The 69,765-nt window shown below is 48.8% G+C and overlaps 3 protein-coding genes and 2 long non-coding RNA genes across 12 annotated transcripts; 3 read left to right on the forward strand and 2 right to left on the reverse strand.

The window, feature by feature from the left end:
* Nucleotides 1-2,246: 2,246 nt before the first annotated feature.
* LEMD1 (LEM domain containing 1) lies at nt 2,247-28,430 on the reverse strand. Of its 2 annotated transcripts, XM_025421108.2 has the most exons (7): nt 28,291-28,430; nt 26,793-26,912; nt 26,054-26,176; nt 23,384-23,454; nt 15,927-16,007; nt 3,816-3,892; nt 2,247-2,858 (listed from the first exon to the last, which is right to left on the reverse strand). In XM_025421108.2, exons 2-7 carry the CDS (start codon nt 26,872-26,874, stop codon nt 2,660-2,662), a joined length of 633 nt encoding a protein of 210 aa, XP_025276893.1. In that variant the 5' UTR covers nt 26,875-26,912; nt 28,291-28,430; the 3' UTR covers nt 2,247-2,659. The 2 variants fall into 2 exon arrangements, with proteins under 2 accessions (XP_025276893.1, XP_025276894.1); XM_025421109.3 differs by lacking the exon at nt 15,927-16,007.
* A 33-nt stretch (nt 28,431-28,463) lies between these two features.
* On the forward strand, nt 28,464-48,067 carry LOC112643223 (uncharacterized). 3 transcript variants are annotated; one of them, XR_003125718.3, is made up of 7 exons: nt 28,464-28,983; nt 33,154-33,298; nt 34,152-34,327; nt 36,185-36,301; nt 44,383-46,975; nt 47,077-47,199; nt 47,944-48,067. It is a non-coding gene; the product is annotated as an uncharacterized LOC112643223 (long non-coding RNA). The 3 variants fall into 3 exon arrangements; XR_004812685.2 differs by having other exon boundaries at nt 28,464-28,690; XR_007409042.1 differs by lacking the exons at nt 44,383-46,975; nt 47,077-47,199; nt 47,944-48,067 and adding an exon at nt 37,313-38,134 and having other exon boundaries at nt 28,468-28,983.
* LOC112643220 (adenylate kinase 2, mitochondrial-like) lies at nt 40,908-42,605 on the forward strand. The gene is given in 2 exon segments (XM_035711054.2): nt 40,908-41,537; nt 41,539-42,605. Coding segments are annotated over 2 exon segments (705 nt in total). The 5' UTR covers nt 40,908-40,982; the 3' UTR covers nt 41,689-42,605.
* BLACAT1 (BLACAT1 overlapping LEMD1 locus) lies at nt 42,653-59,633 on the reverse strand. 5 transcript variants are annotated; one of them, XM_049106851.1, is made up of 3 exons: nt 59,361-59,633; nt 44,789-49,261; nt 42,653-42,819 (listed from the first exon to the last, which is right to left on the reverse strand). In XM_049106851.1, the coding sequence occupies exon 2, from the start codon at nt 49,220-49,222 to the stop codon at nt 49,121-49,123; it is 102 nt and encodes a 33-aa protein (XP_048962808.1). In that variant the 5' UTR covers nt 49,223-49,261; nt 59,361-59,633; the 3' UTR covers nt 42,653-42,819; nt 44,789-49,120. The 5 variants fall into 5 exon arrangements, with proteins under 5 accessions (XP_048962808.1, XP_048962806.1, XP_048962804.1 ...); XM_049106849.1 differs by lacking the exon at nt 59,361-59,633 and adding an exon at nt 58,060-58,394; XM_049106847.1 differs by lacking the exon at nt 59,361-59,633 and adding an exon at nt 53,207-56,628.
* Nucleotides 49,270-51,987, forward strand: LOC125754529 (uncharacterized). Its single transcript, XR_007409043.1, has 3 exons — nt 49,270-49,625; nt 51,092-51,194; nt 51,865-51,987. It is a non-coding gene; the product is annotated as an uncharacterized LOC125754529 (long non-coding RNA).
* Nucleotides 59,634-69,765: the final 10,132 nt, after the last annotated feature.

Here is a 69,765-nt window from a genome sequence, read left to right on the forward strand (position 1 = left end):
TGCAGAGGGAGAGGGAGAAGCAGACTCCCCACTGAGCAGGGAGCCCAATGAGGGACTGAATCCCAAGACCCTGGGACCATTCCTGAGCCGAAGGCAGATGCTTAACCAACTGAGCCAGGTGCCCCAGTTTCAGATTTTTTTATCATAATTTTTTCTACAGCTGGTTTATTTGAATCAGAATCATGTTATGTTTGGTTATTTTTAACAATGTTATAGGTCTTAAGCTCCAAATTTCTTTTTATGAGATAAAAATAAATTCTTATTTGTTCAAGCCCCCTTACCAGAGTTTTATGTTCCTTGCAGTATTACCATTTGTAAATATTAAAATTTATTCTCTCTCATTAGCAAATTAACACCCCCTGCTTATAGAAAAATATGGAGGGGTATCCCTGGGTGGCTTAGTGGTTTAACGCCTGCCTTTGGCCCAGGGCGTGATCCTGGAGACCAGGGATCGAGTCCCACGTCGGGCTCCCTGCATGGAGCCTGCTTCTCCCTCTGCCTGTGTCTCTGCCTCTTTGTCTCTCATGAATAAATAAATTTTAAAAAAATGTGGAAAAGTAGGAATGGGGAAAATAAAATGGGAGAATCTTATCACTGAAGTACTGTTAACATTTTTGTGTATTTTCTTCTGGTGTGTTTTGTATAGCTGGGATAAACCCGTGTCTTTTGTGTACCATTAGAAAAAAAGTTAAAAAAACTTTTTTAAAGTAAATTAGGGGTGGGGCACTTGGCTGGCTCAGTCAGTAGAGTGTGCAACTCTGGATCTTGGGGTCATGAGTTCAAGCCCCATATGTATGTAGAGTTTTCTTTTAAAAAAAAGTATATTGGGTGTGACGAAATGTTCTAAAATTGATTGTGGTGATGGTTGTACAACTCTATGAATATGCTAAAAATCATTGAATTGTATGTACACTTTAGGTGAATTGTATGACTTGTAAATTATATCTCAATAAAGCTGTTATTACATGTTTATAAATAGGCATTTTCTGTTATGATAAATTCAGTTAGTATTTTAATTGTATAATCTATTAAGAGGCTATATTTCAATTTATTAAACTATTCCCTACCTTATTGTTGGATATTTGGGTTGGTTTTACATTTTGGTTACCATAAAAATCGCTACAGTCAACTTCTTGGTAGTTAAGAGTTCTCTTGGGGCACATGGCTGGCTCAGTCAGAGGAGCATGAAACTTGATCTTGGGGCCGTAAGTTCATCAAGCCCCACGTTGCATGTAGAGTTTACTTAAAAAAAACAAAACAAAACAAAAAACAAAAAAACTTCTCACTCTTTACTATAGAGAATGAACTGGGGCGGCCCCTGTGGCGCAGTGGTTTAGCGCGTCCTGCAGCCTGGGGTGTGATCCTGGAGGCCCGGAATCAGGACCCACGTCGGGCTCCCTGCGTGGAGCCTGCTTCTCCCTCTGCCTGTGTCTCTGCCTCTCTCTCTGTGTCTCTCATGAATAAATAAATTAAAAAAAAAAAAAAGAGAGAATGAACTGATGGTTACTAGAGGGGAGTGGGGTGATGGGTTAAAAAGGTGATGGAGATTAAGGAGTGCACTAGTGATGAGCACCAGGTGTTGTATGAAGTGCTGAATCACTGTATTATTGTACATCTGACACTAATATTACACTGTATGTTAACCACCTGGAACTTAAATAAAAACTTTAAAAAGCAGGGGTGGGGAGAGACTTCTCTGTATCTAGCATTAGCTCCTTCAAGAAGTAGAAATATTGTGCTGAAGCATAACATTGCTTGAGTACTTTTTGAAGGCTTACTACCAATCAGGTGTGGACCGCAGTAAGTACTTTGTATGGATTATTTCTTCAAATTCTTCACCCCCTAAGAGATCTATTCCACCCCTATTTTCAGAAGTTGAAACTGAAGCACAGAGAATGACAACTAACTCACCCAGGGTCACAGAGCTAAGAAACAGAGGAGCTGGATGCCTCCCCAGCTCTGCATGATCCCAGAGGCCAAGTTCCTATAACATTCCCTCACTGGGCATTAATTTTTTCAAACTTTGCTACATTTCAATGGCGAAAATGCTGTCTTGTTCTAAATTGTTTTCCTTTCATGACCTGTGATGCCGGATAAGGCTTTGTGTTTGCCAAACCATATGCATTCCTTTTTTTGTCAACACCTATTGGGGGCCTTTCCCATAGTTCACTCTATCATTGGAAGCGTGAGGCGAGGCAGGACCTATGGCTCACCACCATAGTTCAAAAGAAAAACACCAGGCATGGTTTTCTTTTCGAAGTATGCTTCAGATGTGGCAGCGCTTTTAATGATGGCCAGCATGCCGTCATGTGGGGAATTCCTTATCCTCAAGCTCTTTGATGAGAGTGTCTGCTTCTTTACCTTGTTTCTTTGCACCTTGGATTCTGGATTCAGTTCATTGTGACTTTTGGCATTTCCTTCAACCTCCCTGGCCTGTTCCCTTATCTCGAAACATAAGTGGTGAACTAGACAGTATGTAAGGCCCCATTGGCTTTGAAATCATGAGCCTGGGTAGGGTTTTGTGAGAGCAGCAGAGAGGAAAGCTACCTGGCTATGGGGCTGGGCATCCCTTTTTCAAGCAGCCTTTCTGTCCTTCCCTGCAGCAGGACGGCTTAGAGGCATGCTCAGGTGCTCACTCATTGCTCTGTTCCTAAAGCACTTAGCCAAAGAACGGCTCCTTTTCCACTGTTATGTAGACAAATATCACAATGATGAAGATGCCAAACACAGCAAGCTTCAGGCCCACTGGAAGAATTTCTAGGTTCCCGAACTCAACACTCCTGTTCACCGGGCAGTAGTCTGTTTCTCTGATGCAACTCCATCCTTCGAATCTGGTGTTTGATGCTCTGTTAGGAAACCTGTGAAAACATTAGTGGCTCTTAGGGTTGTGTACAGCGATGACTCAAGCACCTCCTTAAAGAATGTGACCCTTCACCCCCGGGGAGCAACCATGGTGGGGCTTTTAGGGAACAGCCCTCTACTTGTTTAAAATTTATGCTGATTTCGACAAGTGAGATTAATGAGGTATCACAGGGATATGAGATCCCTAAAACCCAAAAAAAGCATTTATTTAGTATTACCACCCACTTGCATAGCATCTTTCAATGCTGGCCCAAGGTCTGATTCAGGGAGCTGCAGAAACTTTGATCCCCATTGGGAATGGGTGCAGGTGGATAGGGGATACCAGTACACACAGCCTCTCCTTCCTCTCTTCACCAATGTGACTAAGGAGTGCCCTTCAGGGGTGAGATGAGAAGTGCTTTTAAAATCTGCTAATGTTGGTTTAAAAGGTGGTACTTTCTGAACTCTCTTAGGGAGACTTTTATGTACCCACTTGTCTAATCCTGGAAATCTGCCTAACTTTATTCAGAAGTTACCGAACTTTCCAGGAGACTTAACTTTCTGAACAACAAATAAAATGGCCTGTCTTGAGCTCTTTTATCAACTACCTTTTCCCTTTTTTCCCCCCTCTTTCCTTATTTCCCAGGACACACATAGGAATAAATGTCTCCATGGGACACCTGGGCGGCTCAGGGGTTGGGTGTCTGTCTTGGCTCAGGGCCTGATCCTGGAGTCCTGCGATAGTCCCACATTGGGCTCCCTGCATGGAGCCTGCTTCTCCTTCTGCCTGTGTTTCTGCTTCTCTCTCTCTCTGTCTCTCATGAATAAATAAATACAATCTTTAAAAAAAAAAAACTTCTTTCTCAACAGATTCTTTTCAGCCGTAAGCCTTTCACAGAAATCTGAATAACAAAAATTTCCCCAGGAATTATATAAGACAACATCCTCCTCTCATATGCTAGGAAAAGCATTACCTTATTCCCTCAGGATGCTTATAAGCCAGGTAGTAGATATCTAGGGCTTCTGGGTTAGTGATGGAAGCCTCGAGTCTCTAATGAACAGAAAGAAAATATCAAGAAGAATTTATTTTTCCAATGTCTTGTACAAAAGACTTTATTATTTTTTTTATTCTAGAAAAAATCATATAATCTGAGGGTTGATATGGAAGTTTTTGGTACATTAGGTATTTAGCCACCTCATAACACAAACTTTAAGCTTCCTTTACTCAATAATTAGCAAAAATGTTCAAGTGCCATGGAGTAATATTTTACTTCAGTGACTCATACATTAACAATAGGCACATTGGTAGCTAGGGTCACATGATGTGAGTAGCATTCTGGTCTTAAATATCAACTCTCTGTTTTGCTCTTATTTGAGGGTTTTTTTTTAAATTTTTTTTTTTATGACCAGGCATCATTTACAAAGAATAAAGATATTTTAAAAAACAAGTTGGCGGGACGTCTAGGTGGCTCAGCGGTTGAGCATCTGCCTTCGGCCCAGGGCCTGATCCTGGAGACCCGGGATCGAGTCCCACATCCGGCTTCCTGCATGGAGCCTGCTTCTCCCTCTGCCTGTGTCTCTGCCTCTCTCTCTTTCTCTGTGTCTCTCAGGAATAAATCAATAAAATCTTAAAAAAAAAAAAAGTTGCACCTGGTGGCTCTGTCAGTTGAACGACTGACTCTTGGTTTCAGCTCAGGCCATGACCTCAGGGTTGTAAGATTGAGCCCCATAGGGGGCTCTGTGCTGAGCAAGGAATCTGCTTAAGATTCTCTCTATCCAAAAAAAAAAAAAAAAGATTCTCTCTATCCCTCTCCCTCTCCTCCCACCCCTGCAAGCTCGCTCTCTCTCAAATAAATAAATAAATAAATAAATAAATCTTTTTTTTTTTTTAAGATTTATTTATTCATTCAGAGAGAGCGAAGAGAGAGGCAGACACAGGTGGAGGGAGAAGCAGGCTCCGTGCAGGAAGCCCGATGTGGGTCTCGATCCTGGGTCTCCAGGATCACACCCCAGGCTGCAGGCGGCGCCAAACCGCTGCGCCACCGGGGCTGCCCAATAAATAAATCTTTTAAAAAATAAAATTAAAATAAAAAGCAAGTTGGCTATGGACAAAAACAAGAAAGTAATTTCTGAAAATGAAAATGTCATCTCATAAGAGGGATAGAAATCTGGACCAATCACGTTTTATTTTCTTTTCCCAAAACTTTCTTTTGTGTGGTTATATTTCCAATATAGTAAAAAAAAGGATAGCTCTCTATGCCTTGGTTTCTCCCCATGAAATAGAGTTGTAAAGATTAAGTGACTTAACACATGAAAAACGATTAAAACATCTCCTGGCACATAGTCAGCATTCAGTGAATGCTAGCAATAAAGATTATGACCATAGTCATTATTATGAATTGTGTGTTGCTGTTTTTCCTCCCGCATCTGGTTTTCCTTGATTGTCCATTTGTGTTTATGATTCAGGCCTCAGCATCCTCAAATGTCTGCAGTGTCCAGGCTGGGTGTATTGTGTCGGCAGGTCTGATGATGTCAGCCCACGGTGGGTGAGGAGGGCATGGCCTGGTGTACCGTCATTTAAGGCTGGTCACCCGCTTCCCAATATAGGCCTATGGGCGTCAAAGCAGCTACGGCCTTGCCTTCTTAAAGAAGATGTTCTTAACAGTGTTTTAGTGATACCCGAGCAGGGCCTCTGCTGATGGTGGGAAGCTGTGCACAGCACAAGGTGCCATCCAAGGAAGCACTGTGCCCAGAGCAGAGGTCACAGATTACATACCTCTACGATTTCCTGGAAGAGGGGGACTCTTGAAAATTCCCACCAAGATGGCATGTGGGCTACTGGTGGTTTGCTTACTGAGAGATGCTCCAAACTATTTTCTTTTTTTTTTTTTTTTAAGATTTATTTATTTATGTATTCATGATAGACATAGAGAGAGAGAGGCAGAGACACAGGCAGAGGGAGAAGCAGGCTCCATGCCGGAAGCCCGACACAGGACTTGATCCCAGGACTCCAGGATCGTGCCCTGGGCTGAAGGCAGGCGCCAAACCGCTGAGCCACCCAGGGATCCCCTTCAAACTATTTTCAAGGGCGTAGTTAAAATCTTTTATAAGCACATTCTTTTTTTCAACCTTTTTAATTACAGAAAGTTTCAAGCATATACAAAAGTAGACAACAGTATAATGAGCCTCCACGTACCCGTCACATGCAAATTCTTTTTAATTCTCTTAAATGTAAAAATAGGTCTGTTAAATAAAACATTTGGGGTAGAAGTCTTTTGCAAAATCAAATTATAGGATTTCACAGCTCTTAGGCAATCAAATGCTCCCTCCCTTCTCTTCTCTCTTGCCATAAGGTTTAGGTCTCTGATTGCCTTTTCTTTCAGAATTTCTTTCCTTTACTATCATCCACATGTAAAGTTCTCCTACAGCATGTAAAATGTGGACATTTAGATTTTCAAAAAAAGAGTAATCATGGCCTATCAACTTGACTGTGCAGCCATCAATAATAATTATAATTATAAGGTTGGGGAAAGGGTTATCGATCACAGTAAACAGCATGAAATTGCATGTACACAGTGGTGGCAACTGGCTAAACTCATACCACACACACACAAACAGGATCTAGGGAGAAATATAAACAATGAAATCAGTTTTTGTTGTCAGGTGGCATGTTTGTAGTTGATTCATTTTTCATTAAAAAAATTCCCTTAAAGTTGTTAAATATGGTTTTCATTATAAACACCATTTACAATGGAACTAAAAAATATTGGTGTTCATTAAAGCAATGGCTTAGTGGGGGTGAATTGCACCCATGGGGGCAGCCCTGGTGGCGCAGCGGTTTAGGGCCGCCTGCAGCCCAGGGTGTGATCCTGGAGACCCTGGATCGAGTCCCACATCAGGCTCTCTGTATGATGCCTGCTTCTCCCTCTGCCTGTGTCTCTGCTTCTCTCTCTCTCTCTGTCTCTATGAATAAATAAATAAAAAATCTTAAAAAAAAAAAAAAGAATTGCACCCATGGGGGAGCATAATGCTCCTTTCTCCCTATTCCTAGCTAGAGCTAGAATCTGCAAAGCTGGCTGTTTCAAAGCATTCACGGCTGGGGGTGGGAGGGATATGTGGCCGCCTCTGCTTCCCCACCCTCCTCACTACACCGCTGGCATTCAAGTCAGATAATGACACCCATCCACATATTTTGATCACAGCTGTAGTCATAATAATTCTGAGATATGCTAATGCAGTAAACAATGAGTGTGTTAATACTATCCTAGCTGACACTTATATAGTATTTCCAGGCACCACTCTAGGCATTTTACATCAACTCATTTAATTCTTGATACCACCCTATGAGTAAGGTGCTTTTTTTACGCCTAATTCACAGATGACAAAAACTGAGGCTTGGAGAGTTTAAGTCACGTGCCCTTGGTCACACAGCAGGTGAGATGGTGGAGCCAGAATCCAAACCAGGTAGTGTAGTCTCAGAGTCCCTGCTCTTGATCACCCTGCTGTCCTGCAGAGGGTGGATAATGCAGCTTTAACTAGAAGAGAATTAGAAATACCGAGTTCTGAGTGTCTGTTGTCTTGGGCATTCAACATGCCCCAGATCCATGTAATCTTTCTAACAGCTCTGTAGTAACCATTTTCTAGATGAGAAAATAGAGGTTTATTTTATTTTTTTTAACTTTTATTTTATTATTTTTTAAAAGATTTCTATTTATTTATTCATGACACACACACACACACACACACACACAGAGGCAGAGACACAGGCAGAGGGAGAAGCAGGCTCCATGCAGGGAGCCTGATGTGGGACTTGATCCTGGGACTCCAGGATCAGGCCCTGGGCCAAAGGCAGACACTAAACCTGCTGAGCCACCAGGGAGTCCCAAAAATAGAGGTTTAATGGGAGTAAAACTATCTGTGCAGGTTATGCTATCAGAAAAGGCACAATTACGACTTAAAACCCCCATTTTCTGGCTCCAGTGACCTGTATTTTTGTCTTGTAATATTTCTATTGGGGAAACTCATCATGAAAAATATAGTGAAAACATATTTCTAGGGCACCTGGGTGGCTCAGTAAGTTAAGCATCTGGCTTTGGCTCAGGTCATGATCCCGGGGTCCTGGGATCAAGCCCCACATCAGGCTCCCTGCTCAGTGGGGAGTTTGCTTCTCCCTCTTCCTCTGCCCCTCCCCCTGCTTGTACGCATGCTCTCTCTCTCTCATTCTCTCTCTCTCCCTCTTTCTCAAATAAACAAAATCTTTAAGAAAAATCTTAAAAACGGTTTTCAGTCATTAATAAATGATCAAATCATTAATTAATTTCCTGTGGGAGTAACACTTGTAGCCATCTGATCTCTTCTTAAATATTTGAGATGAGTCTTTTTTTTTTCCCAAGATTTCTCTAGGTAGACTAATTTTGTGCTAATTCTGGCCTACTTATTATATCCATTGAATCCAAAAATGGAGCGTGTGTGAGATATTATGTCCTATTGTATTACAGTGAACTACAAAACCTTGGGCTATATCCAGAACCAGACGAGTAAGAATCATTTTGTTTTCTCATTCAATCATTACTCATCAAAAAAATGTATTTGGTTTTTGAAAATGATCCACCTTGACTAAAGCCATTCATTTTTGTGCACGAGGAAATACGTTTGTTTGCATTTCCACAAGGTGTATGTTTTACAAGGTCAACCCAAACCTAGCCAGAGATGTCACAGCCTGACACCTGCAGTTGCAGGCAATCAGAGCAGCGGTGCCAGGCTGTGCGGTGGGCTGTGTGCCCTGCTGTCTGACTTCTGCCCCACTCCTTTCTCTTACTCTCCCAGGATTTCTTACTGTTGGCCTCTGGGGAGGCAGGAGGCAATGCTGTTCCTGGGGGAGAGGACAAAATCCTCTCCTAACTGCAATGTGTTACACTTTCCTAATCACTCTATTTGGTGGATGCAGTTTTTCAAATAGCAGCTTATATTACAGAACCAGATATTCTTTTACCAATGGCTGGACAAACTGGTAGTTGTGAACCTGCTCCCAGGCAGGAAAAACCTTTTGATTTAGATCTCTTTAAAATTGAATTAACTTCAAATCCCTTTATTGACTAAAAAGGATTCAGTTAATAAAAGATTCTACAGTAATTTCAGACTCTTACTTCATTGTTTTTACCTCATCCTTGATTTAATAAAGCTCTCATTTTCAACATTGTGCTCTGTTAACCTAAGTTATGATTTTGAATTAATTAAAAGCCTTCTAAAATAATCTCTACCACATTAACAAAGGAAAGGTTGAAGATCATCACCATTTCTGTGTGTGTGTGTGTGTGTGTGTGTGTGTGTGTTAAAGGGAATCTTTGGGGCGCCTGGGTAGCTCAGTGGTTGAGCATCTGCCTTTGGCACATGTCATGATCCCGGGGTCCTGGGATCGAGTCCCATATCCGGCTCCTTGCATGGAGCCTGCTTCTCCCTCTGGCTGTGTCTCTGCCTCTCTGTGTGTCTCATGAATAAATAAATAAAAATCTTAAAAAATATATAAAATAAAGGGAATCCTCTAGCAAACCAGGAATAGAATGGGAACGTCTTTAACTTGACAAAAAGTGTCTTCCAACACCTATACCAAAAATCATACTTAAAGGTAAAATGCTAAATGAATTCCTTTTAAAATCAGAACCAAGGGAAGAAGTCTTATTATCACTCTTACTTAATACTGTAATATAGGGGTCTTAGTCCAGTAAAACAAAACAAAACAAAACAAAACAAAACAGAAAAAATGAAAAGTATACAAACTGGACTAAAAAATTTACAGAAAAATTATTATTATTATTATTATTATTATTATTATTATTTTTAAAGATTTTATTCATCCAAAAAAAAGATTTTATTCATCCATTACAAGAAACAGAGAGGCAGAGACACAGGCAGAGGGAGAAGCAGGCTCCCTGTGGGGACCCTGATGCACGACTTGATCCCAGGACCCTGGGATCATGTCCTGAGCCGAAGGCAGGCGCTCAACCACTGAGCCACCCAGGTGTCTAGAGTGTCTGCTTTCGGCTCAGGTCATGATCCCGGGGTCCTGGGATCGAGTCCTGCATCGGCCTCCCCACAGGGAGCCTGCTTCTCCCTCTGCCTGTGTCTCTGCCTCTGTGTGTCTCTCATGAATAAATAAATAAAATCTTAAAAAAAAAAAAAAAGAAGGTGGAAGCTCAACTGCTGAGCCACCCAGGCGTCGCAAGAGTCACTGTTATAAGGTCCATATGAAAAAGTCAATTGTGTTTCTCTATACTAGCAACAAACCATTTAAACAGATTTTTTAAAAGATACTGTTCCCGATAAGAACAAAAATTAAAAACCTAACACAGCCACCTACTAAAGCTAACAAAAAATGAACATGACCTACACTGAAAATATTATAAAATCTTACTGAAGGACAAGAAAATTTAAATTAATGTAAAGAACATGAACAGGAAGACTCAACAGAATAAAGATTTAGCTCTTTCCAAATTAATTCTTAAAGTCAGTAAAATTTCAATCAAAATTCCTATCTGAATTTTTCATGGAACTCGATAAGCTTATTCAAAAATTTATGTGGAAGGACAAAAGGACAAGTAAAATTGAGACATTACTTTAAAACAACAAGGAGGATGGGGACTTGCTCTGGTAATTACAACATTCTGCTCTGGGCATAGGCTGGACAAACTGATCAGAGTAGAGACCCCGTCATATCAATCATGGCTCTTGTTTTCTGGTTTATGATGCTTTGACATCTTGGAGCCTTGCTAGTCCTAGAGAGAATGCACATGAGCAAGCCTTTCAGAGGCAAGTCAACTAACCCCAAATCCATATCCCCAACTACCTCCTTTGTCTCTACCATACCGAGTCAATATTTCCCCTGCTGTAATTCAGCCTAGGGCCAGATTGGCCAACTAGCAACCACCCCTGTAGCCTGGAGCTCATTGGAATTGTTCAAATGAGCCAATCCTAAAATGCTTACCTTGCCTGACCAATTTCTTCCTGCAAAACCCACAATAAAGTGGGATGCCCATACTTTCTCCTCACTCTCGCCCCCTGCCTGACTCTGTAGTTCCCCCACATGGTGCTGGATGCCATGAATTCTTTCAATAGTAGTCTCCACGTCTGTCAACTTACTATACCTGAATAAAACAAATCCTGGGGACATTTCAAAACATTCGTGTATTATGGAAATCTGACATATGGCAAGGGCTAACGCTGCAGATCCAAAGGACAGACTTCAAAAATGGGACTGGGAACAAGACGGGATAGATATGCTTCTCGCAATCCTGCTGAGTATTGCTCCAAAACCTGGACAGTATATATATCAAGCAGACAGAAGACGACGCTGCAAGGTGGTAAGAAGCAGAGGGATGAGGGACCTGGGCACCCGAGGAATGACACATGGTGAGTGCCTTGGGTCTTCTTTTGACCTCGCACATCCCAGATGGGAGTCCTGGACAAGCTAGCAACCTGAAAATGGGAACGGGTGCAAATGAAAAAAGCCCCCAGAAAAGTCAAAGATGGGAAAGGAGAAGGTGGCAGCCAAGTGAGACAGAAGGCTTTTTTGGGGCAGCCCGGGGGGCTCAGCGGTTTAGTGCTGCCTTAGACCCAGGGCCTGATCCTGGAGACCCGGGATCGAGTCCCATGTCGGGCTCCCTGCATGGAGCCTGCTCTCCCTCTGCCTCTTCCTCTGCCTCTCTCTCTATGTGTCTCTCATGAATAAATAAATAAAATCTTTAAAAAGAAAAAAAAAGAAGAAGACTTTTTGACAGTAGCTACTCTACTCTGGCCAGACAGCCTACCCTATGCCCACCGGCCCGGGTGCAGGGGAAGCCTGGACTACCACCCCCAGGTGTGGTCACCAGTGGAGGCTACTTGGGAGCCCACAGGGTGCACAGACCAGGGTGGTGATAGCGGACCAGTGGGGGACCTGGACTTCTAGCCCCACTTGACAGCAAAGAGAAAGCACTAGTGTGGAGTCTGAGGAGGCCTGCTTAAGCAAAAGCAAAATTAAATAAGATCCAGAGGAGCCCTTGGGTGGCTCAGTTGGTTAAGTGTCTGCCTTCAGCTCAGGTCATGATCTCTGGGTCCTGGGATCAAGCCCCCCCGCATCAGGCTCCTAGCTCAGTGAGGAGTCGGCTTCTCCCTTTCCACTACTCATGCTCTTTCTCTGTCTCTCAAATATAAATAAATAAATAAATAAATAAATAAATAAATAAATAGATAAGATCCAGAGTCTCATAAATGTCAATAAACTGAGATAACACAAATGTTGGAATTATCTGACGAGGATTTTAAAGCAGCCATCATCAAATGCTTCAAGGAACAATACAAAAAGGTATGTAACAAATGAAAAAATTATTAACTTTGCAGAGAAGTAGAATATATACAGAAGGGCCCTGTGTAAGTTGAGAAGTGAAAAAAACATATCCAACCATCAAAGTAAAAACTCACTAGATGGGCTTGACAGAAGAATAGGAAACACAGAGGAAAGAATCAATCTACTTGAAGATAGAACTGTATAAATCACCCACAACAAAGCACAGAGAGAAAATGGAGGTGGAGGAGAAGCATAAAATACAGATAAACAGAGTCTTGGGGAATTACAATAGAAGATCTAACATTTGTGTCATCAGAGTCCCTAAAGGAGACGAGAATGAGGTCAGGCTGAAAAAGATATTTGAAGAAACAATGGCTGAAAATTCCCCAAATTTGGCAAAAGACATAAATGAACAGATTGAAGAAACTGAGTGAATTCCAAACAGGACAAATGCAAGGAAATCCATGCCAAATATACATCATAATCAAACTTCTCAAGACCTTTGTGCATCAAGAGACATCACCAAGGAAGTGAAAAGGCAATCCACAGAATGAAAAAAAAAATTGCAAATCTTATATAACAGTGTAGCTTTCAGAATACATAAGACTCTTACAACTCAACAATAGAAAGACAAGCAACCCAGTTAAAAAATGGACAAAGGGCTGGGTTAGACATTTCCTCAAAGAAGATATACAAATGGCCAGTAAATCATGAAAAGATGCTCAGTATCATTAGTCATTAGGAAAATGCAAATTAAAACCACGCTGAGATACCATTTCACATCTTCCAAGATGGTTACTAAGAACAAGTTGGTGTAGAACGACAAGTGTTGTCAAGGTATGGTAATACCGGATCCCTTGGACACTAGTGTGAATGTACAATGCTGCAGTTATTGTGGAAAATGGGTTAGCCATTACTAAAAATGTCAAACACAGAAATACCATATCATCCAGCCATTCCACTCCCAAGTATATATCTGAAAGAACTGAAAACAGGTATTGGAATACTTGTCCTTGAATTTTTTACAGTATTACTTTTCCCAATATGCAAGAGGTGGAAACAATCTAAATGTTCAGCAGCAAATGAATGAATAAGCAAACTGTGGTCTATGCATACAATGGAATGTTATTCACTCAAGCACTAGTACAAATACATGCTGTGATGTGGGTGAAGCTTGCAAACAGTCAGCTGGGTGGAAGGAGCCAGTCACAAAGTATCACATCCTGAATGTTCCATTTATATGAAATATCCAGAAGAGGTAGATCCACTGAAACAGAAAGGAGATTAGTTGTTGTCAAGAAGGGTTTGAGGACTAACTGCTTAATGAATACTGAGTTTTATTTTGAGGTACTGAAAATGTTTTGAAACTAGATAGACGTGGTGGTTTTCTGGCACTCTGAATGTCCTAAATGCCAGTGAATCATGCATTTTAAAATAGTAAATTGTATGTGAATTTAATCTTAGCAGAATTTTTTAAAAAAGATTTTATTGATTTATTAGAGAGAGAGAGAGAGAGAGAATGAGCTGGGAGAGGCAGAGGCCAAGTGATAAGCAGACTCCTCATGGAGCAGGGAGCCCACTGCGGGGCTTGATATCGAGACCCTGGGATCATGACCCCAGCCAAAGGCAGATACCTAACCGAATGAACACCCAGGCACCCTCATTACTATTTTTTAAAGGCATCAAGGAAAGAGTGAAAAGATAGGCCCACTGCGGGATGGTAATGGGGGAGATTATGCATGTGTGGGGGCAGGGAATAGATAAGAAATCTCTGCACCTTCCTCTCAATTTTGCTGTGAACCCAAAACTGCTATTAAAAAAAAGCCCAGACTACTAGAAGATATGTACTGAACTTATGACCAACAAAGGATTAGTATCCAAAATATATAAAGAGATCCTGTAAGTTAACAAGAAAAAGATAACCTAATAGAAAAAATGGGCAAAAGACATGAACCAGCACTTCACAGATGAGAAAACACAAATGACCAACAAACATATAAGAAGATGCTCACCCTTATAAGCAAATTATTTTAATGAAATACAACCTTATACTTACTACTTGGACAAACATTAAGTATGGCAATACTAAATTTTGAAGAAGATTGTGATGGAGCTCTTTATACTGCTGGTAGGACTGTCAGATGGTTCAGTCATTTTGTAGGGCAGTTTAACATGATATCTAACGTGGAAGAGGTCTGTATCCTTGATTTTCTAGCAATTCCACTCCTAGGTGTATTCACTCAAACAGAAAAAAATTATTGCACATGTATGCAATGGGTCACATACCACGATGTTTGTAGCAGCATTGTTCATATTAGAAAAACTTGGAAAGAATACAAATGTCCAATAAATAAGGAATGGATCAATATATTTTTGCAATAATTATATAGCCATGCAAATGAATGAACCAGCACAAAAATATTGGGAGAAACGCATGGCATAATGCTGAATGATAAAGGGAAGTTATAGAAGATTACTTACATGATTTTATTTATTATTATTTATTTATTTATTTATTTATTTATTATTTATTTATTTAGCTGGAGGAGGGGCAGAGGGAGAGAGGGAGAGAGAGAATCCCAAGCAGACTCCATGCCCTGTATAGAACCTGATGCAGGGCTCAATCTCACGACCCAGAGATCACGACCCTAGCTGAAAATCAAGAGTGGGATGTGTAATCACCTGAACCACCCAGGCACCCCATGGTGATGTCATTTAAATAAAATCTAAAATCAGGAGAAACTAAAGCTTGTGGATACTATAAAGGAAAGGAAAAGAATGAAAAGAAAATTCAGGATAGTGTTTACCTTGGGGGAAAGGAAGGAATGGGAATATGATCAGGGAAGTCTACATTGGTCTCCAATGGAATTGATTTATTTTTTTTAATCTCTGGGGTGGGAATCTAACTGCTTATTGTGGAATTCTTTATACCTTTTTAGATGCATAAGATATATTATCATAAGTCGTCAAAAAATATTTTCAGGTTTGAATTTTTTTCCATCCCCTTGGGCAAATTCCAGGTACCCTCCTGCATTTATATCAGCCCATTTGAACCGCGCTGGGCTCTGTACCAGGGCTTTTACGTGTGAGTGGAAGGGTCACCAAAGAGTGACTCATGTGGGCTCCAACTACAAAGCAATCATCAAAAAGAAGCCTTGGCTTCCATGGGAGAACAGATGTCCAGGAGTCCTTCTGCGATACCAGGGAGAGACACTGGGAGGAGCTGTTTCACTGCTCAGGTGCCTGGTTGCTTTTCCTCCCCTTTTGGCAGCCTGATCTAATGGAAAGGGCAGTAGAATGGAAATTAGAAGACTGGGAAGTCCACTCCCTATTTTTCTGCAACCTATCTGTGTGGTCTTGGGCGAGTCATAATCCCTCTCGGTCGGTTTCCTCATCTGTAAAATAAGCCATACAGCCTCCTTCAAGATGCCTTTGAAATAGGGAATTCCGTGGTCAGTAATTACAATAAATCAAGCCTGGGCTCATGAAGACGAATATTGCCTGGTGCTTATGAAACCTGAGCAAATCCCAACATACTAACATAATCTGGGGCTCTCACATGGGAGGTACAATGGGAACCTCCTCTCCCTAAAATGGGTACATATAGCTATATACCCATAATGCAAATGATAAATTAGCTGAAGTCCAGTATGGTTATATTTGGAGGTGAAAAAGAGAAGCTGAATTTTCTAAATAAATTCATATTTTCCTATAGAAAGAGAACACCACTGCTCATAATTCAGTTCTATGAAAATAAGTTTACCTTTATTATCATGTTATCACTATAATCAGAGTTTGATTTCATTATCTCTTCCTGCTGCTCTTGTATTTCAAAAACTGGGTTCTATTACACAGAAAGAATCAGCAAGTAGTCAATAAGATAAAGATACATTGATTATTAAGCATATTTAAGCACATCTACCAGGAAGTCAGTATTTTTATAGGGAGAATGTTAAATTATATTCCTTGTAAAGACAGCATTTAGCTCCCATTAGCACATGTTACAGGTAAGAACAGAGGGCTTATTAAGTAGTTATAGAATATGTAATTTACTCTTCACTTTGACCCAAGTGGAATATACAACTCCTACTGGGAATAAGGATGTTTTTCAATTGATTAAGAAACTATTATAGCGATGTTTAACATCAGGTCTCCTAAGCACAACTCAACTCAAACTGCACACTTAAGTAGTCCTTTAATATATATTCCCTTGGCACCTTGGGCCTTCCGATGGCAGCACTTGGGGTAGGCAATGCAGATGCTAATATTAGGTGTACAGGGTATCTTATCAGCAATAATAGGAGAGTGAAACCCTATTAAGTTTTGGCAGATATGGGGATCCCTGGGTGGCACAGCGGTTTGGCGCCTGCCTTTGGCCCAGGGCGTGATCCTGGAGACCTGGGATCGAATCCCACGTCAGGCTCCTGGTGCATGGAGCCTGCTTCTCCCTCTGCCTGTGTCTCTGCCTCTCTCTCTCTCTCTCTCTCTGTGTGTGACTATCATAAAAATAAATAAATAAATAAATAAATAAATAAATAAATAAATAAATAAAAATTAAAAAAGTTTTGGCAGATATGGAAACCGATCTCAGAATTGGAAGGGAAAAAGAGACATGAAGCTTTCCTTCCCTTCCTTCCCTCCCCTGGGTTGTCAGTGTCTCCTGTACTGGAAATGGGGCAGAGTGTCAGCATGCCCAGAGGCCAAAGAGATGGAGTGCAGAAGGCTGCGTGTATGGAGGGGGTACTGGGGTGCCTGGTGGTTGAAGAATGGGAGCGGTAGGAGAGGAGCCAGCATGAAGGCATTAGCATGCCCTGTGTCCAAGGATGAGAGACAATGAGGGGACGGCCACATGGAGGGGTTGGCATGTCCAGTGGCCAAGGAGGAGGTGATGGGGCTTATGCAGAAGAGGTGGTGGCTATTACGATGGGAGATTGGTTACAGTGAGAAAAATTTAAAAATTGAGCAAAAATGTACATATACTGAAGATAATGGAAGCCAGGTTTCTCAGTGTCACAGGAAGGGGAAAGGTTAGGAGGAACACTGAAATATTGGGCTGGAGATGGAGATGAACATGGACTCATGGCTTTTAACTTCATATATAGAGAGAAAGAGATAAAAATAGTTACAGACATCTATGCGTATGTGTACATATACCGACGTTTATTTTTTAGCTCTATTCATTGAGAGGGCCTTGGAAGCAATGACTGCCCAGCAGCAATGAGCTCCCTAAAGGCCTTGACTTTGGTTTCCAAATCTCCAATAAAAGAAACCAATGCTCCTGCGGCAGGTAAAGCACAAGAAGGGGCTGAAACATCTTGGGTCAGAAGTTAAGAAAATCCCTAAGGAGTAATGAGGACATGTTAAAAGGACACACTATCCATTCTGAAGGAGCTCCCACTGGCCAAATCTGGAACAATTTGTGCATTAAAATAATATCAATGAATACAATCTCCTGAATCATAAAGAATCAGTAAGTCCACGCTAACAAATATGAACGAATGAATAAATGGGAAAGGGAGATCTTCCTTACAGTAGAATGTCAACTAATAAAGAAGAATAAAATAGAAAATGTTTTTATTTATTTTTTAAGTAATCTCTCTGCCCAGTGTGGGGCTTGAACTCACAACCCCGAGATCTAGAGTCACATGCCCTACCAACTGAGCCAGGTACCCTTAGATATAAAAAAATCTTAATGGGCCACCGTCATAATGGAAGTGGAATCCATCAGTCATCTGTGGGTGCTTGGGCTAATGTATGAGGCTTGATGAGGAACACTATGTTGGTATCATTTCAGAATAATTCCCTACGAAATATCATTCAGTTACAAAAGGAAAAGTGATGGTTTTATGGAGAAATCTGACAGACACCAACTTTTCCAGATGATTTAGGTTACCATCACCACCAGTGGAACAGGATGACATTGTTCCCTGGTGTGATGCTCTGAGAAGAGCATAGCACTGTGTCTGAGAAATTTCTGCCCAGAATTCAAGGCCTCTATGAATAGTCAAAAGGAAAAATCACCCTACAAAATGAAAGCCTGTACTTTTTTAAATAGTCAAGGACATGAATGACAGGGAAAGATGGAGGCACCACTGCTTCAGACCAAAGAAGGCTGCGGGAGAGGCCAAGTGCATTCCTGGATTGGTTGTGGACCAGAGAGCAGAAAGACATTTTGGGGACAATTGGTGAAATTTGAATGGGGTCTGAATATTAGGCAGTAGCACTGAATCAATGTGAATGTCCTTATTTGGATCATCACATGGTAGTTATGGAGGAAAGTGTCCTGTGGGGGTAGACAGAAGACATGCAGGGGAGCTGAGGGACTTCCTGTCTATAGTTGGCCCTCAACTGGTTCAAAGATACAATGATAGGGTGCGTGTGGGGGCACACACACACACACACACACACACACGCAGAGCAAATGTGGTAAAAGCTAACCGCTGGATAATCTGGGTGAAAAGTAATATGGGAGTTCTTTATTTTTTTTTAAAGATTTTATTTATTTATTCATGAGAGACACAGGGAGAGAGAGAACCAGAGGGAGAAGCAGGCTCCATGCAAGGAGCCCGATGTGGGATTCGGTTCTGGGTCTCCAGGATCACGCCCTGGGCTGAAGGCAGGTGCTTAACCGCTGAGCCACACAGGGATCCCTGGGAGTTCTTTATGCTAATCTTACCACTGTCCCTAAGTTTGAGGTTATTTCAAAATAAATTATTTTTTCAATGTTTCAAAAGGCAGGGGAAGGATTTAGCATAAGATTAAGAAGGAGTCCTATATAGTAGGCAGTCATATATGATGTTTTTTCTTTTTAAAGGCTGGTCTGCCTCCTTCAACACATAGCACTTACAGAGAAGAGTCTTTAATTATATCTGTTTATTTAATTATAGACATATACTTGTGGGCACGCTGATAAATCCTCTGCAGTACTTAGGAGTTCAATACTGAAGATTCAGTTGCCATCGTATTATTTTTCACTAAGTATTTTTGCTTTGTTTTGTAGATAACTAAGTATCATGCTTTTTTACGTGATAGTATTGATGATAGTAGTTCGTATTGTACTCGTACGGCCCTTATGACATGCCATCACTACTCCGTCTTGCATGTTTTTTAACTTAATCCTCCAAATGATCTGTGATGTCAGGCCCATTATTATCCTGATTTGTAGATAGGAAACTAAAACATGGAGAGGTCAAGTGTCTTGTCCAAGTCGTGGCAGAGCTGGGATTTGAACCTAGGCAGCCTGGCTCTAGAGTCCATATTTTTGATACATCTATTCTCTTTGTTTCCAGACTTCCTTTTTAAATTTCTTCAGGGCAGGAACTAGGACTCCTTTCGCATCTATTTTCTTAAAAAAAAAAGGTCTAGAACAATGCCCAGTAGAGATAAAACAGTTGTGAGCTCACAGGCTGAGACCCGAGGTAGAAGCTCTGTTGCAACCATTCCCTGGGTGGTCATCAATTCGCTGTGCCCTAAGCATTGTCTCTTGGGAGAATAGGGTAAGGTATGTCTAAGAGACAAAAGAGATGGTACAGAATAAGAAGTCGGGGGGGGGGGGGGGCGGTCATCTGCATGATATATGACAACGGCTCCCTTCAGTTCCACCAACAAAGACTGAATGACTGTAACTCCCTCCATACACCTGGCACTGAATTCAGTGCAGAGGATTCAAAGCTGCAGGTTTTCACCCTCTAAGGTTTATTTCTTTTTTTAGAGAGATTTTATTTATTTATTCATAAGAGACACAGAGAGAGAGAGAAAGAGAAAGAGAGCAAGAGAGAGAGACAGGCTCCATGCAGGGAGCCCGATGTGGGACTCGATCCCAGGTCTCCAGGATCAGGTCCTGGGCTGAAGGTGGCCCTAAACCGCTGAGCCACCCGGCTGCCCACCCTCAAAGGTTTACAACCTGAATCAGCAAAAGCTCTTAGGCAGAGGGTGGGAGTTGGGGCAGATTGAAGGAGCAGATTGCTAGGCTCAGACCCACAGAACACACTTTTAGGAGCTCCTAGCGGAATGTGTAGACTAGGTGGCGAGATGAGCGAGTTGCCCGGGCTTCTGGCAGAGAGGAGCATGTATGTTCTGGGAGGGAACAAGGAGACACCAAAAGGGCCGGGAGCACTCAGGAGCACTCAGGAGCACACAGCTCCCACGGCCGGAAGCCCTGTGCAGACAGGAGTGCACGTGCAAACACCTCCACCCCAGAACCACTCTACAGCCCAGGGTGCCCAGATGCCCTGGTTTGCCAGACAGTCCTGTTTGATTCCAGCATCCCTTCCAGGAGTGTCCCCTTTCATTCTCAAAAACATCCTGTTAGGGGTGTAAATGACATGATCGCCTTGCCTTACTCAGAGGTCACTCTATGCAACCTGACATTGCAGATCATTTTGCTTCCCCAACGCCCCAAGTCCCATTTCCCCCTCTTTGGTAGAAGGGACTTTGAGCCTGAGATACACACATTGGCTTTCCTGCCTACTTCATCACTGGAAGCACATGCTGTGCCTGGAGTCCATCTGATGAAAAATAAATCCCCAATTAAAAAAAAAATATTGGCTTGACTTTCTAAGTGGCCTTAATCTCCAAAGCAGTGGGCTGCATATGTGATCTGATAAAAGACACACATAGCAGGATGAGAAAGCGTCCAGAAATAGATGTAATCCAAATCTCAAAGTGGTCTGTATTTCACTGGAAACCCTACTAGGATAAGAGGGAAATGGGTGTTCCTTGGTGTTTCAAAGAAATGTAAATACTGCCTCTCCAGGTACTCAGAGGACAGTTAGGTACACACCACTGCTCTTAGGTAATTAAAGTCTATGGTGTTAGACAAGTGTCTCCTAAACACCCCTTTTAGCACCTTTTACATGGAAATTTAAATGCTTATTTACATTTACTTCAGAATTTAAAGTTGAACAGATGTCTTGAGGCCCTTCTGAGAATCAGAATGGCTTATATAAATCCTTCAGATCAAACCATTTCAGGCCATCACAAACTTTCTATTTAATTCTATTGCCAATTCAAAATATTGATGTGGTTTTATTTCAGGTTTATGTAAAGCAAAGACTGAAGGGCATTGGTCCCACCCCATACATTTTAAATACTCAGGTTGCTTCTTCTCCCCTTCTGTGTCTGCAGGAACTAGACAAAGAGGTGTTCTGCCAAAATGAGGCTTTCTGAATGGGAGAGGATTCCTTTGATTAGCCCTTTGGAAGATTTTTTAAATTCCTTTAGAAAATTTTATAAGATATCAGAATTACTTCATCAGATTTGAATTGTGTTCAAATGGGAAGCTAAAGCTACAGTCTACTACAGGACCGCGTACTTGGGGTTTCCTTTTCATTTCTTGAAACTCAGTGAGTAGTTGAAATACTAGACCATATTGGCAAACTAACCTGTTTGTTGCTAGAGCTGTTTGGTGGTTTGATGAGGTGAGCTCTGGGCTCCTGCTCTGTGCAAGAGCCTATGACAGCTACTGAAGGGGATGCACAGGCATGGCCCTGGAGTCAGTCCTTAAATAATCAGAGGATTTTAACCAGAAGAGAAATGGGCTGCGGGAGGGAGGGCGGGAGGAAAAGAACTCCAGGCATAAGGAACCACTGAGGCAAAGACACAGGGAAGGAAATGAGAGAAGTGGGAAACCAGGAAAGAAATTTCTAGGATGATGAGGGAGTCTCTTCGTGGTGTGTGCTAAGTTTGCACCTTGTTTCCAGGCAGAGGAATGATGCGACTCAAACTCTGCTTGTACATCTGAACTGGAATTGGGAAAGGTTAGAGGTGGAGGTTGGTCAGGAGGATATTACAATCATTCCAGTAAAAAAAATAAAGACTTATATGGGGGCTCCTGGGTGGCTCAGTCGGTTAAGGGTGAGACATGACCTCAGCTCAGGTCTTTGATCTCAGGGTCCTGAGTTCAAGCTCCATGTTATCCAGTGTGGAGCCTACTTTAAAAAAAAAAAAAGTGATATGGGTGCAAGATAGGATAGCAGAAAGGAGCAATGGATTTTTAAAAATCATAATTCAAATCCATTGGCAACTCTTTATTTGTGAGGCCATGAGCCGGGGCAGTGGGAAAATGGTGAAACCATCAAGGGAAACAGAAGCCACAAATGGCAGGTTTGGGGTAAGCAAAAATGAGCGTGGTCCTAGAGGTCCTCTGTGTGAGGAGCTGGGAGGTAGAGACTGCCATGGGGAGAAGGATAAACACCCTTAGGCAATCTAAGAAATGTTCACCATTATAAGTAACCCTGTGTGCTATGGCAGGAAGGAGGGGAGGAAGGGAAGACAAGGAAAAGGAAAGAGCTTTCCAGGAGGTGGCTGGATGTATAGGCCTCTGCCTCAGGGGAGGGGGCCCATGTGGAGGATTCAGTGTGGGAAGATGACATGAGGTAAAGGGAATGGGGCAGGCAATGGAAATGATGCAGAGCAGGAGTTGGGGCTGGAGACAGCTCTCACACAGGAGCCAAAAGACAGAGTCAGAGTGAAAACCGTGAGAGGTGCAGAACCAGGAACTGAGCGAGGACAGTATTGTTGCCATGGAAGGAGACCCAGGCATCTCTAAATACAGAGGGACAGTGGTCAGAAGGCTGAGAAAAAATCCCTGGGGTTGACGTGAACTAATGTGCCTCATTCTAGAGCTTTCCCTTGGTGGCCTTTCACCTGGCAGCCACCCTGTAAGGTAGGTACTGCTACTAAGTTGCAGTAGGAGTTTACGTCTGTTAAGTGACTTCCCCCAAAGCCCCAGCACTAAGCACGGGGAAGGACAGGGTCTCTCAGCCAGCGAGGCCTCACGGCAAAACCTGTGACCCTCACACACTTGGCCACTTGCTTCAACATGGCAGTGAGGGTGGAAGCCAGGACTCAGGGTCGGGGAAAACAAAGGAAACAGGAGCTGCTGTTCATTCTCCACTGCTCAGTGCTCCCTATGATGCAAACCCTGGGTCGGGGAAATGGGAAGGGAATGGCATCTGGGGGGTAGCTGCAATTTCAGGGCTGGCTGGGAGGACCCTGTTACTCTGGGTCACGACCAGAATGTGGAAATAGCTCCACAAAACAGAAACCTGCATTAAAATTAGCTGCTTTAAACTAGGATTTTACCCCTAGAACAGAATGTAGTGACTTGCTAGTTCCTTTCTTAATACACAGGAGGAAAAAAAATACACAGGAGGAGCACTATTTCCTATATTTAATATATTATGGGTAAAAGTATTCATGCATTAGAATTGTACATACTTTTTTGAGTGCCTTGTTTTTTTCTGATGAGAGAATGATATTTCCTTTCAAAATGATAGTGACATTAAGCTCTGGATCATGGAAAACAAAAGGAAAATAGGCCATGAGAACGTAAGAGCTAGAAAAGGAAGTCATCACCAATCTTGGGGGGCACTTCTCCCCATTGCGGGGCAGAAGAATTTTGTGAGGGCATCTCTGCAGTGGCCTTTGTGCAATGTACTGAGGCCTACCTCTGGGGACCTGTGAGGGCTCCCCGACAGGAGGACTGTTGTATTGGTATGGCTCTGAAAGAAATACATCGCTGAGCCCAAGCTGGCTGCTCCTCTGGGAGGCTGTTTTCAGCCTGGTCCTTGCCCCTTTGCACCAGCCGCAAGCCTCAAGCACCTCTGAATGTCAAGATAGGGCAGGAGGATTTTCTCCTTCTGTGTCTGAAGAAGCCCCCAGAGGAGGGAAGGCCAGAGTTGCGCTAAAAGGCTTTAAAATCAGGCAAATGCCAAGGACAAGAGAGGTGGTTGCTCATCAGCCCTTGGCTTCAGCCTGTGGAGAAGCATTTTGATAAACTTGGAGCAATCATGCGCTGTTGCACATTCAGCAGAGATGTTAGGAGGGGATTTTAAATGAGCTCTCTGATTCAAAAATACTTGGGAAGCTTGAAAAGAGGTTCAATCATTAAAGCTATGTCCAGTTGGTGCCAAAACAATGAGTGAAAATGAGAAAAATCAAACCTACCCATTGTCTGAATAACCTAAAGCTTAGCCTTGGGTCTGAACTGGCCCTGGCCACACGGTCCCCATCACGACCCCACTCCAGGACCAGGTGTTTCTGTGAAATGCTCAGCACTGGATCTCCCCAGGACCTTATCAGTTCTATGGCAATCCCTTCATTCTAATGGCACCAGGGTCTAGGAGGCTCCTCCACTGAGCAGATTCAAATGTCTGATGATTCAGACCTGACCCAGAGAAAGCTGTCCTTTCCTACTTGACCTAACCACCATCCACTGACACCGCAGAATTGCACTACAAGGCAGCGACTGAACCAGAGCTTCCACCTCTGACCTGAATGAGCTAACATCAGGGGGACACAGTCTGTAAAGCAATGGCAAAGCTTACAAACTGAAGGGCCCATTTTCTCCCAGCCTGGGTATAACTTCCCCTCTGGAGGGCTACGTGCTGGGAAGTGGGAGGACTCGACCTGTGACCACAACAGCTTGGCTGTACAGCTTTGACTCGCAGTCCTGGGCAGCTGTGAGCAGTACGTACATAAACCTTCGTCTCTCGAATCTTCCAACCTGGCACTTCATTTCATCAGAGGACTGGTCTAGTCCCTGATCACATGGGATCACATGCAGTCCAGGTCTGGGACAGGACTCTGAAGATAGATAGCCCCCAACCAGAAAGGGTCTGGTCTTAGGGGATGGTAGGGTCCATCCCCAGCCCTGCTGCTCTTTCAAATGAGGTCGGCCATGCGTGACTTAGGGAAAGCTCTCAGAACTTGTACTACCCTCCAATACCAGGCACCACGGGGGATTTTTCAGAGGGCCCTAGGCACTTATCTTATTTGTTGAACTATTCACTTGAACTGTATGAAATTGCCATTTTTGTCTTTTTTTTTTTTTTTTTTGCAGGTCAAACAGAGGCAGAAAGTTAATGTGTTCATCCTCACAGAAATTGTGAGAAAAGTTTAAGACATGTGATGGGAAGAGCACAATTATGAGAACTAGACCTGGGTTCAAATCTCAGTTTTGGCACCTTCTTTCAATAAACATATCCTGAATTCCCGCTCCATGCCTGGTACTGTGCAAGGAGTTGGCCATGTAGTGGTGACAGAGACAATGGACCTTGCTCTTCATAGCACATTCTGGACACATTCTGGGCCCGCTTCCTAGCTATTGGATGTTGGACCAGTCACTTGACCTCTCTGAACTTCAGCTAAAAGTGTTGTGAGGGTTAAATGAGATATTGCACATTAGGCAGGAAATGCATTGGTGACTATCAATGCATGGTAATTCCTGTTATTTTACTGTGACTCATAGAGGACTCCTAATAAAAATTTATTTAATGAAACAGCCTTGGGATGGATTGCAGGAATCTTCAAGCCCACTTTGTACAGGAGAATGGTGTATATAAAGGGGGCAGAGGCCATTGGACCAGAAGCTCCCGGATCCCAGAGACCCCAGCTCTGCAACTACCCTGGGGCCCAGAGGAGACCAGTTGTGGTCAGCTCCCATGGAGCCAGGAGGGCAGGAGGCATAGAGGAGTTCAGAGAGGTACAGTTTGGCTCATCTTTCTGAACGGATTTGAAAACATTTAATCTGAAGAAAATAATTGTCAAATTTATTGATAGAGGTAAAGCAGAGGTTGGTGCCTCAAAGGAGATGTGGAAATTCCCTGCAGGAACTTCTGGTTTTAGAAATCAAACACAGATTTGGACCTGGTTAATAAGAGGACATGCAAATTGACCCCCCACTCCCCACAGCCCAGGGGAGTCACTGACATGAATATGGACATGGAGTCACAGATTCCTTTTGCAGGCCAGGAGCCTATTCTCCAGGCTGTTTGTGGGCAAACAGGCCATTCAGACATTACACAGGTCACCCCGCATAGCATTTCAAGCTGCATAGATCATCCCAGACAAGGTATGAATAAGCGCGCAGTGACTATCTGACGGTACCTTCACTGTCGTCATCATCCTGAGCTCTGTCCAGCTCGCAGGGTCCATTCATCACAGTTGATGCACAGGGAGGCGAGACCAACAATTGCACTAACTTTTTTTCATACACTTTTCTGGTGGAAGCTGAAGAAGAATGTGGAAAACAGAGTAAGGTATTCCGTCTGTGAATGCCATCTCTCCGCCTCCGCCGTATTTCACCACCCAGATCCTTATTCTTGCACCTTACATTGTTGGTTAATTACGGCTTTGACAATCAGGTCCACCCCACAGCTACTCAACGTATTCCTTTCCTTCCACAAACACTTAAGGTGAGGCCTCCTTGGGTTAGCCAAGGAGGCGGGCTTTGGATACATCTGACAGTAAGACTGACAAAGTTGCACATCCTATCTATTGAGAGTATAAACAGTAAGGACATAAATAGTTAACAGTGCATATACTAGGAACGAAAAAAAAGCAACAGGGTGATATAATCAAAAGTAACTGGGTTTTCCTTGTTGGGAAAAAAAAAATCCTTTCTCTATGGCACCATACTTAGTAATTTGTGTGTAGCATCTAGGTATATTTATCACTTCTTTTCTCTTTATGGTTTTCTGTGTTTAAAGAATTTTTTTTCTATTTCCATTTTGATGGTTTTTCTTTTTTTATTGCATATGTTCCTTCCACTGTAAATAATTTTAAATCTTTGCAGGTAGTTTGTAAGTGAGAAATGACCCGTCTCTAATATTTGCTGCATACATACGTAATATTGGGCCAGGTGAAAATCCAAGCTTATTAAGTTCATTCTGTAATTCATAATCACTCAGACTCTTCACATCCACCATGGTGTGATAGGGGTTTGGTCTCTTTCAGACAGTGGAATCTTTGAAAGAGAAAAACATTAAATTCATTAAGGTAGCCTTGCAAATAAGAACTTTCCCAAAAGTCCACAAATGTGCTTACAACCCCACCTCTCCATTTTTGGAGGACTAATCCCCAAATCACCATTCCCTGCCATAAATCTTTCTTGGGTTTAGGTTGTCTTGATGCAAAGCTTTGGGTGGGTGTCACATTCCCCAGTGTCTCTGGGGTTAAATTATTTCTAACTTTTCTACACAGCTAATGTGAGAAAAGTCTTCCGCACCAAATGAACACATGAACAAATATTTCTATCACTGCTTAGGAACTCTAAGACTCAGACTCTGAGAAGATAAGAAGTTAATTAAATATGAAAGAGCTGAGAGAGATTTTCTAGTGAGTTAAATAAAAGTTATTTATCCCTGCCCTCCTTTTGATGAGAGTACAGAGAGTCCAGAGCATTCAGTTATTGCAAACACTAGTAGTTTTCACACTTGTAATTTAACTCAGAACATAACGAGATGGTAGTTTTTAATTAACCGCCAGCAGACTTCGTAATTGCTGAATTGGCATTTGAAAAAAAGCTATTCATTCTCTGGCACATAAATTGATTTATATAGGCTTACACAAGTCTTGATTGGCTTTCTAGCCCTATACCAGCCTCAAGTTCAATCAGGTTTATTCACTTGATCCCTTTATCCTCTCAAAAGGACTCCACTACCTACTTAACAAAAATCTTGAAAAAAGACGCGTTTGTCAAATCTTTCAACGGAGATTTGTAATTTAGGAGTTTATTTATTGTACCTCACTTCTCTCATGTTTCCAGGCTTTTTAATATTGCGGTGAAAACTACCACAAGACAATCACTCAGCATAAGAGGATCTGGACCATTTTTAAGTAATGACTTTGCCTTTATTGGTGATCAATCAATGTCCAATTAGAAAGAACATTGTATACAAGCTAGAAGAAGCTGTGAGTTGTCATGTATAACAGGGTTGTTGGAGAATGCGTCGCTTTACAGTTTTCCTCCATAAAGCTACACTTGGACCAGAATCACATTCTGGCACACGGTTGGGGTTTAGTAAATGGAAGTTTCCTTCTTTTCTATGTGGGGGAAGCTGAATTACCATTCTTGGCCCCTAGTAAACAACCTAATATAGAAAGGAAGAAGACAATGCGCCTCAGATTTTTTTTTAGTACTATTATCATTAGAGGCTGGCTAAGACAGATCCTGTGACATTTGTTCTCGAGAACAGCTGTCTGTTGTTTCACCACCTTCCCCAGAATAACCTCCAAAAGAACCCTCATCAATTTCAAGTGACACTAGACAATTGCCTAGAGGGAACACACATATGGAAGAAAAATATTCAAATGGAATCCAACTGGATGATTAATCCACTTACCCCTTTACATGGTTGTCTAAAGTCTACGCAGTTGAATTGGTTACTAAAGCTGGGGGAGTTTCACCTAAGGGTTTTAGTAGCAACTAGTCCCTTTTTGCCTGTTACATATTATGGTAATCACAATACGGACAGTGTGACATCAGTAAACCCCATAGCAACAGACTGAGGTGAAAGCCAGATGATTAATTTAACCTAAGTTCAGACAGGAGGAGGCACTGGTTGACTTTAGAGGCAGCCTGCCATGATAAAATGTCAAGAGATGCAGAGACGTTATCATTATGCACAAGAAGCGAGGGGAAAGAGATACTACCGAACCTAGCAGAGCCAGGAAAAGGGGAAGGTAAAGGAAAAAAATCAAACCCAAGCGTCTTGGCCATCCTCAAAAGATCTACAGTAGGAGGTGGGTAATTTGGCCATGAACTCTAGGCAGAGTGGGAGGCTATATTAACCTCCCTCAGAGAATTGCTCATCTAAGAATAAGAAGATCCTTCAGTCTATTAGCTTGAGTCTTTTTAAAAGGAGGCCAAGACCTGAGAAAAAATTACACAAGATGAGATGTAAATATGGAAGAACACGCTGTCTTAATTAAGGGATAGGAGGGAGTCACCCGGAGGGCTTCGGGGGATAGGGAGCCAGCCTGCCTGGAGTCACATCCCAGCTCTATCTCTTACCAGCTGGGGGACATCGGGTAAGGTAAGTTAGTAACCTCACTGGGTCTCCTTTTCCTCATCTGTACCTGGGATGACTATGGGACCTACCTCATAGGGCTGTTCCTCAGAGGCAATGAGTTTATGATATACATCAAACACTTGGCACCTAGTAAGCACTATATAAATATTTCCCATTATTCTCATTATGCATGAGCCATGTCCTCAAAGTCGGTGTATCTAGTCTCTTCCCTAACAGGCCCCATCCCACTTATACCTGCCCATAAGACTCTACCATTTCATCACCACCCAGATTCTGGGAAAAGATTAAGCATCTTTGTGCGCATCCTCAGGGAGGCTCATTGAATGATTCCAGGCTGTGGTTCCGAGGGCTATAGCTCTAGAGTTTCTGAATAGAGCATCAGTTTCCAAACAAACATGTAATGCAAACATTTGCCAACACCCAAACATTGGATTCACCAAACAAAGACTTGGAAAATTGACACATTTGTTTCAATCAAAGCAAATAAATGATAGGCTTGGGTTATTAGGATGCATAAGCATTTTGTTTACATTTCCCAGAATTGCTTTCAACAAAAAGCAGCCAGCAGGTGGAACTGCTTGCATTTAAACAGTTAGACTATTAGGATGAAACAGGCATTTCTAGAATATTTTCTTAGACCTCTGCAGTTTAAAGGAAGCTAGGTTGACAAAGGATTCAATCAGATGATCTGATTGGGTTGAGCCTCCTATTATGTGCGAACTATTCTATCTGAAATTATTCTCTTGAAGATCCCACCAGCATATCCATGATTCTGTTCTCAGCGTTATTCTGTTTAAGTATTCCTATACTCTGCAGGATCTGGAAATACTTGGTTTTGATGTTTGCAGCATCCCTTTCCCTCGGTTTTATCTGTGAAGTCCTGGGCATTCACTAGTCTTTTTGTTTATTATTCCCTCCATGGCTGCAAAGATATTTTATTCCATTTCTTGAGGGAAGTAAGTTTTAATTGCCAATCGAGGAGGTATTCAACATGATAAGGTATCTAAACCCTGAGAGCTTCCTCTTTTCATTAAAATGTAGATCCAATTTCTTTTCCCTTAATGCCACATGCTGTTATTAAACCGAAATAACGGAAATAGTAAAAGCCAGATGCCACTTCGGTCTCAGGTTTGACGTGGGCACAATTTCCTCTCCTCAAGTTTAATCTGCTGTTATTTACTAACCCGGTCCTCTGGAAGAATGCACAATTTAAATGTAAATGCAATTTACATAGGGGAGCAGATAGTAGATTTGCAGTTTCAATTGCCAATAACCGTTTGCAAAGGGGGGAATCAACTAAAGCAAAGATCAGCAGCTGTCAGGCTGAAGTCTGCATCACTTGCCATTATCCTCGACTTCCCTCCTGAAGGCACCTGTCTCTGAGCCTCAGCGACGCGGGCAAAAGGAAGCAGAGAACCGAGGCATTTTCCCCAGATATTTCAAACTGAATTTACTATTGACTAGGGGAGAAAAGAGGAAGTTTGGGTTTCACCTGGGCAAAGTCTGTTGCTATCATCGTTGGAGTCATTAACTGACCCATCCCTTTCAACAAATATTTTTTAAAGGTTTTATTTATTTATTCATGAGAGACACGAAGACAGAGGCAGAGACACAGGCAGAGGGAGAAGCAGGCTCCATGCAGGGAGCCCGACGTGGGACTCGATCCCCGGTCTCCAGGATCACACCCTGGGCCGAAGGCAGTGCTAAACTGCTGGGACACCCGGGCTGCCCTTCTTTTCTTTTTTTTTTTTTTAAAGATTTTATTTATTTATTCATTGAAAGAGAGAGAGAGCACGCACACAAGTGGGGGTAAGGGCACAGGGAGAGGGAGAAGCAGGCTCCACACAGGGAGCCCGATGCAGGACTTGATCCCAGGACCCCGGGATCACGCCCTGAGCCAAAGGTAGATGCTCAATCGCTGAGCCACTCAGGCATCCCCCTTTCAACAAATATTTATTGATCATCTCCTACGAGACAGACTCATGCTTGGCCTAAATTATAAAGTGGTAGAGAGGAGAATACAAAGATACAGTTCTCCTTGTAAGGCGCTCATTTTCTCCTTCAAGAAAAAGAGAATAATGGCAGGAAAATAAGGTAAGCTGTTAACACAGTGCTACAGGAACCCAGATTTGGAAACCCCCAACCCCAAGTGTTGATGTGTTTAGGCTGAGACTTCCAGAATGAGCAGTGTGCCCTATAACAAGGGGGGCTGGGGACCGTCATTCTAGGAGTGCGGTGATAGAAGACCAATGAGAGAAATGAGCTGGGGGATAGTCTGGGGCTAATTTGGGAAGGTGCCTGTGGGCCGCGTTAAAAGAATTCACTCTTCACCTCTGGGCACATTTGCAAGTTTGGAGATGGGACTTGGCAAGATTAAATTTCTGTTTGACACTGGCTGGGGGCTTCCTGTGTTTGTGCATTTGATACAACTTAAGTTTGGTTCTGTGTGGAGACTAAGCTGGTTGTGCAGAGTCTGGAGGCTATACTCAGGGGAGCTGTTCCAACAGTCCAGAGAAGAGTTGATTCAGACTTGGACCAGGCCAGTGTGGAGGGAGGACTGATTCTTGAAGGATTTAGGAGCTGGAATAGTCAGGACAGGATGTCTGATTGGATGTTTCCTCTTGACTTCACTGTCACAGGCATGAGCTCCATCTAAATCTTTTGTTTCCGTCATGAGCCCACTTCCAGAAGGAACCATATGGGGTTTGGTCTACACTGCACCGACACTGCAATGATTCTGTATTGTCTAGTCAGTCCTTGATTATCCAACACTACTTGAAGGCAGCAGTGATGCAGATAATCCATAATGCTCTTCTATTTGGCTTTGGAATTAATTACACCTTTTAGAGCAAATTTGCCTTCCTAATTAATCTTTCTTAGGCTAATATTAAAATTAACTAATATTCTCTGAGCCTGTAACAGCTGGGCAGGGGAGGGGGAGAGCAGTGAAGGGGAGGGCAGGGTAGCTGCTCAGACTTAGGCTGAGCAGCAGGAGAAAGACACTTCACATTAAAATTCGGGGTGAATCATCTGCTGGGGGTGAGGTGGGGTGGGGAGTGGGCATGAGCTGGGTCTAGCTCATGGAGAGGGACTCAGATCCCTTGGGAGTTTCGTCCCTGAGCACCCACTATGCGCTGAGCACCTGGCTCAGCCTGAAGGTAAGAACACAGCAGTGTCTCTGCTGTCAAGGAGCTGCCTGTTTCTTGGGGACAACGGAGGAGTAAACAGATCGTTTAATCAAATGCAGGCAGGCCTCTGGCAGAAGCATCTTCTCAAGAGAATAAGGTATGAACAAGGTTAATGGAGAAAAAAAACAAAAACAAATTTGTATTAAACAAAGGGAGAAAGTCGCTTAATTGCTGTTTTATAAACACACCAGCAAATATGCTTTTACTAAAATGAGTGCATATAGTTTCTTCTTTCAGTGGCTCAAATTTGTAAATTCCTCTTCTGTGAAGTAAGACATGATCCTCCCTAGTGATTTTTAAGCTATAATACTTCGGCCCCAAGATTTCCTCTTAGCTGCCATGGAGGGCTGAGGGCCCAGAGCAAGCCCAACCCTGACTGCTTTACATATGGAGCTCCTATGAAGACTGTCTTTCTTTCTTTCTTTCTTTCTTTCTTTCTTTCTTTCTTTCTTTCTTTCTTTCTTTCAGAGTACTAGGGGGTCGAGGGCAGGGGGCAGAAGGAACGGGGAGAGAGAATCTTTAAGCAGACTCCATACCAAAGTGAAGCCCGATGTGGGGCTCAAACTCCTGATACTGGGATTATGACTAAGCGCAAATCAAGAGTAGGATGTTTAACTGAAAGAGCCACCCAGGTGCCCCAGAAGACTGCTTTAAAGGAAAAAAAGTTTTAAAGATTTTATTTGAGAGAGAGAGAGAGAGAGAGCAGGGGGCAGAGGGAGAAGCAGACTCCCAGCTGAGCAGAGCCTCGATCCCAGGACCCTGAGATCATGACCTGAGCCAAAGGCAGATGCTTAACTGACTGAGCCACCCAGGTGCCCTTAAAGGAAAAATTTGAGTGCCACACAAAGTTAGGAAGCTACTCATCTAGACTGTTCCCTATACTGCTTCCTAAAACCAAAATGACCTCTAGTCCTGTTATGAGCACAAATCAAACCTTAGATACTGACAAGTTCTGATCCTGAGGTCTTCCTTCCTGGTGTCCTAGAAGTCCTGCATACGGAGATTCATTGTGCATAAGCCTGCAAGAAATTCTGTATAATCCATGGGTGACAGATAACGAGAAACGTGCGTTTTGTCCTCAAAGGGACGATGTTCTAAATGGAGAAACCAAACCACACACAAGGGAAAAGGTAAATCAAAGTTCATAATCGCCAACACAGCAGTACCCGTGAGTGCCACAGAGGTTCAGAAGTAGAGAAAAGCATCCCCGCTGGTTGGGAGTGGCAAGTGTTCAGGGAAAGCTTCCTGGAGGAGGAGGAATTCAGAGTGGGAGCTAAAGCACAGGCAAGGTCCGGGCAGGCAGGAAGCAGGAGGATGGGCATTCTAGGCGAGGACACGTCACGAACAAAGGAATGGAGTAGGCTGGCTTCAGCAAAGCACTTGCTTAGAGAAGTGGATGGATACGGTGGAACCAAAGAGCCCTAGGATTTCCTGGCTAGGTCTAGGCCCCCAGCACCGCTCTGCCTCCAGGATCCTCCCATTCTGGGGCCCTCTGATGAGAATGTTAGGTCGCCCCTTCATGCGGCTGATGGGGTGCTCAGTCTGACAGCAAGGCCAACAGGAAGACTGTCCTGACAGTGCAGGGCAAGATGCATTTCAGGGGAAGAGACACCAGCAGGGAGATGTCATGGGCTCCTGGCCCTAGTGTCCCCATGAAATGGTCATGAATGGTAGTGGAGGAACACAAAGAGGCTTTGGACTGCCAGAGTCCCAGCCAGGAGCTCGAAAGCCACCAGAGGACCTTGAGAGGCAAATGCAGAGGGGTTAGGACTATCTCCTGACTGTCTGCCTCTGCTTGTATCCTGGACCTGTGACATACTGGAAGCTCTCTTACCCTGGGCCCTGGCTTTCACAACTTCAGAATGGAAATATAATAACGGTACATGTTTCATGGAATTACTGAGGACTGAATTACTGCATCTCAGGTGTTTGAAACACTATTTTCTTTTCTTTTTTTTTTTAATTTTTATTTATTTATGATAGTTACAGAGAGAGAGAGGCAGAGACACAGGCAGAGGGAGAAGCAGGCTCCATGCACCGGGAGCCCGACGTGGGATTCGATCCCGGGTCTCCAGGATCGCGCCCTGGGCTGAAGGCAGGCGCCAAACCGCTGCACCACCCAGGGATCCCGAAACACTATTTTCAATAAGTGCCCACAAGTAAGTGCTCAAAAGTGTGAGTTGTGAGTAAAGCCTCATTACTATGCCATGGCATTAGGGACATATCCCAGGGCTCTCAATGGGGAGAGGACGGACATGGAGATGACAGGGACATCTTCCAACCTCATCCAGTATCATAGCCCACCTTTTGTCCTGAGGCCAGGGAAACTGTCCTTCTGTAAAGAACAGTCAGGGATCTGCTTTTCCTCCAAGGAACATTCCAGAGAGAGGGAACGGACTTCCAGTGCAGTAAAGGGAGGGTATTCATTCAGTGAGAGGAACACTCAGAACACTCACTAAGGAGCAGCCACATTTAATAAAAGACTAGACATGCGGTGCCTGGGTGGCTCAGTTGGTTAAATATCTGACTCTTGGTTTTGGCTCGGGTCATGATCTCAGGTTGTGGGATGGAGCACCAAGTCAGACTCCCAGTTCAGCTAAGAGTCTGTTTATCCCCCTCCTTCTACTCCTCCCCCCCTTTCTCATAAATAAAAATCAAGTCTTAAAAAAAAAAAAAAAAGGCTAGACAACCCAGATGGAGAGGGCATGGTGGGAGATCCAGACCTGCCCTTAAAACCCAGGAGAGGTCAATTCTCGCGATTTAAAAGAAACTATGCAAGAGTTTAGGACAATCACGGAAAGAGAATCAAGGTGGAAGCAAAATAAAAAAGAACAAGTAGAAGCAGCAAACGGAACCAAGAACAAGGCTAAAAGAGAAGGAAACCCTAATAGCCCATATATATGGTTACTGTGCATGCAGGAGGATTTCCAATTTGACCTAGCTTTCCACAGCCACACAAAAATCTAGCCCATTCCATACTCACAAAATAAAAACAAAACTGTTCCAGAGAATTCTACCTGTTCCTGGTACTAAGGAATGTTGATGTTTCCTGGGGATCTCCTGAGTGTGTAGAGCAATGAGGTGACAGCTAAGGTGCAAGGCTGACGACTGGCGGCAGTGGGGGTGAGGGAGGAATTAGGGAGCACAAGGAGCTCTCGGCTCTGTCCTGAGGACAGTGGGAGCCATTTTTTTTAAATTTCCACAACGTTTTTAGGATTAAAAAAAATTTTTTTTTTAAGGAATCTCTATACCTAACATGGGGCTCAAACTCACAACCCCAAGATCAGGGGTCTCATGCTCCACTGACTGAGCCAGCCATAACTTTTAAACTCAGTTAATTTTAAACAGTTTCAGGCAGAAGGAAATTATAAGCAAGTAAAGTGAAAGTTTAATGAAACACACACACACCCTTCACTCTGCTTCAACGGTTGTGAACATTTTGCCTGTCAGCACAGGGCTTTGAGCAGGGGAGTGACATGATGACGTTTGTGTCTAGAAGAGATGCCTTTAGATGCTGTAGAGAGGATGGTAGGAGTGGCGCAGGATTGCACACAGGGGTATCATTAGGTTGCAGCAAATCATTCATTCATTGAACAAATAATTCCTGAGGTCTACCTCAGGAACGTGCCTGACACTGTTCTGGATTTAAGAGTAAATCAAGTGGGCAGCCCCGGTGGCGCAGCGGTTTGGCGCCGCCTGCAGTCCAGGGCGTGATCCTGGAGATCTGGGATCGAGTCCCACGGGCTCCCTGCATGGAGCCTGCTTCTCCCTCTGCCTGTGTCTCTGCCTCTCTCTCACTTTCTTTGTGTTAAATAAATAAATCTTTAAAAAAAAAAAGAGTAAATAAAGTAATGGGGTTCCTGCCCTCCTAGAGCTCATGTCCTAGGAATTCCCTTCAATTCATGAAGTGAACAAGAACATTTCAGAGTGTGATAATGAGATAAGGACTTGGGGGGGGGGGCGCAGGGGGCTAATTCAGATTGGGTGGTCAGGGAGGGTCATGCTTGTATGCCCAGAACAAGAAAGCCAGGTGGCTGCAACAGCATCAGCAAGAGGGTGGGAGAGATGAGACCAGAGAGGCAAGGTGAGAAGAGGTGATGGCTCCGATGAAGGTGTTGGCGGCGGAGGTGCAGGTAAGCATGTTTGAGGGAGATTTAGGAGGGAGAGCCAACAGGATTTGGTGATGGGTCAAACGTAGGGTGGAGAGTGTGGGTGTCAAGAATGACTCTCCGGCTTGAAATGAAGGATGATTTCTGGCTCAAGTATCTGGGTGGACAAGGGTGACCTTTACTGAGACAGAGAAGAGACATGTGTAGAACTCAGGCTCCCAGGGGGCCCCTCACAGCTGTTCGAAGTGAAGCTACTTCTACCACCAGCTCCAGCCAAGAAACCAACTATCTATGTAGCTTGTGGACCAGACAGTTGCCTTGAGAAAATCCAAACCATCACCACCCTCACCCCTAACCCTCCAAAGGGACACTAACCCACCTCCACTTCCAATCACATAGAGCATATGGATGGATGCTTCTGGGTCCAGCTTAATTTGGTTGGGCAGTGGAGGAGATGAAGGAGATGCCACAGCCTCTGGGGGAGGGTGGGAACATTAATCTGAATCAGAGGAATATGGTCTCCATGGTGATGTTTTTATCATCATAGCAGGAGTCCTCTGAAACCATGTCTGTGCCTCATGCCATTTTGGGGCTTATCTCAATGTCCCCTGTCTCGGGTGGTTATGATAGCTGAGATTCAAAAGGAGCAGGATTTTGCTGGGAGGCCGTATGTAGGTCTGGCTAGAGGGAAGCCTGGCATTAGAATTTCAATCCTGTGACTTCTGCACGGTGCACCAATTAGAAAGGATATAAAAGGTGGTCTGTGAAGATAGCTGGGGTGGGGAGGAGGAAGATGCCCCAAATGCAATCTAGACAGGATACCACAGTGACCAGGCAGGTGTCTGTTTCTGGAAATGACAGCAACTCTCCTTCACCCGATTATCCATTTTGCCCTAGAAGGGCATTTTTTTCAGCTCTTTTTTGGGGGGGAGGGGAGAGGGCTGGGACGGGCATTCAGAGTCATTGTCTGGGAATGAATCCTGGACAGCAGGAGGCTACTGCGTTCACTCCTCGTCCCCATCATCTGTCACCCAGCGAGGGCCGCCGGCAGCCAGGCCGCGGACTGCCTAATGAAGACGGAGAGGTGGTTCCGGCTGTGCACAGGTGGCGCTTCCCCATTAACAGAGGTGACATTCCGAAACACTACTCATTACGGAGCAGACATTGGACAGGGCTGGGACACATATTGATGGCAGCAGGGCCAGCCAGCGTCTGTCTCAAACCCCACTGCCCCCGAGAGAGCGAGAGAGCCAGAAAGAAGCGTCAGGAGTGTCAAAGCCACAGGTCCCTCACTTTGCAGAGAACAATTAATGCCTGCCACTCCGGACATTCAGGGCGAAGTCATCGTCTCCACTTCGGGAACCCCCAAGGGTCCTGATCTTCAGGCACCGTCCCCCCCCCACCCATGCGCACCGACTCCCGAAGTTCCAGCCCTTCAACTCCTGTCCCCGCGGGAAGGGCTGATGGTGGGGATGCTGTGCAGGTGCGGGCTGGGCCGCAAAACGCGACCTGGATCTGGAATGGGCCACGAGGCAGCTAAGAGCTACGGAGGAGGCCCAGGGGGGCTGAGGGCTGAGGGCGGGGGACCCCAGCACCAAGCGGCCGCGGCTCCACCGCGCACAGGCCCCCGCGGCCCGCAGCCCCCGCGCCCGCCCCGCTCCCCGAGCCGCAGCAGACGGAACTCGACTTAAAAATAACTATTTTGACAGTTCAGATGTAAATATGTGAGCGACGCGTGGGGCTGCTGCTCCTCCACACTTCCCCTCTCCCTCGCTCCCTACCCCAGCCCCTACTCCGCCGAGGCCGAGGTGGTGGGAGAGCGCCGCCTGCAGCACGCGCCCCAGCCCGCAGCGGCGGGAAGAGACTGGTCCGAGAACGCTCGGCTTGGGGGGGTGGGGGGTGGGGGTGGAGGAGGAGAGCCTCGGCAGGTGGAAGATCCCCAGCTCGCTCCCACCGCGCCCCGCCCCTACACTGCATTTAGGGGCAAGCGCATCCATGTACCGTTTCTTGTCTATCGCTGGAGAAAGGAGAAGCCACCTAGGATACAGGTGAGCTCACCTTGTAGCTCCTGACCCCTCCGAGTGCGTCTCCAATTCAGTCTGACCTGTGTTTACTGACTCTGTTCCGCAGCCAACGCTGTGCTGGAGGCGATGGGAGATGTGCGATTTGCAAAATCTTTTGCCATCTGTAAATCTTCTTTCAGCTGACCCTTTTGGTTAACTCGTCCTTAACCCCTGAGCTAAGTGAGCCCTTCAGCACATGCCCTCTTATCTGATCCTCACAAAAACAAAAATCATCTGCATTTTACATATGCAAAACAGAGGTTTGGGGAGATTAAGGGAGTTCTCCAGACTGCCACAGCTAGTGGAGAGGACTGAGATCAGAACACGAGACTGGGGGGATGCCTGGGGTGGCTCAGTGGTTGAGCGTCTGCTTTTGGCTCAGGTCTGTGATCCTGGGGTCCTGGGATCTGGGTCCCACATCGGGCTCCCCGTGGGGAGCCTCCTTCTCCCTCTGTCTATGTCTCTGCCTTTCTCTCTCTGTCTCATGAATAAATAAATAAAATCTTTAAAACAAACAGAACACAGGTCTGGTGCTATTTCCCCTATAGACAGTTCAGAGGAGGGAAGGTCTCCATCCACCCATAGAAGTAGGGAAACCGAGGTCCAGACAGACAAAGACATGGGTTTGTCTGACCACCAACAAGTATCTGAGCTGGAGCAGAGCCAGGACAAAAACAGGAGCTTCGGGACTGCCAGCCCATGCCCCTGTCCTCAACCTTCTGGACCCAGCAGTGCGCTGGGACTTGATGGGACATCATATGATGTCTGTGAGGTTTTCTGACTGTAGCCTTGGAAGGAGGATAGAGGAAAAAGTAGTTGGAGAGAGAAAGAAGGGGAAGGGAAGAGGAGGGAGGAAGTCTGGAGAATAAAGGAGTAGAAGCAGGCACAGGCATGCTTAGCCTGGCTGGGCAGAGCTGTGAGATAGAGGTAGTTCCTTGTCAGACTGCCCAGCTACACTTTTCTTTGTCCCCTTTTTCCCACCAGGTCATCCCCAGCCAGTTGCCCATTGGTGCTATTATGCATTTTCCCCCAATCCTAATGAAACCTGCCTCAGAGACACCTGGATGGCTCAGGCGGTTGAGCATCTGCCTTTGGCTCAGGGCGTGAGTCCCAGGATTGAGTCCTGCATGGGGCTCTCCTTGGGGCGCTAGCATCTCCCTCTGCCTGCGTCTCTGCCTCTCTCTCTGTGTCTCTCATGAATAAATAAATAAAATCTTCATTACAAAAACAAACAAGAAACCTGTCTCAGGAGGGCATCTGCTGTAGTCACTGATGCTGTAGAGCAAATGCCTGACAACTGGTCAGAGTGTGCCTCCTTCCTGGATTACAAATCCAAGGAGATCAAAGCTTAACGCAAAAGAGAGGAAGCACTAATGAAATTTCAGGTATCAGACTCTTGGAGAGGAGAGCAATTTGGGAGCAATAGGGCCTAACTGCAACAGAAGAAGCCATGTACGGCATCTGCTTGCAAGGTCAAGGCTGGCTGTGTCTGTACATATGACCACAGGCAGATGTCTGTAGGTGTTGGCAAGGAGAGAGGGGCCCTCAGGATCCATGCTTTGAAGGTTCTTTCCTCTTCATCCTTCAAGGCTCAGCTGGAAATTCACCTCCTCTGTGAAGTCTTCCCTGATCCCTCTCCACCTTCCAAACAGTTCTGCGGTCTCAGACCCCTGCGGCCTTAAGGCACTTTGCTATATATTCGACCTAACGCATCCTGCGTCCTTCAAGCCTTGGCATGTTGCCTTTTATTAAATTGTGAATTCCTCAAGGGGCAGAGCAATGTCTTATTTCCTTGTTTCTCCTGCAGCTCCTCCCAGAGGACTTTGCACAGAGTCAGGACTCGATCTTGATTGGAAGGCTTGAGTTGACAGCAGTACAGTGCACTTTCCCCACACAAGGAAGTAAGGACGATGCCGATAGCAGGAGGGTTAGGGGCAGGTGTCCTGCTGATTCCTGAAGACTAGAGGGTATGGGGCACTTACCTGCCCCAGACCATTTCTTTCTTTCTTTTCTTTTTTTTTTTTTTAGATTTTTATTTATTTATTTGAGAGAAAGAGAGAGCATGAGCTGGGGGAGGGGCAGAGAGGGGAGGGAGAAGCAGACTCCTTGTGGAGTGGGTAGCCTGATGTGGGGCTTGATCACAGGATCCTTGGACCCCAGGACCCCTGGACCCCGGGATCATGACCTGAGCCAAAGGCAGACCTTAACTGACTGAGTCACCCAGGAGCCCTGCCTCAGACCATTTAAAAACACTTATTGAGTGCTTCTGTGCTAGGCAGCATGGTGGCGAACCAGGAGAAGGGGCAGCCACCCCTTTCAAGAGCAGTAAATCTACTGCTCTCAACTATAGATTAGCTTCATCCTGCCCAAAACCGTTCTCCATGCCTACGGGATGCTGGCTTTGGGTTTAGACATTATGGCTCTAGCTCCCTGAGCCAATCTCTGTCCCTCCGATCAAAGTAGAGTCATGGTACAAGAATTCTTTTTTTTTTTTTTTTTAAGATTTTATGTTCAAGGAATCCCTACACCCAACGTGAGGCTCCAACTCACAACCCTGAGATTAAGAGTCTCATGGTCTAAGCGCTGGACCTGCGAAGTGTGTGTGTGCGCTGGCGGGTTGAGCGGCGAGAGGCTTGGTGGCCATGGCTCCCAACGTCCCCGCGGCTGAACCGGCCCCAGAGAGTCCTAAAGGCATCCAGGCTGTGCTGCTGGGGCCTCCCGGGGCGGGCAAGGGTACCCAGGCACCCAAATTGGCTGAAAACTTCTGTGTCTGCCATTTGGCTACGGGGGACATGCTGAGGGCCATGGTGGCTTCTGGCTCAGAACTGGGGAAAAAGCTGAAGGCCACTATGGATGCTGGGAAATTGGTGAGTGATGAAATGGTAGTGGAGCTCATTGAGAAGAATTTGGAGACCCCTCAATGCAAGAATGGTTTTCTTCTAGATGGCTTCCCTCGGACTGTGAGGCAGGCAGAAATGCTTGATGACCTCATGGAGAAGAGGAAAGAGAAGCTTGACTCTGTGATTGAATTCAGCATCCCAGACTCTCTGCTGATCCAAAGAATCACAGGAAGGCTGATTCACCCTCTGAGTGGCCGTTCCTACCATGAGGAGTTCAATCCTCCAAAGGAACCCATGAAAGATGATATCACTGGGGAGCCCTTGGTCCGACGGTCAGATGATAATGAGAAGGCCTTAAAAAATCCGCCTGGAGGCCTACCACACTCAGACCACCCCACTGGTGGACTACTACAGGAAACGAGGGATCCACTCTGTCATTGACGCCACCCAGACCCCCGACGTCGTGTTTGCCAGCATCCTAGCAGCCTTCTCCAAAGCCACATCCTAGTAACAGAAGGCCAGGCGAGACCTCACCACTGCTCATCACCCCGCGGCGTGATCCCTGCTCTTAGGTGCTGGGCAGAGAGGAGGGGTGGTCACGGTGAGGATGGAGAGGGAGGAGTGGTGAGGATCCAAAAGGAGTAACAAAGAACAGCAATGTGGTAGTGAGGCCATCTCTTTTATACATAATAGAGGAGTCTGAAAAAGTACAGAGGAAGGGGGAAATTAATTTAAAAAAAAACTGATTAGAGGCTGTAAATAGAAATAAGGAGGTGTAGTATTGTTTCTAAAGGATCCACGTTTCATTTACTGTGGATTGGTGACAATATTTTTTAAAGCCAAATGCCCTAAGACCTCAGTTTTTATCTCAGAGCCTCATGGATTGCCAGCCTAAAAATGCAGGAAATCAAACTGTTGTCCTGACCTTCTTAAAGCTTGGAACAGGGAGAGTTCAACTCCTGGCCCTAGTTCCCTGCACCATGAGATCAAAAGATTGTCTCCACATTGGAAAGAAATTGGAGGGGGAGGGGCGTATTCATGGAGGCAGTGGCTCAGCTAATTAAATTTCCTCGAGTTGTGGGGAAAGTGGGGCTGGTTTCCCTCCTTAATGATGCACCATTATGTACTGGTCCACCTGTTCTCATGGGTCAGTTCTCAGCAGCCACTCAGCATCCCTGCGCTCTTGCCATCTTCCATCCACGATGTGGGAAGGGACCCTTGTTAGTAAGAGCAAGTGTCCTAAGCAACATCATCCAAAGATTGTCCTTTCCATCCTCAAATCCTGTGAGTGGGATCACTTGTCAGCACTGTGATGTATTATTTTCAATGAGGTGCCTTTCTTAACCGACCAAATGCTGCCTTGTTTGGCCCCTAAATCAATAAAGTATGTTAAAAATTTGTAAAAAAAAAAAAAAAAAAAAAAAAAAAGAGTCTCATGGTCTACCGACGAAGCCAGCAGGCACCCCAAAGAATTCTTTCAAAAAATACTTTTATTGATATGTAATTCACATACTATATAATATTTCTTATTCTTAATATTATGCTGTCTTGTAGCATCTTGCTCTCCTTGTAAGCCTGAAAATTCCCATTTGTTCTGTCAATAGTCCTGAGAAGCCCGACTTAAAGGTCTTTATTCTTTCTGTAAAAAATAAAAAGCACTTTTCAGTCTATGGGGTCATATTATAATCCTAAAGCACCTTCCCAGTTCCCCAGCCCACCTCCTCCAGCCAGCTTGATCCTACTATTTCTCTGGGATTGCAGAAGGCAAGAGGCCTGCCTTCCCTCAATGTATAGGTAGCACAAGAGAAGCTCATACTCTAGGAGCTCAGTGTGCCTCCCAGAGCCTCCTTCTAAGCCCTATCACCTCACCTCACTCCCGACTTCCTCCCGGTTTCCATTCCCCCTCGTCTCCCCAGCAGAGTTGGTAGAAATAAATGTTTAGCTTCTGCTGCTGGAGCATATCACAGTGCGAAATAAACACGGATGCCCCATCTACCCTGACAGCATAATTCATTTACTGCAAAGGGATATAATAAAGTCTGTTTATTACAGCAATTAACAGAGCAGAGTTTGCCGGCATGCTTTTCAGAGGCAACCAGAAAAGTGCTTACTCCAGGTGCATAGATTCGGGAAACTGTGCAACTTGAGCCAAAATGAAACCAATTAGAGGCTTAGTAAATGCATCCCAGCCACCCTAGAAAACTTAGCCATCCACAAGTCAGTTCAGCTGAGGTAGAACCTCACTGCAGGAATCTAACACGGTATGATTGCTGCTTGGCTGGGTTAAGACATGGACCCGTCTCTCCAGGGTCATGATCTTGAGGATGTGCATGAAATGCTCCCCCCAACCCAACCACCCCAGCTCCTAGGTGCAAATCTCATCATCAGAGCATGTAGGTGGGAAACGTTAGCACCATTGACTCTCAGGGTACCACTGCGGTGCAAGTGGGGATATCGGAAGAGGACCAGAGGCTGGGCTAGGGAAAAGGGACAGAGTATAATTGGCTCTAAGAAATCCTTTCCTTAAACCTTGACTTCAAGGGCATTGTCAAAAGTTAAGACCTCAAGCCCCTGGAGAGCAATGCGTCTGTATGGAGGTGGCGGGAGGTCGGGGGTGGGGGTGTGGGGGGGTGGACGGCTGGGTGGGAAGAAGAGGAACTCAGGGGTCTACTTTCCAGCCTGGAGGGTGTATGCTAACTTGCTTTGGGCATCAAGACTGGATGAAGACATGCAGCCCAATCACTCTGGTTCTTTGGTGGAGAATAGAGGAAAGGGAGGCATTGCTTTACGTTTTCCAGGGATGTTAGGTGTATCTGATTGCTCACTAATCAAACCTAGCCCTCCACCCTCTTTCAAGGGGCCAGGGGTTGACTTGTACCAATAGGACTTTCTTCAGAATGAGGTCTGATTTTCCCAAGAGGAGCTGCAGCTTCCCCATCCCCCCAACCACCACCAGTGTCATAGCTGTGTGGGGAAAAACTCATCTAGAGTGGCAGCTCTTCCTTTTTCTTCTCTGGAGTGGCCTCTCTGGGAGACCATGGGGAGTTTTGATCTCCTTGGAAATATGAAACGGAGCACCTAAGCCAGCTTGAAAAACCAAAGGCTCGAAAGTGCAGAGGCGAACCACCGCCAGGCAGTTCCTCTAGTTGAGGCAAGACCCGGTGGGTTCCCCCTTCCCTCCATAACTCTTTTTCCTTCTCAGGCCTCTGGGAGAAGGTGCTGCATTGAAGGATGAGGGCAGAAGCCCGCCTGGCCTCTCTGGAACTGAGAAAGTCAGAGCTTTGAGCATCATGAACAACGAGATAAAAATAGCAGTGTTGCCATAGCAACGAAGGCTGGGAGAGTCCTGAGGATCTGGCTGGGTCCTGCCATCTCCCCCTGCAGCCTTTCTGCTGCCTCTCTTCTCCCCTGGAACACAGAACGAGCTGAGTGAGGACGGAAGGACAGGGAGACAGACCAGTAGCCCACAAGGAAACCTTTGCACTTCAGAGCCTCTAGTTCTGGTCGGAGCCGGGGTGCCCAGTTTTGGGGGGTTTTGGGCTTTTGGATTTCCTTCCTCGGTATAACAAGTTTCTCCAGGGATGCCCTGGGGAGCTCCCCAAACTCACCCTCCTGCTGGATGGTCCTGACTTCCTGGGTCCCCTGTGGATAGCCACGGTTGCTGTTTCCTCTTTGTCATGTGTGGCTCTGATCCCATGGGAAGTTACAGGAGTCCAGGCTGGACTGGCCACAACAGCCCAGTGCAGTTGGCACTGACTTGGGGGTGTGGCGTGGGGGAAAGAGGATTCACGGGGACCGCCAGCCTCCCTGCACCTACATTGTTTAGCCACAGAGGCTTACGATGCTGTTTGCCTGTTTGCGTTAGGAACAGGGGGGACGATGGTGAGAGCTACCTCATGCTCTTGCTTTTGTGCCAGAGGGATGAAGTGTTCATTCTGTGGGAACAGATTCCGGTTCTTGGCTCTGCTGGTGTTGTCAGCCCCATCACCTGTTGGGCAGGGCGGCCACCTTCGGGGTGAACACCAGGCTTTCTGCACCAGCCTAGAGGAGCCCACCAAATGCAGCAGTGAGAGTTCCTTCTATGGTGAAAGCCCCTCTTCACAGTTGTAAACCAAGTATTTGTCTCGAAAAGTACAAGCCACGTCTCAGCACGTCTGATATGAAGTCCCCTTATAACATGTTCCTGTGAGGTAGGGAGGAAATGGGTCTTGTCACCACCTTCTATAGAGTCTGGGAGAGAGGAAGCAAGTTGCTGAGGTTGGGAGGCAGCCGTGCCAGAGCCTGGGGCCCTGCGGGCTGCAGTTCTCCATCCAGAGATGGCACATCCCAAACCACTGGGTGCAACGCATGTTCACGCAGGAGACAAGGGCAGCTGGCAGCTCGAGGCATGTCCCTGTGACCACCGGGAATGAGGTGGGCTTGGCAACTGCTGGCCCAAGGAACGCTCCTGGGTTACAGAACCGGGGCTGGGACCTGGTGCTCTGAGATCCCATCTGCACACCAGGGGGTGGTGTGTGTGTGTGTGTGTATGAGAGAGAGAGAGAGAGAGAGAGAGAGAGAGAGCGCACAGTGGCACCTGTGGCGGCCTCTCTGGTCCCTGGCTATAGGAAGCAGGAGAAGCAGAACTGCACAGAGCACTGAGGCAGGATTCCAGCAGAAGGTCTGGGAGCCTTGGCTTTCCATCTCATTGCCCCCACCCCTTCTTAGATCTACCATTATTGCTGCCATCTGCCCTCCCCTCTGCTTCTTCGGCCTTGAGCCCCACTGAGGCTCAACTTCCCAGGGGCGCAGAGCGCTGGCGTCTGGAGGGGGGTTCTTAGAGGACATTATCAGGGAAGAGACTGAGTCCCAGAAGTAAGATGTGATGATATTAACTTGAGGTCACACCGTCATCAGTGTCTGATCAGGGCTAGGACCCAGGAGATCTGGCTCCCAGCTCAGTGCGCTTTGCATCTTGCTGTGCTGCCTCACGATATTTCAGTTAAATTATTGCTCTTTTTATTTTTTTCAAAAATAACGATCTTCCTATATATTTCTATCAACTCACACGCAACATCCAGAAAGCCCTTCCCTGGGAATGGAGAAGGAAAGGACATTAAAAAAAAAAAAAAAAAGACTTGGCCCTGAGACAAGAAGCCGGCGGTGTCCTGAGGGCCAGGCCCTCAGACAGTATTTGAGGCACAAGAACCTCAAGCCCCCCTCACATTTCTTGATCCCCTCACTCAGTGACCTGCAGCATGCGCGGGGCCTCCCACAGCTTCGAGGCCTCTGGCCCAAGGACTGGCCTCTTCTGGCCTCTGGCACAAGGACTCAGTGCCACCCAGCGGCCCGCCCCCTCCCAGAGTCATCTACTTGTGCCTCCCCTGGGGGCTCCCAGCCCCTTCCTCAAGGGGGAGTTTGGGAGAAAATCCCAGAGTGGAGGGAACTAGAAACAGGCAGGGCAAAATGGTCCAAGCTGTCCTCTGCGAGGGCGCCTCAGGGCCGGGTAGGAAATGAAGTGGCCAGACCTCTCTCCCTCAAAAAAAGAACAGAAGGAAGAGAAGCCTGGACTACAAGTCAGCGGCCGGGGGGGCGTGGGCTGGACACTGGGGCTGCTTCTGCCTTTTTGAATGAAACCTCTCCTCTGGGCTCTCCTAGGGGCCGAAGGGGGGCACAGGTCTCCAGACTGGTTCTCGAGCTTCTGAGAGGAGCAAAGTCAGCATTTCCCTGAGGAGGAAGCGGAGGGACAGAGAACGTGGGCTGTGCCTGGCCTACGCCCACCCATCAGCACGGCCCCCCCCTTCACCCTGATGAAGGTGGGGCCACTGGCTTGGGGGCCACGGCCGCTGTCTACAGGCGTAGCTGGGCCTCCGCTCAGAGATGCCTTGACCTTGGGACCTCTCCCGTGTCCCCACAGCAGGGGCTCCAGAGATCCAGTATCCCTTTGGAGCCAAAGGAGTTCTCTCCTCCGGGCAAGAAGCTCTCTGAACAGGCTCAGTGCCAAACCCTTGCAGCTGAAATTCCTGCCAAGGCCTGAGAGGTGCGCAGGGGCAAAACTCTCCTTTACCACCCCTCCTGACCTTTCCTCTGGGTAAGCCTCTGTGGTCAGGACCTAACACCCAACACCTCTGAGGCTCCGGGGGATGCAATTTCATCCTCCACTGCAAGAGTAACTTTTCTGGGGCTGCAGCCTCGCAGGGAACCGCTAGGGACACACATGCCCTCCAGGCCGGCTCTCCTGCGCGGGATCAAGGTACCCTTGAAAGCGTTTCTGCGCATCTCTGAGCCTCATCCAAGGCTGCTACTGTCTAAGCGGTCATCCCTTGTGACCCCACCGGCCTTTATTGCTGTTTCCTCGAGGGAAAGACTTCTGTTTATAATTCTTTGGATATAAAAGGAGATAACAGATTGTGTACAAGGCTGGGGCTGGGTGGTAGGGGCAAAGGAGGGGGGTTGCAGGACGGGAGGAAAGAAATTATAAGCTGCACTCTGGCTTCACAAATAGGACCTGGATCCCACCAAACCTGCCGAAAGCTCAGGAAATGTCCCTGAGCACGGGGCATGAACTGGGCAGGCAAAGGTTGCCAGGATGGAATGTGCCTTTGCCTCTCCCTGGCTCTGGATGAACCAGCAGAGGCCATCTTCTGCCCTCCCGACTGCCCAGAGAGGCACATTCCAAGGAAAGAGGGCACACAGCCCCTCCTTCTGTCCAGGGACCCTCATCTCCTCTACCCAGGCCACCTGTTAACTGTCAGAAAGGTTATTCTGGCCCTGGGTGTTGCAGGGGATCTGACTTCGTTCCTGGGCTGACTTGCTCTGTAGTGATGTAGACGGCAGACTTGCTAAAGCTACAGAATCCGCCTGAAGTGTCTCTGCCACTGGCCTTGCTGTCTGTGGGACCCTCTAGCTCCTGAGAGGTTCAGGCACAGTGACAGAAGGTATGTTATAGCAAATGGGAGGAGGGAAGAAGGAAGGAAATGTGTTTTTGTTTGCTTCCTACCAGCTGGAAATAGGCTGAGAGAGGGGCTGAGACTGACCCTGGAAGACCGGGGCGGGGGGGGGCAAGAAGATTAGGGGAACAGTCAAGGCAAGTCCTAGAGGGCCCCTTCTGCCCAGTGTCCCCTAAAGGCACAACATGCAAGCCTTTCCCTCTCTATGGGTTCTGAGAAGAGAAAGAAAAGGCAGGTGGGTGAAGCAGGAAGACAGGAGAATAGAGGGAGGACACAGTCTAGTCGGTCTAGTCCAGGAGGGGGGTCGCACAGTCTGGCCCGGGAAGGCAGTTCCTGAGAAGGGGAGTCAGGGCCTGGGAAACAGGCCCCCATATCTGGCTGCCACAAGGAGGTATGGTGGGAGAGGGTCCACGGGGCCAGGGCTGGAGGGAAAGCTGCCTACTGGTGTGCAGGGAAAAGCGGAGGTGCCGAGGGGACTCATGGCTGGCCTCCTGCCACAAGGACATCGCCTGTCCCTCACTGTCCCCACTCTGCCATCTGACTCATGACCAGGCTGCCCACCTGGGGCCTGGCTGCACCTGGACCAGGAGAATGCGAGGAGGGGACAGGAAAGGACTCCCCTCTTGGGGATGCTGCTCTGTAGAGGCTCCTGCCTCAGGCCCTGGGGTCCCAGGAAAGACTCCATCCTGGGTTTGGAGGAGGCTCGTCTTACACTTCCACCCTGTCCGGGCTGCCCGAGATGTCCCCGGGGACCAGGGTGGCTGGCGGGTCCTCTGGCTGCGTAGCCAGTTTCCTGTCCCGGAGCAGTGCTCCCTGCTCAAGGCGGCACATCCCTTGGAGGCGGGGAGTTCCCCTGAGCAGGGTGCCCGGAGCCCTCAGGGCAGGAAAGAAGTTTCTCTCCTGAGGCCGCTGCAGGGCTTCTTGGTCTCTGGAGGGCCGGGCAGGTCCTGCCAGAAGTGGGTGCCCTCAGGCCTGGAACCTGCTGGCGGCCAAGAAAGGGCCTGGTCCTGCTCACACTGCCGTTTCCCGCTCTCTGTGAACTTCGTCCTTCTTCCTCTTCATCTTGCAGAAGCCGTGGAGGCCACAGAAGCAGGCGAAAGTGAACTGGGGCATGCCCTAGGCCAGGCTGGGGGGACGCTCACCAGAGAAGATCTGCAGGGAGAGGCGGGGGAGGCAGAGGGGCAGGGGGAAGGCAGGAGAGAGAAGCTGGGGTTAACATTCCCAGAGCCCTCGGGGGCTGCCCAGTCACCGTCACTCCCTGAGGTTGCCCAGGCCCTGCCAAACCTCTCACACAGGCTGGGGGGGGGGGGGGGGTCCTCACACAACAGCCTCTGTGAGAGCTCACTGTTTCCTGATCTCTGTAGAGCTGATGTCATCCCTCAAACTGGAGCCTGGGTGAGTCCAGGATAGGCACGACAAAGCCACAGCTTCTTGCCTTTGTTCCCCTCCTGCCCCCTCCACCTCAGCTCACCACTGTGCACCTGTGGCTGGGGACCAGGAAGCAAGCTGTCTCACAGTAAGCTCTGCCACCCTACGCGGGCTAGAGGTGGGGGTTTCTATCCACCCCTTTAGGTCACACAGTCCAATGACCCCAATGCAGGGCTTTGTGGGCCTGCATCCGACACAGCCTTGACCTTGACCTCTAGAACTGGGTCGTGCCCCCCCCCCCACTTCCCTAGCAGGCCCAGTTTGCCTGAGACCCTTATGGGAATCTATAGAGAACAGAGTGGACTTTGACTGCTCAGAGCCACATGAATCCCAGTGCTCCTCATGCAGAGAACAGACAGAGAGTTCTTTCAGCCAACAGGCTATTTTATTGAGCACCTATGCTTGGGCAAAGGGGTTGGGAGGTAGAGGGCAAAGATAATTTTTGTGCCAGAGAAAAAAACTAAGTCTGAGACAGAAGCTAAAGCTGGATTTGCCCCAGCTGGGTGTGTCATCCAGCACCCTTCTTGCTGATGGCGGCCCTGGGTGCCTGGAGGCAGGGGCCCCTGTGGTATAGCTGGGGCAGGCCGGCTGAGGGTGGGAGGGGCTTTGGGAAATGGGCAGTTGGCGGATTCCTCTGGCTCACTTCTCTGCCCTGCCTCTGCCCTGGCCTGCCCTGGAGGGAGCACACGTACATGCAGGTCGGCTTGGGCAGAGCAGCTGGACTCAAGGAGGGCACCTTGCCTGGAGGTCAGGCCCACATCTTAGGCCAATTTGAATCACTTCTCCCTCTAGAAAGAAGGTCGAGGGCAGCCCAAATGCAGAGGAAGGAGGTGTGGGGTAACGCTGAAGTCTGGAATAAGGAAGCGTGAGGCATGTCCCCGGCCTAGCCTCCTGGGTGAGAGATTGCATCAGATCGCCTGGGTCCCCAGGCCAAACACACCTGCGAGCGGTTCCACTGTATTTGAGGAACCCGGCCAAGCCCAGGTGCTGGCTCTCTGGACAGTTCTGCAGGTCTGGCCAACCTTGCTCTTTTGGACAAGCTTCATGGTTCTCCAGGCAGACTGGGGGCCCGGCTGGCAGGCCCTCACCCAGCACAGTAGCCACAGTGGAGCCGGGTCCTGTCAGGATCCTCCCCTCCTGTACCCTCCAAGTGTCCTGGTAAACACAGCTGATGACTGTAATTAATAGGTGCAATGCATTTCCAATGGCCAGCTGGGTGGGCAGGAGGCCCAGCTTGAGTCAGCATGGGTAGGTAGACTGGTTATTTAATCACCCACTTTGCGGCATCTCCACACACCCACTCTCCTGGCGTATATATAGAGAGCGGAGAGCAATCTCCAGGATATATATAGACAGAGCCGAGACACAACTACTATATTTCTAGATCTATCTACAGCAGCTATCTCTGGATTCCTCCCGTGACAAACCTAGAGAGACGGGGATCTAAACTGGGGCTTAGATGGCCTGGGTTCTATTCTGGGCTTTGACGCTGGCATGCTGTGTCACCCTGGCGGAGTGGCTGTACCTCTCTGGGCTTTCATTTCCTCATTTCAGCGTACCAAGAGGTGAATCGAAGTTTAACACGTAGCCTCCAAACCCAAGGGGCTGGAAGGGCACCAGGGATCCTGTCTGATGAGGAAGAAGGGCGGGAGAACAGGTGGGTTTCCTTGTAATCAGTCATGGTGACACATACACTTTCTCTGCCGGGGGATGTACACCAAGGGAACTATCAACAAAGCATTTCCATGATCACAGGAAAAATGAACTGTGGGGAGAAATCGGTAGGCACGACAAGGCTCATCTGCGGAAGGAATTCATAATTAAAACAAGCCAGCCAAGTGGCTCTGACCATGCCCCTCCCACCCCAAGCCTGGGTCTAGGAGCAGCTCTGGGTCCTCTGATCCCATGGTGCACAGATCCTCTTCCCTTGCCACCCTACCTCCCCTCTGATGTCTGCTTGTTCTAAAAAAAAAATAGCAAAGTGTACCTATGAAGGGACTGTTCCTCCCCAAGCTCCTTTGGCAAAGAGGAGAAAATCCTGGCTTTTTTGCCCACTGTAGAGTGTTTGGGGGCAGAGAGTGGAGGAACCAGGACCTGCACATCCAACTTAGGAGGGTTGAAGTGAACTGACGCTAGGCTAGAGAGCCTACAACCCGGCCCCTGAGAGCTGTCCTGGAAGCGGACATCTCAGGGAGATTCCTGGAGCCTTTCTCCTCAGGCAGAGGTGGCATGAGAGTCTGGTTATCCTGCTCAGGTCTTCATATAAAGGGCTCTGGTTGTCCTCCCCCTTCCCTAGTGGGGCCTGACACGGGTTTCTTCACTGTTAGGTGCACGACTCCCAGGCCTGGAAGCAGTCTGGGCCCTGTGTGCGATGCAGGTCCCTGGGCCAGCCCTTGAAGTGAGGAGCCCTGGAAGAGAGCCCCCCCTCCCCCAATCTCCGTGTCCCTCCTGCCCTCGCTGGGTCCCACTCATCGTCAGCATGCCTCTGCACCGCCTTGGGATGCCCCTCGGCTAGAGCCACGCCTCTGCTCCTCCACGCTGTGCTCACCCTGCCTTTATCCCTTTATACTTTGCAGAGTGTTCCAGCACCAACTCGGGGGCTCCCTGGGAGTCAGGTCCTCCTCTTGCTAGGTCTACTTGAGGAGGAAGGTGTTTGAATGTTGGAAATGACGGAGTCAGGGTTTCCATGCAGCAAGTGGACCAGCGCCTGGAGGGGCCCCCCACTTAATCTGCGTTGGTGATGGAAACTTACCCTCTGCCCTCAGCTTTCGTGCCTCTACCCCAAGGGGCCAAGGGATGGAAAGATCAGCCCCATCAACTCAGAATAGGAAGGGAAAGAAGGCGGCCACTGGACCAACCTCTGTTAGCTCACAGTTGGCTGCATGGGACTGCAAGCTGGTGGCCCAGATTTCTTCCCCATCCTCCTCTCTGGCCTTTGCCCAGCTCAGGTCTGAGATGATCTAGGGTATGGGGGCGAGAAGGATCCTCAGCTTGGCCAGCGTTGTGGGAGCCCAAGCAGAGGAGCTGCCAACCCACAGCTCATCATCCCCAACCATCAGGGGGTTCCTGGGCTCCCTGTTGACTCCTTCCCCTGGCCCTCCACCCCGCATCTTCTCTCTATACCAGGTACCCTCTAAGGGTTCCCCAGCCCTAGTACCTCCAGCCAAAAGGGAGCAGTGGGCTAGAGACCGCTTGGACACATGGTGGGATCAAGAGGAAGAGGGTCTCAGAGAGGGCTAGAAACTAAGAGAGGAGACAGCCAGGGCTTCACTGCTGGCGGACCACGAACTCCTAGGTGCCTCAAATTTTGGCAGTGTCCTCCACCAAAGTGGATGGCGGTAGGGGGCTTGGAAGGGTAGGGAGATATTCATAAGTGTTGGGACATGCCCGGAATCCTTTGACAAGCAAACAAAAAAAAAAAAGGAGATTTCCCCTCACACCCACCCCCATCCCCTCACCTCGCAAAGCAGCAGAGTAGCTTCCAAGGAGGCGTCCCCCCCACCCCCCCACCGCCAGCCTCACTCTGCACCCCCCCACCCCAGGTAAAGGGCAAAAGAGAAGTGACCCAGTGAGGAGGGGAGCCTCACGCCTCCAGAACAATGCTGAGCCCTCCGCCCCCTCCCCAGCTCCCCTTAGCACCGCGCCTCAGTAATTAAAATATGAATTCACCTTCCCTCCCCGAGCCATTCATCACTGCGAAGGGAAGCAGCTGCGGCTTAGAAGACCGGATTTGGGGGATTAGCTCGGGCGGTGGAGCAGACACACCAGGAGAAAGAATTAAAAAGGAAGGGGGTGAATTGGGTTTTCTCTCCCCACCTCCTCCCTCTCCCTCCTGCTGCCACCAAGCCTCACACCCCACCCCTTCCCCCAAAGCCTGGCCTCTGCAGGTTTCTGGGAACTGTAGTCTCCAAGACTGTGTTGATAAACAGGCAGGCCAGAGGTGGGTGGTGACACAAACTACAGATCCCAGGACTTCTTCCCAGAGTTGGCAGCAGCAAAGCTGGGCATCGGCCTCCAGTCTGGGAGAAGCCCTCATTCTCTTTGGAGATTAACTCCTTCTTGGCCTGCTTGAGACTGACTTCCAGCCTCTGGCTTACTGAGCTCCTTGGGATCTGGAGCCAAGGTCCTCTCTGCCTTTGATGGCTTCCAGCCCCGCTTATTTCTTGCTTGCCCACCTAGAGAGAGAGAGAGAGAGAGAGAGAGAGAGAGAGGAAGCTCCTCCCACCTTTCAAGACTACTGAGGACAAACAAGCATTGGCCAGAGGTTCTGAGAGACTTGGGGGCCACAGGAACTGCAAGGTCAGACCACTAGCAGTCTTGAGATGTCATTAGACCCTGACCTCCGGGGCCTCCCAGGAGGTCTACCGCTTGGCTGAGGCTGGCCCATCCTAAGAGTCCTCCTAAGTGTGACTAGGGTTGTCAGCTTGACATGCAGCAGGAGCTGGGAACAAACACAGTGGTCCAGACTGGTGGTGCCAGAAGGGCTTCCAGAGGTCAAACGTTAGTGCCAACCCCTTCTAACAATGGGAAGGGCTTTTTGTTTTGTTTTAAATAGTCTTTGCATTTGAAAGGAGCAGAGTTTTAGCAGTGAAACTCCACTTCCACTAAAAAATGGGACACACACAACCAGAGATCCACTTGAAACTCTGTGTTGTTAAACACGGGGCCGCTCTCTCAAGGGAGGTCAGATGCTGGGTATCTCTGCAGACCGTGACAAAGACGGAGGTTCAGAACAGTTTTGAGGTTTCAGTCGTCTGCAGGCAGGGACCAGGATAGACGCAGCCCTCTGATCCGTGAATCCTCCAGAGACCAAGGGCATGAGGCCAGCTTGCCTATTCAATTCAGTTGAACAATTATGTGAAATAAATAATTACATATCTCCTCCAGGCCTGCAACACTGGCAGTGGCCAAGAGACAAAGCCCCGAGAGAAGCTGCAACCTGGTAGCCCCAGAAGCGCCCTAGGCCCGGGGCCCAGCGAGGGTGGGCTTGCTCTGGGTTCCTGTTTATGGCAACTCGCTGCTTTTACCCCCGCTGCTCTTTCCTCCCAGTTCACAATTCATTCAACCGACTACCTACCCAGCAAGCCCTCCTCAGAGCCTTGGCTTGCTGGAGCTTTATAGAGGCAGAAACTGGCTTGGTCATCTGCACCCCTCGTCCAGGCCCCTCCCAGGCTCCAGGTTGTGTGTGGGGTGGGGGGATGGGGGACTTCTAGGCAAACTGTGCACTGGGATTCCTGTTAGGGACCCAGCTGCAGCAGCAGGAAGGGGGCGCCGCTCCAACCTGACTTGGCGATTAGAACAGATCGGGGAGCCCAAGGGAGTAAATTAGGTGCCTGGATGTCCACTGAGCCGAGGAAGGAATACAGGATAGGCTTGTTCTGAGCTGGGGGCAGCTGGACAAGGAGGAAGGTGGGCGAAGGTTCTAGCCACCTCTGATCTCTGGAAAAGAGGACCCAGACGGAAAGTGACAAAGCCTAGCAGATCTCATCCCTGTGCCTTGCACCACCCAAGCCAGAGCAAGTGGGGAAGTGTCTGGAGCAGTCCCAGCAAAAACCCAACGGCTTGCACTTTCTTTGCTTCTTCTATTGTTTTGATGTTTTCCCCCTGTGCTCTTGCTGGAAAAGGAAAACCAGTGAGGGGCAAGGTGGTTAGAGCTGGGCCATGGGGCCAGTTTGTGGATATGCATCCTGCAATTTCCATCTTCCAGAGTGCTTTCCCATGTGCTGGCTTGTTAACTTTCTTCCGTATCCAGCATGGTGGGGTAGGGAGAGCCCAGGTTCAAATCCCAGCTCTGTCCCTTACTAGCCGTATAAACTTGGGCCAGTTCCTTAGCTCCCTTGTGCCTCAGACTTCCCAAAGTAAAATGGGATAATAATAGTACTTTTTTCTTAGGTTTGTTTCCAGGATGAAATGAGTACAGGTAAGATGGATAGAATCTTGTCTGGTACCTAGCAAGATAGATGTTGGTCAGGGAGATTAAGAGCTCCCAGACATTATACGTAACTTGCCTTCTGATTCTCAATACCAAATACAGTACTCTCTGATTCTTTAGTGGTGGTCTGTCTTAGACAGATTGGGGGCTGGAAAGGGAGGGAAGGGGAGGCTGCTTCCTCTACTGCTCCAGCCAGACTGCCCTGCCTTATTTCCAACTGCTGGAACATTCCAGGATGCCTAGGATGGAGTTAGGCAGATTTGCATGGGGGTTGAGGGCTAGGGCAGGAATGTGAGAGTAGGAAGGGGCATGGGGAGTCAGGCAAGATCAGTTGCAGGCAGCAGGAAGCAGGGAGAATGGATACTAGTCACAGACTGGGAGGACAGGGTAGCAGACAGGGGGCTAGGAAGCCCCCTCCCTAGCCCACCTTGCAGCCCCTAGGGAGAGATGCCGTCCTCATTACCCCCTGCTGAACCCTCTCTCCCTAAGTGGCCAGCCTGAGCATGCCCATTTCTGCCACTGACAGAGACCCTGAGGTCTCTCTAGGCAGAGAAGGCTGTGGATTCCTAGCCGACCACAGAGTGAGTGAGTGAGGCCGGGAAGCATGGGATGTCCTGAGAACACTGTGTGAAGGCCTGAGTGCTGTGTAACCCCATGACCCTGACTCCAGCCCCCAAATCTCTGCTCAGTCCTGCCAGTCCTCAGTAACTTGGCAAAAGGGGGTGCGGCGAGGCACCGACTTACAGACCTCAACACCCTCTGAATGTGTCTTCATTCTCAGAGGGAATCTCCCTTGGAAATCATCAGTCCAGCCTCTTCATTTCAGAGTGAGGGACCAGGCCCAGAGAGGGGAAGTGACTTGGCCAAGGTCACAGAGCCTGGCACCAGGCCCTCCGTTACCAGGTCCCCCACACGCCCCATCCCCAAATGGAAACCCCTCCTGGTGCCCCCTTTGTGCCTGGCTTCCAGCATGGTCCTGTGGGGAGGGAGGTGCAGATCTCAGGAGAAGGAGCACGCCCCTCACTGTAGCCCATGGCTTTTAGCCCTACATGAATTAGAAACAGCAATCACATAGGAATGAAAAGCCATAGGCCACAGCAGAGCTGAGGGGGTCCAGCGGTGGGAATCTCAAAAGGATGTGGGGAGCTGGGGGTGCCTGGGAGTCCTCACTCCCCTTTCCCACCCACCCTCCCCACCCACCCTTCCACCCTCCAGGTACTGGGCCTCCAGGTTACATTCTCTCACCATCCCCCACCACCTGCCCTGGCTCCAGCATGAAAGCCTTCCCAGTAATGAGTTTCCAGTTCTGGCCCCACAAAGTCCCCCACACAATGGGCCGCACTCCGGGGTATGAGGAGGGGTGGCTTCCTGGCCATAAAGGACCTCCTCAAATTCCTATAATTAGTCTCCAGCCCCCTGCTCTGCGTCCTTAACCACCCCCTCCCGGACAGAGCAAGGCCGGATCTTTTCAATGGCACTGCTGCCAGCGCCCAGGGCTGGCCCCATATTAGATGCTCTCCTTACTACACTTAACCCTTCGGAGTCCAGCCACACGACACAGAGAGGGCCAGGGAGGGTCTGGGTAAAGGAAGGCTGAGAGAAGGACCTGAGTGTGGGATGGAAGGCAAGGAAGAACCAGAGGTTCTATTCTTTAGAGGAGTGAACAAGTGTCGTGTGGCTTGAGCACCCCCAAGGTTGGGGGCTGGCCCACAATTCCCAGACAAGTTGGGCTGCCTACCAGCTATACTCCTTCTTATGTGGTTTAGAGGAAAGTGGGGCTTGTTTCCAGACCCAGGTGGAGGCAAAAAAGAGAGCCTGAGCTTGAAATCCCCAGCAGCTGAGGGCAGCTAGCTTCAGACCCATCCCTGGGTGATGCTGTGCTTGGTTCTCTCTCTCTCTCTCTCTCTCTCTCTCTCTCTCTCTCTCTCTCTCTCGTAAGACACAGTGGTTGGCACATGCAACTCCAGGACTCAAGAAGAGCTGGGGGAGACAGGGAGGAACCAAGGTCTCAAACCTTGGAAAAGATGTGTTCTAAACACAGGACTATCTCCTCATCTCCTCTCCCGTGATGGGTCACTTGTGGGCAAGCATCAGCCTCCGAGGATAGGGAACTCCATGTTTAGGGAAACCTCAGGGAATTCAGACTCCAACAGGAAAGTAAGAGGCCTTAGGACCAGGCAAGACCCTGACCATCTGCCAAGGAGTAGCTGCCACGGTCACCTCAGGGGACAAGCTCACTGGTTCTCTTCAGGACCCTGGCTGGACTGACCCCCTTTAACTGGGCTTCCCACACTCCAGCAGCCACAGGGCATGCACGCGCGCACACACACGCACACACACACACACAGAGACACACACATCTTAACCAACCTGGGAGCCAAACTGCTGGACATCCTTTAACTTCCCACATGAACTTCTGGGCATTTGCCCCAACCCCAGAAACCTCTGGTTCTCCTTGCCTTCCTTCCCATGGGTCCCCACCTCCCAGACTCAGGACCTGTAAAAGAACCCATGGACTCCAAGCAGAATACCCTCAGTCCCCTCCCAAGTGACACCGGGGCCAGGGGCTGGGGTCCAAGGGATGGCTCACCTGGCAGGCCCCCTCGCCCTGGAAGTCTCCCTCAGAATTCCTGCAGAGCCACTTCCTGCCTTCCAGGCAGCCACTCACTCCCCCACTTACCCCAGAAGCTCCACGCCCAGCTAGGGCAGGCCTCCTCCCTCTTCCCGCCCACCAGCCCGGCCTGAGCTGTGCCCAACTCAACTTGACTCACTGAGAAGGCCTGGCCCGCCCCTCCCCCAGCCCGGTGGCCAGTGGGGTAGGGGTGGGGGTGGGCTGGGCGGGCGGGGGAGGTCAGGTATTCCTTCAACCCTGACTTGGGCCTGGGTAACAAAGGTCTCATTGAGCCTCTGGCTGTCTGGTCGGTGAAGCACAAACCTCTTGTATCTACTCGCTTTTGATCTCACTCCCTCTGAACCAGCCATGTATTACTCACGTCCCCCTGCCGGGCTATTGGTGTGGAGGGGCTGTTCCTCCCTCCCTGCCTCCCCATCTCCTTTCTCTCCTTCCTTCCCCTGCTGCTCCCCTCCAGCTTTTTTATGGTTCAATTTTTGGCAGGAGACCTGAGGCGGCTCCCTAGAGGCCCCCTCTCCTGCTTGGCTGCCCCTCCCCATCTCTGCGGCCCCCACCCTGTGTCCCTCCACCTCCTCCGCTCCTGCACTTGCCTGTCCATGTAGTTGGAAGATCCACACAGCAGCTAGATCTGGCCCCGCGGTCCACCCTCACCTGGCCATCCCCTCAGATTCCTGGCCCTGGGCACATGAAAGCCTCAGCTCTGGCCAGCCCAGCCCACCCGACAAGCCCCAAGTAAGCTCCAGAAAGGGCAATGTGTCTCCAAGGTATTTCTGGGGCCAGAGACGTGGGGTGAGGGGCGGTGAGGGGAAAGAACATCTGTCAGGTCTCAGGCGGTGGCCCATCCAGACCTCGTTGGAATGTGGAGAAGGAGAAGCAGGTCAGCTCCCCTGGCCTCCTTCTCTGCTTCCTCCAATATTAAGCATCCGCTTTCTAGTGAAAATTCACCACTTGGTGGGGACCCTCAGGACTCACCCTCAAGCTGGGGCCCCACTATTCCTGTCTCCTCTGTGCTCACCCCTGAATCTTCTGCAGCTCTGCTGGGGCCCAGGGCGGCCCACTGGCACGTTCTCTCTATAGCTTCCCTGACCCTGTCCCCAGGGAGAGAGGCGGTCACCTTTGAGGTCTGAGCTCTCCCGAGAAAAGCCGACAGATGCTAAGCATTCCCATGGTGGCCGGCTCCAGGGAGCTCTGCTGCTCCCCCATGCCTACCACCTGTGGCCTCCTCCCCACCCCTCCCGCCCTCAGGTGCTCCCATTCACCTGGGCTGAGGATGGGGGAAAGTTCTCTTGCCCCGACAGAGGCCCCATTCTTCCTGTCGCTGGCTCTCATTGTCCCTCATGACTCCACACATTCCTGGGCCTCTAATGAGAAGCTGAGACTGCCACCTTCCCGCCCTGTCCCGTGGTCGGGGCAGCCCGGGCTCCGCCAGCAGCGGGAGGGGCGGGGCCACCAGGAGGCGGGGAAAGGAAGCCGGGACCAAACGGAGGCTGGGCAGGAACTGGCAGGGACCGGCCCAGACGCCGAAAGAAACCCGAACGGGGCAAGGAGATGACAGCAGATGGACACAGTAAGAGGAAATTACAGAGGAGAAAGGGACAGGGATGAATATTTGAGCGAAAACTGTGTGTCATGCACGCATGAGGCCCCGTTAATTCTGACCATTCAGGAACGCAAACCCTCTCATTCTTATTCCCATTTAGTAGATGAGAAAACAGAGGCTTACAGAGGCCGGTGGGCAGCATTGCTCTTAAAGAGGTATCCCTGACTCCTGCCACCCTCCTGGGGGTCTGCCTGCAGGCCGACCAGAGATCAGCAGACACTACTGGGTGCCGTCCCTCTCCTCCGTGCCCACACCTTCCGGAGAATGGGGGGCCAGCCTGGACACTGAAGCCTCTTCCACTGGGGAACAGGCTGCAGCAACTCCCTTTCTAGGAGCCTCCGGTGCCCCCCATTCCCTCTGAGGGCACACAGTCACCCTGAACCTCAGCCTTAGTCGGCCTAAGTCACCACTGGGGCTGGAGATGGTTGGAGCTGAGGCTAAGCCAGGAGGGGGAGCACTCCTCTGCAGGAAGAGGAGTGGGGAGGGGTAGCGAGCCATTGGCCTTGCCCTTCAGAGGAGAGCAAGCCACAGATGGAGGAGGAGAGGGACCCACAGATGGAGGGGGCCAGGGGCACAGACTGGGCTCAGCTCCAGAAAGAACTGAAGCCCTAGCACTGCTCTGAAAGGAGCCAGTACGCTTCCTGCCCCCAGAAGTGAAACACAGGATACACGACCACGTCTCAGACCCACTACCAGGCACACAGTAGGTGCCCCCAAATGGTCTACTAGTGTAGAAGGGATCATTGCACCCGGAAGGAAGTTAGAGAGATCAAATCCAAAGTCCCATCAACTTCAAGATTTTATGAGTGCTTTGGAGCTGACTTCTCCTCTCAGAGCTTTTCATACTTATGTCCCTTTAGGGGAAGCTTGGAGTCCAGCAACCCTGCATCTTTGCCCACAGGGGCAGGAAACCAGGCTATTAGGAAGATTCTGAATAGGAGGCTCTCACCAGCCCACACTAACCTGGAGGAGATTAAATTGGAAGTACATTATTCTAAGGATGTTAGCTGAATGATATAGGTATGCATTTGCTGAATGAATGAATGAATGAATGGCTGATGAACCTGGAAACAAGGACAAGAGATCTAGGTTCTCCCATATTCCAGGCTAGGTGCGTCTGGAGCTCTCTCATGCCTACACTTTCTGGTCCCTGTGCTGCAGCAGGTTACGAATGAGGGTGCAGAACACACCCTGGCACCCGACTCCACTCACCGTGAGAAGGGAGGCACGTCTGAGCCTCGGGGATTTGGCTCTGCTGCTTCTGTCCCAAACAGATGTCTAGATTTGGAGTTGTAATTAGGATGGATCAATGGGTGCAGTTCCTGGCCCAGAACTGACCCAGGAGAGGACTAGTTCCAGATGGATCTGCCAGTCTCCCACACGTGGTCTTCCAGACCTGAACCAAGCTAGCAGTGTGCGTGTTGCTGAAACAGCACAAACGCCCTATTTCTGGACCCCTTGGTAGCCTTCCCCATGGCTGGAACTCCCACTGCTCCTGGCTCCATCTCTACTCCAGAGCTTGACCAGCTCAGGCTCCCTCAGTCACTGGCTCCACTAAGCAAGAAAGCACAGAGAGGTCAGGCATGAATTTTCTTTTTCCCAGGGCTTTCTCTCATTGTCTCAAGAGGGCTCAGCTCTGAGCCCTCCCAGACCACCAAGGAGCTCCAGCCTGGCAGGGTCCCTGGACTCTTAGGGGAGGGGAGAGAAGAGAGGCCTAACAATGCCTCAGGTGATTAAGGCAGAGGAAGTCTAAGGGGAAGGAAAATGCAAAGACAGGAGCTGGGGAGATGGGGTGGGGATGGGGGGGGGGTCCCTCCAGCCTTGACACTTCCTGCCCCTGCATTTCTAATAAGCTCCAGGACTGGGCTGTGGGAAGGAGAACCCAGGGAAGTGCTTGTGTCACCAGAATCCAGCCTCCCCAAACAGGGGCCACAGTTTTGCCTCTGAGCAGTTATGCTGTTAAAGAAAAATACAATAACAGGTCATTCACAAACTCGATGCATTTCAACCTGAGCAATTCATGAATACCACAATATTCTGATGTTCTGTCCAGGCCTGATTCCTCTCCCATTCCTTGCCTCCCCTGCCCCCCTAAGCCCACACAGGGTAGGCAATGGCAGCTCAGTCTAAAGAACTACACAGCTGGGCTCTCCCAAGCCCTAAAGGAGTACCTCTCAGAGGAAGAGGCAGGCAGAAATCAGGGATGGGGAGAAGGTCCGCAGGGGCAGCCGCTCATCTAGCAACCATGCACCGAGCTCATACAATGGGACAGGCACTGTGCTAGGCACTGGCAGACAGCACTCAGTGAGGTGCGGCCACAGCAGGCCATCCAGAGGGAAGACAAGCCCCTATGCATATGATTGCATTCAGAGGCAAAGTCCTACCACCCTAATCCCTGTCTCCCCCACCACCTAGAGCCGTTGCACCATCTCCTGGGGGTTACACTAAACTTGGTTCTCCCATTTGAGGATTCCTCCTTCCTCTTAATGCCTTTAGGATTGGCCCTAGCTGGATATACTCTTCTGTATGTGTGTATGCGTGTGTGCAAGAGCAATCTTCCTCTTTTTCCTAATTGTGATAGGCCCCCCGGGGGGGGGGGTGATGGATAGCTGGAATTGAGTAACACACAGGAGCTGTTCCCAGTCCCAAGCCTCAGCTTTGTTCTCCTGGAGGATGCCAGCAGGGCTTTAGGGCCACCAAAACCATCCCCCATGGGGGCTTCTTAGAGGACAACCAATTCGGAGCTCTGTGATCCTAGGGCTCCCAACCCAGCCTCAGAAGAACTGAATTTCCCTCCGAGATTAGCCCTTCTTAACGCTTAAGGTGGGCCAAGTTGTTCACTGGCAGATGAAGGTACATTGAAAAATCACCAGGAGAGGAGCACCTGGGTAGCTCAGTGGTGAGTGTCTGCCTTTGGCTCAGGGCATGATCCCGGGGTCCTGGGATCGAGTCCTGCATCAAGCTCCCTGCACGGAGCCTGCTTCTCCATCTGCCTGTGTCTCTGCCTCTCTCTTTGTGTCTCTCATGAATAAATAAATAAAAAATTTTAAAAACCACCCAGGAAAGAGTAAAATCAGACCTGAAGAGGAATTTGTTAATGAGGGTTGAGGGGAGGAGGGCAGGAGACTATGCTTTCAAAGGGAGGCTGCAGGAATGTCGGTCAGGAAGGGCGGGCTCTCCCTCGGGCACCCAGGCGCCCTCTCCTGACAGGTTTGGTAGAGCCAGGGGCTGGTGGGCACCCTGTCACCGACCCTTTCTCAGAAAAGGGAGCAGCTATCCTTTCCAGAGTTGCCTCCCCCACCCCCACCCCCACCCCCACCCATCCAAGGCTCCAGCTCCCTGGCAGGCCTCCAGCCCGAGCCAGTGTCAGGTGTGCAAGGGCCCAAGGGTTGAGGAGAGAAGTGGGCGGAGGACCCAGGGCCAAGAGTTGGTGCTTTTGCTCATAGAAATGGCTTCTCTCGGCCTTCTAAGCTGGGGGCTCCTGAAGACCACTGTCCCAGGAGCACGGACACCTCCGCTTTTCCCTTCTTAGTGCTAAACAAATGCACAGGTGTCACAAAGTCCTGATCCCTGTCTCATTTATAGCCCCTTCCCCCACCCACCCCACATCATGGTGGGGGGAGATAAGGGAGAGGGGGAGAGGCACCTAATGCGGGTTTCTCTCCAGCTCCCTCTCCTACTCCCCCCTGAATCCTACCAGCTGCAAAACCCTCTAAAAGGAACAAAGGCAATGGGGGCGGGGAGGGGGGCTTCCCTGTGGCGGACCTGGAGCTGCGGTTGACGCAGCCCGCGGCCGGTCACCGCTGGCTTTCAGGTGAGCGCCTGAACCCGCATCCCGGAGTCTGCCCCTGCCTCCAGGACCCTTCATCGCCCCGCCAACCCCCCTGGCGACGAGGCGAGTCCTCCTCAGCAGCTCCTGGCCGTCAACCCGGCCGAGGGGTCCCCGACTCGCAGCACTTTCTGCCTATGTGGTCTCGCTCAGTACTCACAGTTCGGATGCTGAGCCGTCTCCTCTCGCACTCACTTCCTTTGTCTCTTTCTCTCTCTCCCTCTCCAACCTCTCTCTCTCTCTCTCTCTCTCTCTTCCCTCCTTGTCTGATTCTCTGCTGTAGCTTCCAGTGGAGAAAAATAATTATTCTTCTCAATGGGTTCGCACGGGGCGCACGCACACACGCGCGCGCACACACACACGGCCGTGGTACCCAATCAATGCACAAATCTTCGGGGTCCCTTTAACCTCTGCGGATGACTCCGGGAGTTAATTATGAAGCCTATTTCGGCGCAGCATAAATATGCATTAAGGTATGAAATGACAACCGATGCGCTGAACTTCAGGGAATTGGCATTTAGACAGACTTCGTCTCGCCGCCCCCCCGCCCGCCCCCCGCTCCCTCCAGGGCCGCGCGAGCCACCTCCACCGCCTTGCGCCCTCCCGGGCTCGCAGGGGCCCTAGCGGGCTCCTACCCGGGTGGAAGCGGGCCGCGTAGCCGCGGCCGGGAGCCCCCCCTCGTGCGCCCCGTGCGGCCGGGGCAGACCTGGGGCGGGCGCCCGGCCCTCCCCGCCCCGCAGGCCGCCGCGCCGCCCCGCGCCCCCCAGCACGCGCCGTCGGCTCACAAACTCCAGCGGGACGGCCACCTGCCCGCACGCCCGGGCCCGGGACGCCGCTCTCCTCGCGCCCCGGCCACGCCGCCCCCGCCGCCCGCGCCGCACACACAGGCACCGTTTGCACACGCGCGCGCACACGCAGGCACGCTCTCGCAGGTGCACACACAGGCACTCCCGCGCGCGCTCACACTCAGGGCTGCAACAAAGGAAGAGGGGCCAGCGCTGCCTTACTTTTCTCTCTCTTCTGCTCTCTTTGGCAGCCCCCCAGCCCCGGGCCGGCGTGCCCGGCCCCCCCCGCCCTCCGCGGCCGCCCGACGGCGGCGGCGGCCGGCGCTCCGGGGCAGCGCGTCGGGGCCGCAACTTCGCGCCCGGGCGCCCGCGCCTCGCAGCCCCGGCGGGCGGGAGACAAAAGCTGCGGCGCCGCCGGAGGCCGCGCGGCCAAGGTGTGCTCGCTAATTGTCAGGAACTGTGTGTGTGCGCGCCGGGAGCCCGCGGGGGCGGGGCGGGGCGGGGCGGGGGGGAGGGGAGGGGAGGGAGGGGGGAGGGGGCGCGAGACCCACCCCCTCCCGGGCCCCGCCGCTCGCCAGCGCCGGGCCCCCGGACCGGGATTAGAGAATAAATTATCTGCTCTCTTCTCATTGGGCTGCGGCTGAGGACGCCGTCGGCGGCGCGGGGCTGGGAGCTCGCCCGGCTCTTTGCATGCACCGCACAGCGCCGGCTCGCCTCGCCTCGCTTCGCGGGGGCCGCGGGGGCCGCGAGCTCCGGGCCGCGCCTGCAGACGCCGGAGGACACTCGCCGCCCGCCCCTCCCCCGCCGCCCGGCCCCGCCTGCCCCTGCCCCTGCCCCCGCCCCTGCCCCCGCCCCCTCCCGCCCGGCCCGCTGCCCTGGGGACCGAGAGAAGCCCGAGGATGGCAATCTCAGAGTCCCTCCCTCTCTCCCGCACACCCCCGGCTCGTTTCACCCCTTTTCCAAGGAGAATGACGGGGCGGGGGGCGGGGGGCGGAGCGGGAAGCAGCCGGGGTCGGTCTACCTGAGCCAAGCCTACCTCACTCACGCCTCTGTGACTTTGAGAACCTCGGAGAGGATCCCCCCCCACCCTCCCGGGACCAAGTCCCCTCCTCTGGGGTCATCTCCTGCCCTCTGCGTGGCAGCAACGACAAAGAGATGGCACTCAGGCTCTTTTGCTTTCTCCTCCCTCCAGCCCCTCTAGCTCCAGCACAGTCTTGCTCCCCAGCCTTTCCGTGGCCCACCCCGGAAGATAGTCCACGGACTGCCCTGCCGGCAAAGGAAGTGCTCTCTAGTTCAAAGGAGCTTCCTGCCAAGAATTCATCCATCCATCCATCCATCCATCCATCCATCCATCCAGCAATATGCAGAACCACCCCTGTGTTGTGCAAGGGCCAGGCACCAGGATTACAAAGGGAAAGGATTCAGGTGACACAGCCCAGTAAAAGTAAAATAGCAACGGTCCAAGAGGTGCTATATCAATACGCAGGCAACTTTGAACCCAGAGGCTGGAGCGACTAACTTCAGCCATTCATTCAACGCATAGCTTAGCATGCCTTAAGTGCCAGGCTCTGTGCTGAGCTGCTGGGCTTGGTGCCCACCCCCCTGGAGCAGACAGTCTGCTGGACAAGATGGGCACTGACTGGTGGTCGGAGGAGCTAATCAGAGCTATGGGCGTGGAGCAAATAGTAGAGGCTCTTAATCTACTTTGGGGAGCCCAGAAAGGCTTCTCTGAGGAAAGGAGATCTAAGTCAAGCCCTCGAAGATGGAAAAGAGATAGCTAGGGATCCCTGGGTGGCGCAGCGGTTTAGCGCCTGCCTTTGGCCCAGGGCGCAATCCTGGAGACCTGGGATCAAATCCCACGTCAGGCTCCCGGTGCATGGAGCCTGCTTCTCCCTCTGCCTGTGTCTCTGCCTCTCTCTCCCTCTCTCTGACTATCATAAATAAAAAATTAGAAAAAAAAGAAAAGAGATAGCTAAGTGAAGCTGGAATGGGGAGGGGCAAGGGAAGAGTTCTGGGCAGAAGGAAAGGGCCTTTTTAGAAAGGCCCTTGAGCTGCTGGTAGCTGGTTCATTAGATGGCAAGTTATTGGCCACTTTGCAGAGAGGGAGGTGGCCTGGGAAGAACTAGGGGATCAGGGATCCCTGGGTGGCGCAGCGGTTTAGCGCCTGCCTTTGGCCTAGGGCGCGATCCTGGAGACCTGGGATCGAATCCCACGTCAGGCTCCCTGCATGGAGCCTGCTTCTCCCTCTGCCTGTGTCTCTGCCTCTCTCTCTCTCTCTGTGTGACAATCATAAATAAATTAAAAAAAAAAAAAAAAAAAAAAAAGAACTAGGGGAGCTGCCCAAAGTAGTATTTACAGGGCAGACTTCTCCATGTCCTATAGCCTAATGTTCTGGAAGAGAATCACTTGTGTGTTGGGTCTTATTCTAGGCCAACCCCATACTCCACCCCCATTTTACTTCTAATCCCTGTCTTTTGCAACCAGACCAATTCTGTGCCTTCAAAAGACAACCCGAAAACAGAGATCATAGAGGAGGGTAATCCTGCCTCAATGTATCACTTCCCAGAAGCTTGGACCACTGTTTCCTCTGTCATTCAGTGATTCAGTGACCCTGGCTTCCTCACACGGGGAGGCTGTCCACAGGACTGGTCTAGACTCCTTTCCATATGCTGGGATTGGATGCTTCCCAAGCAGTTCTGCATTAATAATTCCTAGATTTTCACGATGGCCCCGTGAGTTAAGTTTATCTCCATCAGACAGATGAGGAAACTGAGAGTCAAAAAAAGAGAGTGTCCTGCCTGGTGCCACTTACAAATGCTGTGGCCAAGCAGTTTGTGGCTCCCTGCCTCCTCTCTACCAGACTTCAGGATTTGCCAGTCTCCCAGCTCTTTGGTGAGCCCCACAAGGGTCGGGGCTCAGTGATCCCCTGCCTCCACAAGGCCCTTCAGCACCTAGGACAGGGCCCGCACTCCTAGGCCCTGGAGTGCTAAGGGAGTGCCTGTGGGATGGGGGGGGGGGGGGGCGGGCGGGGGGGGATGCTGACACAGCCGACTGGAAACAAATTATAGCAGAAACTGTATCAGAAAAAAAAAAAAAAGAAAGAAACCGTATCCGTTTTGGACTTACACATACCTCCGTTGGAATCGCCACGGTTGCTAACATACTAACACATGGTGCATGCACTTTATTTAGCCTTTCTGGGCCACAGTTCCCCTGTCTTTCAAACGGATTTACAAAACCCACCCAAGAAGGCCCCTATGAAGAGTAAGTGAAATTATGTATGTGTGGAATATCTCTGGAAAAATACCCAAGACATCAGTCACCGCAATGACTTCTGGAAGGAGGAGCCAAGTGGATGTGGCACAGGGATATATAGAGAAACCCACTTCCCATGATTTACCCTCTAGTACTTGGGATGTACCATGTGCCTGTATTACCTGAGGAACTAAAGTGAGTAATAAAATATTTTAATGGGTAATATACACAGCAACATAACAACAACAATAAAAACAACACTCTGTACGCATTTGTTGAACTGAACTCAGTTTTGCCGTTTGAAACGCCAGGATGACTCTGGCCTGAAGATTTGCACATTGCCCTGTCTACAGGCAAAGGCAAAGATGTCTAACCAGGTGAGGTATTTTCCAGCCCAGAAATTTTACAGTTTGAACCTTTAGTCACAGAAGAAAACAGCATCCTAGAAGTCTCATTGTTCTATTCTGAGGCCCAACTCCAGGAAGTAACAGGAGATGGAACGGGATGGAGCAGAGGTGATGCCGAAGGAAAAGCTATGGGTGTGGGCAGCTCCTCAGCAGGCACTGTGCTGTCCAGAGACGCTAGGCCAGGAAGGGATCCTGGACCTGCCACTTTAGAGTTGCTCTTCCAGGGCTTAGCAACCAAGCTACCTACCCAGGTAACCTGTGGCCCCCAAGGAAAGCTGAGAGCAGCAGGTGCAGAGCCTAAGGAGGGGAGTGGGCTTTCTCCTGTTACCCTCCAGGTATTGAGGTCCTGGGGCAGGACAGGGCAGCCATTCATCAGCCAACACAAAGAGATACTTTCTCAGCTGCACGGAGACCAGGCCAGGTCACCTCAGACACTGGGGCATAACATCAGTGGGAACCTTAGAGGCCTCTATAAAAAAGCTTTGTACTCCCACATCTAGTAGTATTGGGGGAGGGATTAGGACAGGAAGGAAGCATGTCATGGGAGATTCTGGAGAGGGAAAGAAAAAGTAGCCCTAGCCTGAGTGAAACAAAGGGGGAGCAAACGGAATCAGAAAAAGCTAGAAAAATTAGAGTCAAAAGAAACAGAGATCACTTCTGGAGGAACAACAGGTAAGGAAGAAAAGGAAGACTCAGGGCTAGAATAGCCATCTTTTGGCCCAAGGGAAGGATGTGGCTGTTCTCTTTTCTGCTGTGAGTTTCCAGAGAAGGGCCTGGGCTGAGCATCTGAGGTAGGGCACAGAGGACTTAAACAGGTCACTTTTCTGGTCCCCACCTTTGCCTCTTGTCCATCTCTTCCTAATTAAGGCAGAACACAGCCACAGTCCCATCCCTGCTCAGTCTTGAACACAAGAATGATTTTGATCGGAAGGGACAAAGTGCAAGCTATTTATATATGAAGCAATAAAAGGTACGTAGAGATTTTCATCACCCCCAGGATTCTGAGTACCTGTTGTATGCAGTGCACTAGGTTATTACCTGCCCTATTACAATCACCAGAGCATCAACTATATGCAGTTTTTTCAAAGATTTATTTATTAATTTTTTTAGATGTTGTTTATTTATTCATGAGAGACACAGAGAGAGAGAGACATAGGGAGAGGGAGAATCAGGCTCCCCACAAGGAGCCCAATGTGGGACTCAATCCCAGGACTCCAGGATCATGCTCTGGACCGAAGGCAGATGCTCAACCACTGAGCCACCCAGGCATCCCAATTTATTTATTAATTTGAGAGAAAGAGATTGCAGTGGAGCAGAGGGGAGGGGCAGAAGGAGAGGGAGAGTGAAAATCTCAAGCAGACTCCCCACTGAGTGCAGAGCCCAACATGAGGCTTGGTCCCAGGACTCAGATCTTACAACCAAGCTCATCCACTGGTCTCGTTCTAAACTTGCAACTTTAAATCTCATGAGAGCACTGAGCTCTACCTAACAACCCTCTACACTTTGTGGTGGATTCCCCTTTCTTCCCTCTCAAAGGACTATTTCATGCTTCCTCTCTCCTCCTTCTCTTTTCAACCCTCCAGCATCATCCCTCCTCCTGCTTCACTGATACAATAAATACAAAGAAATGCAAACGAATGAGAGTTATTTCATCTTCCCACCAGCCCATCTGCATGATCTCTATTCATATCCTCTGCCCTCCCTGCAGATGAAGAGGCTCCGTTCTTCTCTGGGGCCAGTACCCCCATTTGTGCACTGGACCCCATCGGTTCCTACTTCTTTCATGAC

Source organism: Canis lupus, chromosome 38, assembly GCF_003254725.2.
Source record: "Canis lupus dingo isolate Sandy chromosome 38, ASM325472v2, whole genome shotgun sequence".
Taxonomy (NCBI): Eukaryota; Metazoa; Chordata; class Mammalia; order Carnivora; family Canidae; genus Canis; species Canis lupus.

Coding starts and splice junctions, on each gene's coding strand:
- LEMD1 (XM_025421108.2), bottom strand. CDS start 26,874: ATGGTGGATGTGAAGAGTCTGAGTGATTATGAATTACAGAATGAACTT. Junction 16,008..23,383: donor AAAACAAGGCACTCAAAAAA/GTATGTACAATT, acceptor TCTGTGTAATAG/AACCCAGTTTTTGAAATACA. Junction 3,893..15,926: donor GTGATAACATGATAATAAAG/GTAAACTTATTT, acceptor TCTGTTCATTAG/AGACTCGAGGCTTCCATCAC.
- BLACAT1 (XM_049106851.1), bottom strand. CDS start 49,222: ATGCCCCAGTTCACTTTCGCCTGCTTCTGTGGCCTCCACGGCTTCTGC.